Below are 72,089 nucleotides of genomic sequence, written 5' to 3'. Positions count from 1 at the left end.
TCCTGACCAATCTAGTCATATAGGTTATGACACTCCTTAATAGGTTTTGTGTGTGTGAGTACACGCGTGCATGAGCGCACTCTTTAGAGCAGTGGTGAGCAACCTGCGGCCTGCGGGCCGCACGCAGCCCATCAGGGTAATCCACTGGCAGGCCATGAGACAGTGTTTACATTGATCATCCGCAGGCATAGCTGCCCGCAGCTCCCAGTGGCCATGGTTTAGCGTTCCCAGCCAATGGCTGCAGGTTGCCCACCACTGCTTTAGAGAAATGGCATTGTATTTTCTATGAACTATCCCAGCTGCTAAATCTAAAACCTCATTTAGTTATCCTTTTGCATCCAAAATCTATTGTACCTCACCAACTGTCCATAGGGCCTGATTCTGCTCCCATTGTAGTCAATGACCAAATTCCTATTAATATATAGATACAGACAGATATAGATACAGATATGGCCTGGTAGTGGCCATAATGTGCTAGGCAGTTTCTAAACATAAAAGGAGGCAAGGCCTGGTCAAAAAAAGCATTAAATCTCTTTCAGTGGGAATAGGATCAGTCCCATGTCCTGTAATTTTAAAAGTAGAGACAGGCTCTAGACCTTGCTGAATGAAATTAATGGGAGCTGTATGTGCTCATCATCCCTCTAGGGCCAGATTCTCAGCCTCAATTCCATTCTCTTTGTACCAGCCCAGCAGCACAAAGGGGCCATCACCTGGCTGGTTCAGAATTCCCTCTTTCTTTTCTCATTAAAAAAGAATTCCATCACTAAGGGTATGTCTACACTACCCGCCGGATCGATCTATCAGGGATCGATTTATTGCATCAAATCGATCCCCGATCACTCTACCGTCGACTCCGGAACTCCACCACAGCAAGAGGCGGAAGTGGAGTTGACAGGGGAGCGACGGCCATTGATCCCGCGCCGCGAGGATGTGAAGTAAGTGATTCTAAGTCAATCTAAGATAAGTCGACTTCAGCTACGCTATTCTTGTAGCTGAAGTTGCGTATCTTAGATCGATCCCCCGCCCTAGTGTAGACCAGGCGTAAAGGGCATGTAGGGGGAAGGAATGTGACTGGATCAGAGATGGGAAGCTCCACTTTGCTCCCCTAAGGCAAATTTCAGCTGGCATACCAGTTCCAACCAGCACCATAGCCATCTGTCGTGAGTTAAAGCTGCCCCTAGACGGCTATAATTTTGTCAGCGCCAGGGCAGTTTGAGAATCAGGAAGCTGTAACAGGCACCCTGACAGCCCCCTCTTCCTTCCTCCACTTAGTATATCTTGACACAGGAGTGAATGTGGCCTTCCTTTGTCTCAAATTTATGCATGGAAAGGATACGCCACTCACAAATCTTCCAACTTCGATGCAGATATGGGCCTCAGCTTACTCCAAGGCGCCATGCACTATTCTGAACCCTACTGAGATTTTTCAAGTAAGGCCATTTTCTAGCTGTGCAGGTATTTCAAAAATACAATTTAATCACAATAGTATAGAGTTGGATTTTTTTCTGACACTATCCAAACTTACTGTGATCTATCTAGCAGTCTCAATGCTAACACTTATCTTACCCAGTTAGTAACACAGTGGTCACTATAAAAAAAAAATTCTGATACTCATAAACAGACATACTGGGAAATTTTATAATTCTTATTATGTTTTACCTTTGCTTAAAATTCTGAATTGCTGAAATACAAGATAATTTTAAGCATCTTTTCTCATTAATATTATGTCAGGAGAGATCAAGGTGCATTTATTTAGCCACTGAAATCATTAAATTTTTTAGAATTCTGTTTTTTCTCCTAATTTAGCAATGTTTGACATTAACATACTAGTATTACAAAGGAGGATTAAAGAGAAGCCACTGAATTCATAGAAATTAGAGATGGAAAAGACTTGTTTAGCCCATCCTTTGGGTGTATGATTGCTCCTTAAAATATATTTTCCAGTATTTTTTTTTCTGATTAACCAGCCTGAATACCAGACCTACTATTAGAAAGTGCATAGAAATTTCTCCAGAAGTAAGTAAGCAATGAGAATTGTAGATACACAATATGAGTTTTCCTAATTCAAAAAATGATATACCAATTCCCCAAATCTTCTTGCTTTACACTGTGAGAGTGTTATCGCAAATTATAGATCAGATTTTAAAAGCAAAAATTCTGGGTTTTCAAAGCAAATTAACAAGTGAAGATTCTTTTCCACAGACCTTGATAGAATTTCTGTCTTCCCTTTATTTTTTTAAAAGTTACTCCTGCTTTATCCTTGACAGCAAGAGATCCTAAAAGCTATAATGATTGTTTATCTTGAGCCTTAAGTGCATGCATTAGACTTACCATATTTCCAAAGCTAGCTGACTGATTTAAGAAATGCACATGTGCTTTTACACTTCACAAATACAATCAAATCTACATTTGGCGAACATTAAGTTGAAGGAGATAAAATAATGTCAGGTTCTATGGAAGTAATTTTATTTAAAGATAAACAGTATTTCAATTATATTTTTAATTGTCATTATGTGTGACAACCTAGCAAGTACATGTATTTGGGTGTATCTGTTATGAGCCATCATGTCTGAGGGCATTGCCATTATTAGCATCACTGTCACTTTTCCAAGATGGCAGAAGATGATGTGCAGATAACTGGAATCTAAAATGATATTGAGAATAGTATCCCACACTAAGAAATGTTTCCTTTTTAATCTTATATGTTAAATCATTCATATGTGAAATTTCAAAGGAAATGTTTTCCCACAACCTTTGATCAGCTAGGTTTTACAAAAGAGCAAATGTCACACCAACCATAAACAAGGAATAAGAAAACATCAAGCTCCTTAGCACTTTACTCGTTATTTATACAGAATCTCCAGGCCTATGGTAGACCTAGCACTGGTGATATTTGAAATCTGGTAAGAGTTTGCTGCTGCTTGCACATTCTAGCTGCTACAATATGTGTTCTATAACTCACAAACGTAAGTAAATTCTAAATCTCTCCCTGGATGCTTTAAGTCTTCTGTAATGAAATCAGAGTTCTAAACCAATAATATTTTGCAGATGTTTTCCATTCCATTCAATTGCTTCCATCAAAACTATGAAAAAGTTGTATATAGTAATTAGGACGCAACAGGAGTCAAAAAGACTCTCTAATTTCCTCCACTGTGTTAAAAATAGTGCCCTGTGCAGTACACTTCAATACTATTGCTGTAGCATTTGGAAGATTGTAACTAATGGCAGGAGAAGTTCCTTACACCAAGTTGAAAATTTATTCTCAGCAAATGTATGAGCTGTGGCACTGGCCTTGTCTTATGTATGGAAAAAGAATGGTGTGTTCTTAATTCAAGTTAGCTAACTTGAGTTAACTAACACAAGATAAAATCCTAGTGAAAACAAGGCAGTTTGTAGGTTTCACATTGAAGTTAAAGCCGATTAAGGAACCTAGTCTGTAACTCAACCTGCAAATTCAATATAAAATCACAAATTGCCATGTCTCCCTAGGATTTTACCTTTAGTTAGTTAACTTGAGTTAAGAACATATCTTTTTTTCATAGTGAAGGCAAGGCTTAAGGGGTTAAGGCCCCAAGGCCTGTGCCTGAATCAAGTAACCAAGGGTCACATGATGGTAGCCTAGAAGGCCACTTTACAGAACAAGAAGAGGCTCTTCTGTGGTAGAGTCGGGATGTGGAAGCTTGCCAGGATTCTGGTGCAGCTGCTAGAAGGAAGGCTGTGGCAACCCCCCCCCCCCCCCCACTAAGGGTGGAATTGCTGCAATCCCTTCAAGAAGGGCTGCATAGAACACTGCTAGCCGGAGGAGAAAAGGACTAGGCTAGGGTTGCCAGGCATCCATTAAAAGTCCAGTCGGGGGCGCAGCAGGGACCCGAGGGCTAAGGCAGTCTCTCTGCCTGCCCTAGCTCCATGCAGCTTCTGGAAGTGGCCACCAGGTCCCAGTAGCCTGTAGATGCATGGGTGGCCAGGGAGGCTCTGCACACTGCCACCATGCCAAGAGCCTCCCTGGCTGCCCATGCATCTAGAGGCCGCAGGGACTTGACGGCTGCTTCCCGGGAGCAGCAGTAAGCGACTTTGGGACCCCACATCCACTCTAGTGAGAGACTCCTGAGCTGGAATTGATATGCAAACTAGATACAATCAATTTAGGATTGAATAAGGACTGGGAATGGCTGAGCCATTACAAACATTGAATCTATCTCCCTTGTAAGTATTCTCACACTTGTTATCAAACTGTCTGTACTGGGCTATCTTGATTATCACTTCAAAAGTTTTTTTTCACTTACTTAATTGGCCTCTCAGAGTTGGTAAGACAACTCCCACCTATTCATGCTCTCTGTATGTGTGTATATATATATCTCCTCAATATATGTTCCATTCTATATGCATCCGAAGAAGTGGGCTGTAGCCCACGAAAGCTTATGCTCTAATAAATTTGTTAGTCTCTAAGGTGCCACAAGTACTCCTGTTCTTTTTGCGGATACAGACTAACATGGCTGCTACTCTGAAACCACTCAATATCTAGTTATGTATCAAATTATTTTACCTGAAGGCAAGGGCAAAGAACTGATTTTTTGTTTGTTTAATAAAGTGGGGAGATAAAAGTGAGACTACAGTTCAGGCTCACAGAGCATTCAGAGGAAACAAATTGTTGCCTAAACTTTTCAGTTTATCCCCACAACTAAGACAACAGATTTGCCATAAAATAGATGAGAGCTTGAGGAGCTTTGGGATAATGACTTGGGCCTGGTCTACACTACGACTTTAATTCGGATTTATCAGCTTTAATTCGAATTAACCCTGTAACCGTCCACACAACGACGCCATTTAATTCGATGTAAAGGGCCCTTTAAATCGATTTCTGTACTCCACCCCAACGAGCGGAGTAGCGCCAAAATCGATTTTAGCAATTCAAATTAGGGTTAGTGTGGCCGCAATTCGATGGTATTGGCCTCCGGGAGCTATCCCACAGTGCATCATTGTGACCGCTCTGGACAGCAATCCGAACTCGGATGCACTGGCCAGGTAGACAGGAAAAGCCCCGCGAACATTTGAACTTCATTTCCTGTTTGCCCAGCGTGGAGAGCACAGGTGACCACAGATACCTCATCAGCACAGGTAACCATGCAGGCTGATAATCGAAAAAGCGCACCAGCATGGACCGTGAGGGAGGTACTGGATCTGATCGCTGTATGGGGAGAGGATTCAGTGCTTGCAGAACTTCGTTCTAAAAGACGAAATGCAAAAACTTTTGAAAAAATTTCCAAGGGCATGATGGAGAGAGGCCACAATAGGGACTCTGAGCAGTGCCGCGTGAAGGTCAAGGAGCTCAGACAAGCCTATCAAAAAACAAAGGAGGCAAACGGTCGCTCCGGGTCAGAGCCGCGGACATGCCGCTACTACGCCGAGCTGCATGCAATTCTAGGGGGGGCTGCCACCACTACCCCACCTTTGTTCGTGGATTCTGGGTCGGGGATAGTCTCGACGCCTGAGGATTCTGCCGATGGGGTAGAGGAGGAGGAGGATGAGCTTGCAGAGAGCACACAGTACTTCATTCTCCCCAACAGCCAGGATCTTTTTATCACCCTGACTGAAGTACCCTCCCAAGCCTCCCAAGCCAGTACCCAAGACTCTGACCCCATGGAAGGGACCTCAGGTGAGTTTACCTTTTAAAATATAAAACTTGTTTTAAAAGCAAACGGTTTTTAATGATTACTTTGCCTGACTTTGCATTCGCGGTCAGTTCAGCTACTGGAAAAGTCCGTAGCTACTGGAAAAGTCTGTTAACGTGTATGGGGATGGAGCGGAAATCCTCCAGGGACATCTCCATGAAGCTCTCCTGGAGGTACTCCGAAAGCCTTGCCAGAAGGTTTCTGGGCAGTGCATCCTTATTCCCTCCTCCATGGTAGGACACTTGACCACGCCATGCTTGCAGCAAGTAATCTGGTATCATTGCCTGACAAAGCCTGGCAGCGTATGGTCCCGGTGTTTGCTGGCATTCAAGCAACATCCGTTCTTTATCTTGTTGTGTAATCCTCAGGAGAGTGATATCACTCCTGGTAACCTGGTTGAAATACGGGAACTTAATTAAGGGGACAGAGGTGGCCGTTCCTACTGGGCTGTTTGCCTGTGGCGGAAAATAAATCCTTCCCTGCAGTTAGCCAAGCGCAGATGGGAAATTGGCCCTGAGTTTTTCGCGTTTGGCTAGCAGGGATCTTCCCTGTTACCAGCCACGCGGTGGGGGGAGGGTACCGTGATCATCCCAGAGAATTCATGGCGGGGGGGGGGGGGTCGGCGGCGGGGGGGGGTAGTTTGGTGCCTGCAGGGATCTTCCCTGATACCAGCCACGCGGTGGGGGGAGGGGTACCGTGATCATCCCAGAGAATTCATGGCGAGGGGGGGGGGTTAGTTTGTTTTCTGGTGCTGCTGAATGTTAACAGAAAAACCGCAGCACTCTACTTGCCTGAAGGGGCCCAGACAAGCCCCACCACACTGCCCCCCCCCCCAACTGGCTGAGATTGGCCAGGCTTCTGCAGCACTCTACAAGCTATGCTTGGTATGTGGGAAAGCACGGCGCAGAAGCTTACCATGGCCGCATGCAAGCCGAATTCTGTTGCCCAGACCTGTGATCTCTAGCAGCAAAGCCACAGGCACTCAGCATTAAGAGGCAAAATGCGAGCTTGCACAGAAATCACATGTGCTATGTAATGTGAACAGTGTTGGTCACCGTGAAAGAGTATAAGCATTGTTCTGCAAAATGTAGCTTTTAAAACAATTCTCTCTTTTTTCCCCTCCCTACAGCAGCTGCAAATTCCTCAAGCCTCCCTCCTCCATCCCGAAGGTTATCACAGATAAGGCGTCGTAAGAAGAAGACGCGGGAGGACATGTTTTCTGAAATTATGCAATCCAGCAGGAGTGACAGAGCTCATCTGAATGAGTGGAAGGAAACAGTTTCAAAGTATAGGAAAGAAGTCAGTGAACGTGAGGAGAGGAGGGACCAACGTGAGGAGAGGAGGGACCAACGTGAGGAGAGGAGAGACGATCGAGATGAGAGATGGCGGCAGGAAGACCAGAGAATGAAGGATGCAACGCTGGGGCTGCTCCGGCGTCTGGTGGAGGTTCAGGAACGGCTGCTGGAAAACAGACTGCCGCTTCAGCCCCTGTTCCACCCTCCCCCCTCCCCATGTTCCGTATCCTCCTCACCCAGACGTGTAAGAACGCGGGGGGGGAGGCTCCGTACACCTTCCCATTCCACCCCAGTAGACAGCCCAAGCAAAAGGCTGTCATTTTTTTAACCTTTTCTTTGTGGCTTTTTCCTTCCCAGCAATCCTCCTCCCAAATACCACCCGGGTTCCCTCCCTCTTTTTCTAATCTATTAATAAAGAATAAATGATTTTTAAATGATAGTGACTTTATTTGGTTTGAAAGAAAGATGGGGGAAGGGGCAGGGTGGGTTCCTTACAGAAAATCAGTCAGTAAAGGGGGAGGGTTTTCATGAAGGAGAAACAAACAGATATTTCACACGGTAGCCTGGCCAGCCATGAAACTGGTTTTCAAAGCTTCTCTGATGCACAGCGCTTCATGGTGTGATCTTCTAATCGCCCTGGTGTCTGGCTGCGCGTAATCAGCAGCCAGGCGATTTGCCTCAGCCTCCCACCCCGCCATAAAGGTCTCCCCCTTACTTTCACAGAGATTGTGGAGCACACAGCAAGCAGAAATAACAATGGGGAGATTTCTTTGGCTGAGGTCAGAGCGAGTCAATAATGAACGCCAGCGACCTTTTAAACGGCCAAATGCACATTCTACCACCATTCTGCACTTGTTTAGCCTGTAGTTAAACAGCTCCTGACTCCTGTCCAGGCTGCCTGTGTATGGCTTCATAAGCCATGGCATTAAGGGGTAGGCTGGGTCCCCAAGAATAACTATGGGCATTTCAACATCCCCAACGGTTATTTTCTGGTCTGGAAAGTAAGTCCCTTGCTGCAGCCCTTTAAACAGAGTAGTGTTCCTGAAGACGTGAGCGTCATGAACCCTTCCCGCCCAGCCCGCGTTGATGTTGGTGAAACGTCCCTTGTGATCCACAAGTGCTTGCAGCACCATTGAAAAGTACCCCTTGCGGTTTATGTACTCGGTGGCTTGGTGCTCCGGTGCCAAGATAGGGATATGGGTTCCGTCTATTGCCCCACCACAGTTAGGGAATCCCATTGCAGCAAAACCATCCACTATAGCCTGCACATTTCCCAGAGTCACTAACTTTCGTAGCAGCACCTGAGTGATTGCTTTGGCTACTTGCATCACAGCAGCCCCCACAGTAGATTTGCCCACTCCAAATTGATTCCCGACTGACCGGTAGCTGTCTGGCATTGCAAGCTTCCACAGGGCTATCGCCACGCGCTTCTCAACTGTGAGGGCTGCTCTCATCTTGGTATTCTGGCATTTCAGAGCAGGGGACAGCAAGTCACAAAGTTCCATGAAAGTGCCCTTACGCATGCGAAAGTTCCGCAGCCACTGGGAATCGTCCCAGACCTGCAACACTATGCGGTCCCACCAGTCTGTGCTTGTTTCCCTTGCCCAGAATCGGCGTTCCATGGATAGAATCTGCCCCATTAACAACATGATCTCCAAAGCACCGGGGCCTGTGGTTTCACTGAATTCTGTGTCCGTGTCCGTGTCCATGTCCTCATCATGCTTGTCGCTGCGCTGCCGCCGCCGCTGCCTCCTCTCCTCGTTTTTCTGGTCCTGGCTGAGCATAAACTCCACGAGAACGCGCGAGGTGTTTGCAATATTCATGAGTGCTGTCTTGACCTCAGCGGGCTCCATGCTTGCCGTGGTATGGAGTCTGCAGTGTTCACCCACCCAGGAAAAAAGGCGCGAAAATGGTTGTCTGCCGTCCGTTGCTTTCATGCAGGGAGGGAGGGAGGGAGGAAGTGAGGCTGTACCCAGAACCACCTGCGACGATGTTTTTTGTCCCATCAGGCACTGGGATCTTAACCCACAATCCCAATGGGCGCGGGAGACTGCGGGAACTATGGGATAGCTATGGAATTGCTACCCACAGTGCAACGGTGCAGAAATCGACGCTAGCCCCGGTACTTGGACGCACACCACCGAATTACTGTGCTAGTGTGGCCGCACTCATTTCGACTTTATACAACCTGTTTCTCAAATCCGAATTATCTAAATTCGGATTAATCCCGTAGTGTAGACATACCCTTGCTTATGAGAATGTCAAGAATCCCCTTTCAATCAGAATTCCTATTCTTAGTATTGCCACATTCACAGCAGCTTTTGAACTTCAACTTACCTAGGCCAGATATAAAAATTAGAGCCACAGTGTTTCACTCTGTTAAGATTCATCAGCGTGGTAATTGGTTTGTTAAACAGAGCTTACACAAATCATGATATGACCTCATTTTTTGCCTGCATTAGTATTTCAGGCTAAGTAACTATGCCTATTTCTTCAACGTACTCACTTCAAACCACCAAAATCTCAAAAAGGACTACTAAAAATAAATCTCTTACAATGTAGAATATGTCTGAAAAAAATGAACATGTATTTGTGGAGGTCTCTGTAGCTTCTTAGGACAATCTCCAATCTACAGGTGAAAGGGATGGAACTTACATATACTATCTTTTGCAAAATAAAAATGGCAGGCTTTCAAATGAACAAAGTGTAAGTTCTTCATTTTATTATTAATTATTATTTATATAGTGCCATAGGCAGGCATGGCACTTAATATATGCAAACACAAGATCTCTGACCCAAGGAAAGCTTACAACTTGAGCCACATCCTATCATTGGGATTACTTGTCTATGTAAACCAGAAGGATGTGACCCTTAGTCAGACAGCTAACAAATTTCATGGAGAAGGACTGATGCCAAAAATAAGCTGAGGGCTAGGAAAAGCATTTTTCTTTCCTTTCTATTACACTTGCTCAATGTGTTGTATTTATTTCAAATTTAATGGGCCAGATCTTCAGTCAGTGTAAATTTGCCTAGTTCCATTTAAATGAACTAGCTAAAGATCTGGCCCTATATCTCTTCACCGCTGGGTGCAGGACTGGTAATGTGCAGTACCCATGTAGAAATTAGGAATGGAAAGTAAACAATAAGAAGTATCATTAGTGCCTGATTCAGACCTGTGATGTTTTTTCTTTTTTTTTTTTTTTATTTCTTTTTTTGACCTGACACTTGATTTATACAACATGCATGTATGATATTATAGAAGGAATACAGAAAAGCTGGTGGATGAGAATAAAGGTCCTTTCAATTTCTGTGTGTGTGTGTGTGTATACACAAGTGCGTGCATATCTGCCCATATAAAATTTGAGATGCTCTGAGCTGCTAAAATCAATCAAGGTAATTTTTACATAATTTTTCTGGGCAGTGTATTGACAAAACAGACTTGATGGATGAGACTTTTTCAGTGTCAGGAGCACATTTGAAAGAAACATGCTGAAATGCCCAAAAGCCAAACCCAATTCCCACTTACTGTATGTTGTTCAGAGTCTCCAGACTCTTCCACTGATTGCATGCTTCCTCTAATGGGAACATATTCAGCATCGATCTTCACATCCATCCTCTGAACATGAGGATTCTCTTTCCTGTGTAGCTTTACTACTTTGCAGACACATATGGATATGTGCTACTTTTCCCTCTGCTGCCAGGTAATGTGTGAATTTTCCGGTGTACTGGAGGTAGGTGAGATAGTCAATAAAGTAACAAACTCATCCAGAGCTTTTTAATTAATTTCTGCATTTGGATCAAGATGATCTGAGTCCAAATGGTATTTTTTCTGGTCTGCATCAGAAAAATACAAATCCCCAGACCTAATGTGTACCACATTATTTTTAGAATTGGTTTTTATTTTCACCACTGCAAGTGGAAAATTCTTTCTCACAGTCTTCCAGTCAGCTAGAACCTATACAATCTTTAGATTTTTTTTTTTTAAATTATGTTTACTAGGGCTGGTTAAACTGGTCAAAGAAAATTCCAGACATACTTGTTTATTTTTACAAAAAAACTTCTCTGTCAAATGAGTTAGCCCTCTGCAGCCATATAATTCCACTTGTCCTCTGGCACAGTTTTAAAAAACAAAAATGAAAGCTTTCCTTCACTGCCTTATCATTACTTCCCCATTACTGAGCTAGCACCCATCAGAATGCTACAGGGATGTTACTCCTTTTGTTGTAATGTCTAACTTAGGTCTATGGATGATCAACCTATCAAATATTATCATCAAAATTTACCAGAACTGGAAAATAAAACCTGAGAACCTAGTGGATCCTCCGAAGTGTTTATTTACAGCAAGGGAAGTTAAATGGTTTATGTGCAGGCAGAAAAATGGGTGTGTCAAATCAAAATCATCAATATCTAACCAAAGAAATAAAAGTAAATGAAAGGTGCCACTGTGTTACACTGAGACCAATGACCTTAAGGGGCTGAAATAGGGATCAGCAGGCTGTATGGAAGCCTCTGACCACATTTCTTCTGCCAGCCATATCATGTACACCAGCAGACAGGAGGGAGGATGGTGTTGTAAGAGCCCCTATGCCAGCACTGTGGTGATCCTCCAGATAAGCCATCTCCTCTGGCTCATTTCTGCCAACAAAATGCAATGCAGCCACACTGCATCCAAAAATCAAAAATGCATGAAGGTTTTAACCAGCACAAATGGAGCAGATCTGACCTTCATTACAAGAGATCTTGGACTCATTGTGGATAGTTCTCTGACAACATCCACTAAATGTGCAGCGGCAGTCAAAAAAGCAAACTGAATGTTGGGAATCATTAAGAAAGGGATAGATAATAAGACAGAAAATATCATATTGCCTCTATATAAATCCACGGTATGCCCACATCTTGACTATTGCATGCAGATGTGGTTGCCCCATCTCAAAAAAGATATATTGGAATTGGAAAAGGTTCAGAAAAGGGCAACAAAAATGAATAGGGGTATGAAACGGCTGCCATATGAGGAGAGATTAAAGACTGGGACTTTTCAGCTTAGAAAACAGATGACTAAGAAGGGCTATGATAGAGGTCTATAAAATCGTGACTGGTGTGGAGAAAGTAAATAAAGAAATGTTATTTACTCCTTCTCTTAGCACAGGAACTAGGGGTCACCCAATGAAATTAATAGGCAGCAGATTTAAAACAAACAAAAGGAAGTATTTCTTCACACAATGCACAGTCAACCTGTGGAACTCCTTGCCAGAGGATGTTGTGAAGGCCAAGACTATAACAGGGATCAAAAAGAACTAGATAAATTCATGGAGGATAGGGTCCATCAATGGCTATTAGCCAGGATGGGCAAGGATGGTATCCTTAGCCTCTGTTTGCCAGAAGCTGGGAATGGGCAACAGGGGATGGATCACTAGATGATTACCTGCTCTGTTCATTCCCTCTAGGGCACCTGGCATTGGCCAGTATTGGAAAACAGGATATGGGGCTAGATGGATCTTTGGTCTGACCCAGTATGGCCTTTCTTGTGGATCTTCGCTCCTTACTGCAAAATAAGTCCCATGGTCAGTGAGTTTTAAGACAGTATCAAGTCTGTGTTTTGATTTTCCTCCTGGAAATTAGAAGTTCTTTGTTGAAATGCAACAGATTGTAGGATTGTGAAAAGATAGATTAGATATTACAAAGCTCAATGACACCCAATGGATATGGCAATGAAAAAGTATGGAGGCAACGACAAAAAATCACCGTCCCCCTGCTATCATACAGGCTTCGACAGGGTTAAATGAGCAGTCCTCAGAGTGTACTATTGTACTGCTGGTTCAGACAAATGGGTTTCATTTTATTGCATTTGATAAGGTTTTTCGATTGATTCTGGTGAGTCACCATGCCTTACAGCACAGGTTGTTATTCTCAGAACAGCATCTAGTGCCCTTCACAACACAGTGGTTTTCCTTAAAACAGGCAAGTGTTATCAAAGCTAAAATGATCAGTGGAAGCAGTTTCTCAGATTTTGTGAATCAAATTAAATCAATTCTGCATCAGCACAATAACCATAACAACCAGAAATACCAAGAGACCAAGACAAAATAATGATATTTTTCTCTTCTGTCAATGTTTGGACAGCATGAAGATCCAGTAGAATCCACAATTTATAATCCCAATCCACAGCAGGAATGGTGTCAAAATATGTGTTTTCAAGTCACAAGTGCTGTTCTTAATGAGACTAAACGTACTTTTCACTGGAATAATTAGCAATATCAAGAACTGTGACTTCAGTTTTAGAATGCAGACAACCAGAGTAGAGACTTTGCTACCTCATGTATGACCAAATTCTTAAAAGTGAAGCTAGGATTGTTTTTCCTTCTTCACCCTCACATAGGATTGTCTTTCCCTCTTCACCCTTACATTGAGTTAATAATGATGGGAGGTGAACCTCAAAAAGTTTCAAAAATGTGGATAGGTTTGTAATAACAAAAACAGTGCATCTAATAATTAGAGCAGAAAACTAAAACTCAAAACTCCTATAGTCCAACTCTTCCACTGACTCAATAAGTAATATTGGAAAAATCACCTCTCTGTACTCCATTGTTACCCATACATTAAAAAAGGGATAATAATATCTATTTACCTAACAGGAGTGCTGAAAGAATTCACTATTTGTAAAGTGTTTTAGGAACTCCAGATAAGACACAATAAAAATGCAAAGTATTATTATACTGCCATTATTATCCATAGGTTCTGAAGCTTATTTTGAACCTCCGGATTGGAAAAATCAAAAGAACAGGCTCTCCAGCAAACTCTGCAGTACTACTTCTTTGCAGGAATGTCAGAACTCCTGCCAGAGTAGTGTCTTTCTTAGTATTCTTACTTGTGATCATATCAAGCAAGTGCAGAGGCCATAAAACAAATTAAGAGTTAACTAAAAAATTTTCAAATCTTCCATTTGAGTTTTGGATGTTTTTTCTTTTATCCATACAAGTTTGTCTGTCCTTAGTTTTTGGCATTACAGTCAGACAGGTGTGCTCTGTAGTTTAGATAAAGACTGATTAAAATCTGCTAGGATTGTTTTAAACCTCTTTTTTCTGGATTTTTCTTAAAACTCCTAAAAAAGTTCCAAACAAGAGATTTAATCTTATTCAACTCCTTCCTTACTGTCTGTTTGTTAGCAACTAGAAACATGTCCAAGCCACAAACCAGACCATGCTTCAAATTTTCCCAAGATTTGAGGGTATTCAGAATGCTGGTTTGGTTGGCTATGATAATAGAGTAAGGTCCAGATCCACAAAGGGATTTAGGCCCCTAACTCCTAGATTTGATGCTACTGTGATCCACAAAACCCCCATTCAACTGCTGCCAAACCCTATAGGTTCCTAAACTCACTCAGCACCTAAATTTTCACTGTAAAAGTTTCCTAGACGCTTAAGTTTCTGCCTCTGGTCATGTGCACTACTGCCTCAGGCAGGTGTCCAGATGCCTATCTCACTCCTAAACCCCAGTAAGATCATCAAAATAAGTCACCCCACCTATCTTGCCAGTAGCCCAATCTACCAAGAATACTCACAGTACGCCTAACTCCACACAAAATCAGTGTGTGTGGGGCGCTTTAGCCCAGTGGTTAGGGTACTCACCCAGGCTGTGGGAGACTCCACTTCAATTACCTCATCTGCCTGATGTAAAAAAGGTATTTGAACTTGAATTTCCCACTTTTCAGGTAAGGGCCCTAACCACCAGAGTATAGCATGCTGTGTTAGGGGGCACTCTCAATCGCGCTTGTTGAAGTTGTTCCACTTTGTGACACTAATGAAATATGCAGTGTGGTGAACCACAAAAAGGGGGAGTCTATAGCCCAATGGTAAGGGCACGCACCTGAGATGGAGGGAACTCCTTTTCAAGTCCCTTCTTCACAAAGGGCAGAAAAGGAAATTGAACAAGGGTTTTCCACATTCTGAGTGAGTCCCCTAACCACTGGGATAAAGGTTGTAAGACACCTTTATGTCCTCCCTTCCCATTTTGTGTGGAGTTATACATGCACTACCATCATTCTTGCAAGAAACAACATAGCCGTCCAACACCAGGAGGTGGTCCCCAGCTAAAGATCATAGACAGAGATAGGCACCTAACTTTGGTGCCTAACTCCATGTGAGGGGCAGGGTTTAGGACACCCCCTTCTTTCAGCATCTCCCACTGGCTAATTTAGGCAGCTCCCCGCCTAGTGTGCTGGCTTTTGTGGCTCCCATTCTCAGGCACCCATTTCTCCACATGCCTTGTATAAGGGTCTTAAGGTGCCTAATCCAGAGTTTGTGGATTCCACTAATTTTCCAGGCACCGGCAAGTTAGGTGTTGCAATGTCTACATTTCTTTGTGACTCCAGGCCAGGAAGTTCAGATGCAAATCTGGAATTTCCCAGTTTCAAGTTGGTTTGATCCTGAGTTTTAATTCAAGCACAATCTCTGTTAGAAAAATTACAAATCCTTGACCTATCATACAGAAAAAAGTTCAGCGCCATCCTCTAGGGGAGCAGGACCTGTCCTTTTATACTCATGGGAAGCTTTACATCTGTTCCTGAGCTTTCCTTTCAAATTAGCTGCTTGTCAATTCTATTACCAAACAAACATGAAGCAGCTGTAGCTCTCAAACTCTGATTAGTATTAAACCCTCCAAATCCAGCCCAGCTTAGACAGCCTCCCTACAGTTCTACTCAATTGATTAACTCCAACTGGTTCGCTACTAAAACTAATCTATTAATTTAACAATCTGAAAAAGCTTCAAATAAAATGCTTCACACCCGAGGGATCCAAACAATAAATTAAGTAAAACATCAATGGAGACACCACAGAAGTGTTTTAGGAGGGATAAGTAACTTTACGTTTTAAATCAGTGAGTTTTCTTTTGCCTTATGGCACTAAAACTGTGGATTATTTTATTGATTTAACACTCATTGTTTTCCTTTGCAGAACACTGGAGGACTAGAATAATGTTATTATTAGTCTTCTGAGAGAGGTAACATAGAAGACTCTAGGAACCACAAACCAATCAGCCTACTATCTGCTGCCTATGATGTCTGTGGCAAAGTACTGAACAATTGATTTACAGCAAAGCTGGATTCCAACCATGCTAAAGAATAGCATCTCGATCTGAACTTTCCACAACATATACCACCTCTGTGCAATCAACAAAATACAGGAAAAGATGACAAGCTATAACCCATTAATTTGCATTATCTTGTTAAGTCATGACATGCAGGGCCAGCTCTAGACACCAGCAAAACAAGCTGGTGCTTGGGGCAGCACATTTTTAGGGGCGGCATTCTGGCGCGTGCCGTGCCACCCCTAAAAATGTGCCCCGGCCGCCCTAACTCACCTCCGCTGCTGCCGCTCGCGCGCCGCTGCTCACCCTTCCTCCCAGGCTCTCAAACCCAGGAGGGAGGGGGAGATCCTGAGCGGCCGCGGCGTGCGAAACAGCTGTTTCACGCGCCGCGGCCGCTCGGGATCTCCCCCTCCCTCCCAGGTTTGAGAGCCTGGGAGGGAGGGGGAGACCCTGAGTGGCCACGGCGCACGTGCTGCTTCTCCCTCTCCCTCTCCCTCCCTCCCTCCTAGGCTTGAGAGCCTGGGGGGAGGAGGCAGGGCTGGGGATTGGGGAAGGGGTGGAGTTGAGGCGGGGCCAGGGTGGGGTAAGAAAAAAACGGGGGCAGGGGGCGGCCAAAATTGTTTTCGCTTGGGGTGGCAAAAATCCTAGAGCCGGCCCTGATGACATGATGTGTAAAATATTATATAGGAAGAAAGTTGGTTACGTACAATATACCTACTGGTCTACTAGTTTGGGGGTGCTAAACAGAACAATGAGGGGCTGTGTCACTGACTGTCCTGTAACCCTGAGCACCTCACAATGCCTTGCTGCTGTAGCTCCCAACCTCGGGCACTCACAACCAGCCTAAAGCTTGCAGATCACACCCTGAGTGTCTGTGTACTTAGATAACTCTGGTTCAGCAGCTCTGACCACAACAGCCTCTCTACAGCCCCAATGTGGCTTCCATCAGCCCTAGTTTCTACTTGCAGGGTGACTCCAACACACTCCCAATTCAGAACTTTCCCAAAACCATGTGCTCTGTAATGTCCAGCCCTCTCCTGGACAGTAATAAGGTTTGATTTTCCTCTAAAGACACAAAAGCACATCAGAGCTTATTAACTTAACTGGCATAAACTTCCATTTAAACACAGCACTGAGTTGGTTTATATTAACAATACAACAAGTTTATTAACTAAAGAAGATAGGTTAAGTGATGCCAATTAAAAGGAATAAAGTTAGAAAGGGTTACAAGCAAATAAAAGTGAAAACACATATCAAAAAGTCTAAAACTTAATCTAGTAAGATATAGGCTTTGTTCAAGATGTTTTTTCTCACCTATATTCAGTTCCCAGAACTTCAAAACACACACTTTGGTTGAAGGGCCCATCGCTTGTGTCTGGCTAGTGGATGGATGCCAAACATCGCTTCTCTCCTTGCTTATTTCTTCCAAAGTTCAATGATTTTGTTTCAAGAGGCAGGATGGCTTCATGCTGTTCTTCCCTTTCTGTGGGCTCCCCATGCCCATGTATATAAATGGGACTGCTATTGTTTTGATTCCACCATCTTCAACTGACATAGGAGATAAGTAAATAGTTACCTTCTCTCCTGTATAGAGGGTACCTGTTTTTAAGTACTTTTAAAAATCTGGCCCTTAGTCTCCCTGTGACTCAGTTTCCCATCTGTAAAATGTGAATAATAATGCTTCTCTATGTTGTGGGGCATAATACATTACATACATTCTGAAGAGAAATACATTAAAGATTATGAAGCATTCAGCTGTTATAATAATGGTAGAAGTAGAGAACTATCTTAGATTGAAAAACACTTGGAAAACAAGACGCTAGTTGGCAAAACAACTAACTAAAAACTAACTATTACAAAATGACTAACAATGATCACTGTATTTTTATGACTAAGGCCGTTGAGCAATCATGATCAATGTCCTGTGGTGGCTAGTATCCCATGGGTGGAGGGATAGCTCAGTGGTTTGAGCATTGGCCTACTAAACCCAGAGTTATGAGTTCAATCCTTGAGGGGGCCATTTAGGGATCTAAGGCAAAATCAGTACTTGGTCCTGCCTAGTGAAGGCAGGGGGCTAGACTCAATGACCTTTCAAGGTCCCTTCCAGTTCTAGGAGATAGGGTATCTCCATTAAATTAAAAAAAAATTATTTAAGCTCTTTCTCAGGCTAACCCAAATGAAGTTTGTTGCAGTAGTCCAGCCTAGAGGTCACAAATGTTTCAATAGCAAAAAGTAATGCAGCAAGCAGACAGAGTAGCAAAACACAGTGTTTTGTTAGGCTATGTCTACATTTAAACATTACAGCTGTAGTTAATCCACCTTCCCGAGAGGCAGTAGCTAAACTGACAGAAGAATTCTTCCATCGGGGGGGGGGGGGGGGGGGGGGGGGGGAGAGAGATTAAGTCATCTCTCAGAGGTGTGGATTTTTCATACCCCTGAGAGATGTAGCTACGGCAATTAACTTTTCAGTGTAAACCAGCCCCGAGAACCTAATGTTATATGCTGGGGGGCTCTGTTTGTTTCCAAAAAAAGCCCCAAGCTTGCATTCCTCAGGCCAGGTCTACACTACAAAGTTAGGCTGACCCAACTATGTCACTCAGGAGTGTGAAAAATCCATACCCCTGAGCAACATCGTTAAGCCAAACTAAACCCCACCCCAACTGTAGACCGCACTATGTTGACAGAAGCATTCTTTATTCCGACCTAGCTACTACCTCTCAGGAGGGTGATTAAATACAGCAATGGGAGAACCCCTCCCATCACTCTAGTGAGTGTCTACACTGAAGCACAACAGCTGTGCAACTGCAGTTGTATAAGTGTAGACATAGCCCGTCTCTGGTCTCATACTAATATATGTCCTTCTTGAAACCTGATCATCTTTTTCCAGTCCCACTCAGCATACTACATCAAAAGTGTGGATTACTATGGCAAGGCCAGGTTCTGGAAGAAAAAGTCACAGCTTCTGAATATTTCAGAAGCCCCAACTGGACTCCTGACCACGCCAGAAACACGGGCTTCCGTGTTCAATTTATGGACAATTTTTTTTTGTTTCTTTTCCTAACCCCATTTTTTTTTAAACAATAGCTTTAAAAAATAGCCTAACCAATATTTAAGACTATGTGGATATAAGTTCATAATATAAACTGAATTGATTTTGCTCACCTAATAGATTTTCATTAACATGAGTCTTGAGACAGCATGCATCCGAAGAAGTGGGCTGTAGTCCACGAAAGCTTATGCTCTAATAAATTTGTTAGTCTCTAAGGTGCCACAAGTACTCCTGTTCTTCTTTTTGCGGATACAGACTAACACGGCTGTTACTCTGAAACTTGCATGCTCTTGCTCCTCCTTGGTTTGTGCTGGTCTTAGAAACTCAGATTCAAAAAGTTAGACAGCCCAGGTATATTAGGTTTATGATGGAAAGAAAATATTGACAAAACAAAAGCAAAAAGTAGAATTACATGCAGATGATGTCTTGACTAAGGTACAGATTAGGAAATTATATGAATTGTATACTTTTTTCATTCCTGTCACTGAAACAAATGCAGCGGACCATTATTACCATTAGATGGATGTTTGGGTGGAAAATAAACGTAATGGTCTCATTAGTCAAGTTCTTAATGGAAAAAAACGCTAGCACCAACTGACACTGTTAAACCATATGGAGTGGCTCAGGAGTGTGAGTACCAACCTCAGAACAGACTGTTAAGAAGCAGGGCACAAACCCCAAACTGGTTGTGAATTCTATACTTAGATTTCACCAACCAAGTAACAAGTGTAAACTCCTCAGACACTATAACAGCCTACCCATGCGTCTGACAAAGTGGGTATTCATCCACGAAAGCTTATGCTCCAATACATCTGTTAGTCTTAAAGGTGCCACAGGACCCTCTGTTGCAGCCTACCCATGGAGTCACAGACAGTCCCCTTGGGTACTCCAGTCTATCTTGCCACCTAGGCAAGCTTGGCTTTTCTTACATCAAAAATCACAACAATATTCAGGTTAATCCCAGTCCCAAAGAACCAGTCATTTGCCCCAGGTCAACTGTACTTTAAATTTTACACCAAAGATGACACTTGTAGCCAATCCTATAATAAACTAACTAAAGATTTAATAACTAAGAAAAAGAAATAAGTTATTTACAAGGTTAAAGCAGCAGGTAAACATATACACACAAATGAGTTACAGTCTTAGCTTCCAAAAGGTGGTAGAAACTTCTATAATAAACAAACGCTATCTGTCCTGGAGGGCTAACCCAGGCCAAGCACTGAGGATCTTTAGCTTATGCTTAGTAATCCTTGTCCCTCAGGATATGTCTACACAACAAAGAAAAACCCTCGGCTGGCCCATGCCAGCTGACTCGGGCTCATGGGACTCAGGCTGCTGAGCTGTTTCATTGCTGTGTAGACTTCCAGGCTTGAGCTGGAGCTCAGGCTCTAGGACCCTCCCACGCCACATACCCTCAGAGTACAAGCAGCACAAAGATACCCTTTCTTCTTGTCAGGGATTTTTATTCCCTTCCCCTAGAGTTCAAACTTATGGGACAAATCCACATGCACATCTCCTCTTCATGGGGGTGTGGGGGAGCAATCAACAAAAGTCTTTTGTCCTCTGATATTTCACAATGGTTTGCCTGGTGTCTATAGGCCTTCTTTTGTTGGGCCGGAGATAACGCCTACTATGGCAAACTAGTATTTCACACTGGGTAATGTTTCTCTCATGACTGATGGTATGAGTTTCAGAGTAAACACTTTTACAGTTACAGAGCAAACACTTAAATATTATCTTATAACGTGGGATACAGATATTATAAGTGAGTTTCATGCATGCGGAAATTTACAAGCATTTCATAAACACCAAACACATTTTTATAAACCTAATGCCTATTTTACCTATAACACATCCATGAGCCAGACTGGTTTCCACCTATGCATCTGTCAGTGTTCACTTGAGGCCTAAGGGCCTTGGCATGAGCTGAAAACTGGTCTGCTAGTGTCACAGATACCTTTGCCACAGTCATAGAAGTGAGACTAGAGACTGAATGGACATGGAGAATGAACTCCAGAGGTTTTCTTTTCAAGTCAGGAAGCTTGCTCTGCCACTGCCTGTGCTGCGCCTGTTCTGCAGATAATGATCCTTTGGGCTTTTTCCCACCTTTCACAAGTACTAAGTTTCCCCAAAACATTTTTTTTTAAATAAGTTGTTAAAAACTCAAGGATTTCACTCCTATTGGGTGTAAAGAAAATTGTTGTTTTGTGGGGACAGTATCTGGATTCAGGACAAATGACACAGAATCAGAAGCTCTGTAAGATAAAATAGAGGAAAGTCACCTACAACTGCTCTTCCAATTAAAATGGGCAAAGAAAACAATCAAATACCTTGGCAGTGAACATTTTAGTCCAGTTAGACAAAACTGTATAAAGAAATTTTACAGCATTCCTGTGGGACAGCAATCATAATTTAGGAAGAAAAGACTTACAGTTTTATGGCTGGGGAGAATAGCAGCAGTGAAAATGGACAACCTGCCAAGGATTCATTTTCTTTTTAAGCTCCGCCAATTCAAGTGTCTAGGGAAACTATAAATGACATCCACCATTGTATCACAAGATTTGGGGTGAGAGAAGTAAACTGCCAAGACTTACCAGTCATGTGCTGTCAAGGAAAAAAAAGGTTATGGGATGGGCCCTCTACAACACTGAAAAATATCACTGGGCTAAACAACTAAGGACCCTGTTCCAGAAATATGGCCCTTCAAGTAGGAATCATACTAAGTTCTAGGGGATTTTCTGCAAACACAGATCAAGGGCACAGAGGAAATAATTGCTGAGAATGAAAAAACAACTGCTGAGGTAGCAGTTGGTAGTTTGAGGAAAACTTAGGTTATTACAGTAATTCTATCTAGGACTCAGGGACCAAAGCCTTGAAGTACAGGTTGGGCAAGACTCATTTTCTCAGGCAAGAATAAGGGATCCTGAGAAAAGGGGGAAAGTGGGTTTTATATATTCTTCCCTCAGAGAGGGGAGATTGTGGAGGCTGACAGTCTCTCCCAGACCTACAAAGAACTTGGCCTATTTTGCTTCCAGCTGTGAGAAAAAAACCTTTTGAGGAATCAGTCTGATACAATAAAGGTAAACACTGGGTAGCAATTGCTTTGGAAAATCACACAGAAATTAAATTAAAAATAAATAAAATACTAAAAAGAAAAAACTAACCTCAACAATAATGGAATCACATGAAACTCCAATCACTAAATTCTCTCTAGAATTTTAGAGACAGTTGTTTGAAAAGTTGGCTATTGCCTCATTTTCTTTCCCCATGTTTTCATTTCTCCCAGGATGTGAAGCTAGCATATTTGCACAATGAAATCAATACATTGGGCCACAACAACTACCTACCACAGGGAATTAATGTAATTACAACAAACCAAGGGACTGTCAATTTGATTACAATATAATAATGATTACTAAGAAACAGGAAAGGAAAGGCCAATATGTGAAAACCAGGAAGAGTTAGTGGAAAAAAGAACAATAGACTTTAATTTGGGAAAGAGCAGACAATATCATGCACTCACGAGGATAAAATGAAATCAGAAGGGTTAATCCCAGGCAAATCTATAGGGGCCAAAAGGACCATGGAACAGCTGTTCTATGGCTTTGCTGCACTTTGACTCCAACAGCAGTGCTGTGCAGAGGAGGAGCACTATATTTAATGGTTAAGCAAAATTCCACTGCCTTCTGCATTCTCTCCATTGCTCCCTAAAATATTATGCATTACAAAGATATAATACTTCCAGGCATCTCTGTTCTGGTGATATGCCTCTTCCTCCCACCTGCACAACTTCTAAATGTAAGAGGCATGAGCGGTGGGTATAATCGGCCCACCAAACAGACTGTGGTGCACCTCCCTTTAGAGATGCACCGGCAATCTGCTGCCTTTGGAGCACTGCCAAAAGGGCACCCAAGCCATGGCCCTGCCCACGCTCCTTCCTCAGGCTCCACTCCCGCATCCTTCTCTTACCAAGTGGAGCATGGGTGGGGCTTCGTGGAGCGGAGGTTGAGTGGGGGTAGGCCTCGGGGCAGAGCAGGGGGAGGACCATAGTCCAAGCACTGGTGGCATCTCTCATTTCTAGGGAACTTCTGGCGCTGAGGCCCAGCCTCCCCAAATGCAGGAGTCACACGCCACCCATGGTAAGAGGCATCCCTAGGGTTGCCAGGTGTCCAGTTTTTGACCAGAACACCCGATTGAAAAGGGACACTGCCAGCTCCCGTTAGCACTGCTGACTGGGCCGTTAAAAGTCTGGTCGGCGGTGCTGTAGAGCTAAGGCAGGCTAGTTCCTACCTGTCCTAGCATCGCGTTGCGTCCCGGAAGCAGCCAGCAGGCTGGCTCCTAGGTGGGGGGTGGCCACGGGGCTCTGTGCGCTGCCTCCACCCTGAGCACCAGCTTCGCACTCCCATTGGCCAGGACCGTGGCCAATGGGAGATGGGGGGGCGGGAGGGTGCCTGCGGGTGAGAGCAGAGCGCAGAACCGCCTACTCCCCCACCTCCCGCCTAAGAGCCGGACCTGCTGGCCACTTCCGGGGTGCAGCGCAGTGCTAGGACAGGTAGGGACTAGCCTGCCTTAGCCCCGCTGCACCGTTAACTGGGAGCCGCCCGGGGTAAGCCCAGTGGTGAGCTGGAGCCGGTTCGCACCGGTTCACAAGAACCGGTTGCTAAATGTAGAAGCTGGTGTAGAACTGGTTCCTAAAGGGGCGGGCAGGTGGGCAAACCCCGGTCCGCGGGCTACATCCGGCCCTCGGGACCCTCCTGTCTGGCCCGCCTGAGCTCCCAGCTGGAGAGGCCAAGGCTCCCCTGGCCCCTCCCCCACTTCCCCCCACTCCCCCCCCTGCAGAGCCGCCAGAGCCCTGGGGGAAGCGGCAGGCTCCAGCGGCTATTTAAAGGACCGGGGCGGCAGAGGTAGCTGGAGCCCCAGCCCTTTAAATAGCCCCTGGAATCCCCCCGTTACCCCAGGGCTCCGGGGGCTATTTAAAGGGCCCATGGCTCCCCTGCTTCTACCGCCCTGGTCCTTTAAATAGCCGCTGGAGCCCTGGAGTAGTGGTGGCGGGGCTCCAGCAGCTATTTAAAGGGCTGGGGAGGTAGAAGCAGTGGGAGCCCTGAACTTTTTAAATAGCCCCCAGACCCCCGCTGCCGCTACCTCAGGGCTCCAGCAGTGGGGCTCTGGTGGCAATTTAAAGGGCCTGGGGCTCCAGCCCCTGCTGGGAACCCCAGGCCCTTTAAATTGCCCCTTGGGGAAGCCGGGACATCCCGGTATGGCGCACCAGCTCTTGCGGGTACGCCATACGGGGGCGTACTGGCTTACTTTCACCTTTGGGTAAGGAGTGGGGCTGCAAGCTCCAGCGGCTGTGTGGCATCCTTACTCAGCAGCATGGTAAGTGTCCAGTTGGGGCTGGGAGGAGGGGTTAGATAAGATGTAGGGAGCGGTTGGAGGGGGTGGAGGTTATGGGGAGGCCGTCAGGGGACGGGGGAACGGAGGGTTGGGTAGGCGTGGGAGTCCCGGGGGTCTGTCGGGGTGGTGGTGAATGGGGTTGGGGCAGTTAGGGAACAGGGAGTGGGGCAAGTTGGGTAGGGGGTGGGGTCCTGGGGGGCAGTTAGGGTGAGGGGTCTTGGGAGGGGGTGATCAGGGGACAAGGGGGGGGTTGATGGGTTGCGGGTTCTGAGGGGGGCAGTCGGGGGCAGGATGTGGGTTGGGGTCGGATGGGTGAGTGGCGGGGCGGGAGACAGGCACATGGGGCTTCTACTAACCGCGCGGTTCCCTACCGGGTCTTCGTCAGCACTTCGGCGGCAGGTCCTTCACTCGCTCCGGGTGAAGGACCTATCATCGAAAACCTGGAGCGAGTGAAGATTCCCCTGCCGCCGAAGTGCCGCCGAGGACCCGGTAGGGAACTGGTTCTTAGGATTTTGGGAGCTCATCACTGGGTAAGCCCACGCCCCAACCCCAGCCCTGAGCTCCCCACCCCCAACCCAGAGCCCTCTCCTCCATCCCAAACCCCTCATCCATGGCCCCACCCCAGAGCCCGCACCCCCAGCCCAGAGCTTGTACCCTCTCCTGCACCCCAACCCCCTGCCTCAACCCACAGCCCCCTCCTGCACTCCAAATCCCTTGGCCCTACCCTCCAGCCTGGAGCCCCCTCCTGCACCCCAAACCCCTCAGCCCCACCCCAGAGCCTGCACCCCCAGCCCAGAGCTCTTATCCCTTCCCACACCTCAACCCCCTGCCTCAACCTGCAGTCCCCTCTCACACTCCAAATCCCTTGACCCCACCCCGCAGCCTGGAGCCCCCTCCTGTACCCCAAACCACTCCTACCCCAACTCTCTGCCCCAGTCCGGAGCTCCCTCCCGCACTCTGAACCCCTCATTTCTGGCCCCACCCCGGAGCCTGCACCCCCAGTTAGAGCCCTCACCCCTCCCACACCCTGCCCCAGCCCAGTGAAAGTGAGCGAGGGTGGGGGAGAGCGAGCCACCGAGGGAGGGGGAATGTAGTGAATGGAGGTAGAGCCTAGGGGGTGGGGTCTAGGGGAAGGGGTGGGGCTAGAGTGTTCAGTTTTGTGGGATTAGAAAGTTGACAACCCTAGGCATCACAGAGGTTTTATGATCAAAATCTGTCAAATAAGCAAAAATTTACTATTATCTCTTATGTTTTTTCTGATATCCTAAATACTGTATCATGTATTGACTAAAGTTGTAAAATACTTGTTTGAGAACGTTTACTTGTCCATGTAAAAATCTGAAATTAAACTTCTTATTTAACAAAACTGGCAATTTTCAAGGCATCTGTAATATCCAGAAGCTACAATAAAAACATTTTCAAAATATAGTGGACCAAAATGACTCTATTTTGACATCCAGAGGCTGTGCCCTGACTTCATGACTTGTATCATGATATTATGGCGACGCATCAGCATGATCACACAACACCTCTACCCTGATATAACGCTGTCCTCGGGAGCCAAAAAATCTTACCGCGTTATAGGTGAAACTGCGTTATATCGAACTTGCTTTTATCCGCCGGAGTACGCAGCCCCGCCCCCCCGGAGCACTGCTTTACGGCGTTATATCCGAATTCATGTTATATTGGGTCGCCTTATATTGGGGTATTTTGGAATGTTGTGACAAAGCATTGCAAGGTGTCAGCCTGAGCTCCACCTCAGATCAGACTTCCCTCCTCCAAATTACCAAGCAAAATATAAACCTCACACAACCTACCTTTTATGCAGCTTGTTATATCTGCCAAGAGCAAGATATTTTAGGAGGGCCACCCACAGTTGTAAAGAAAAAGAAATTGAGCCAACTCCACTATTAAGAGAGTTCATTCACCACTAGAGTTTATCTTAACTTGGAAGATTTCCACATTTCCTAACTATACACTAAAGAGATAGACCTAGACCCATGCAAAGTTCAGATCCCAAAGTTCAAGGATGTTCCGATCTGGGATTTTGGTTCAGGCCCATCTCTAGCAAATGCATCTAGAGCACTTGGCTATATCCATGCAAGCACAACTTCATCTCTTTATTTCCATCACTTCAAAATGTCCTAGAGACATGTTGTTCATAAGGATTTTTTTATAACTTAAGCTATGATGGTGCCCATTTTGCAAATGACACCTCAGCGAAAATGCCCCATCTGCATATCTGCATGACAGACAGCAAATGATCTCATTCTTCGGGGATCTTTATTATAAAAAAAAAAAAAACAGCCCATACAGCAAATTCCAAACCAGTAACAAAATCCATCTATGAAAAAAAAGATTGATTTGTTTTCTACATTTTCATATACCAAGGCTCCATTTATTTCCACTACCATAAAGAAAATGAACCATTACACTTTTTTAAACAATCATAGCTAGCACATTTTGGAAATGTTTTAATTTCAAAAATACTAACTGGCAAATTAGAATGTAAATAGCTTTCCTAAAATGGCACTATTTTAGACACTGTTTTCTGATTGATGGTATGACTTTGCCCTGAGGGAGAAGATTTCATAGTTTTGTATGTATAATGTAATGATGTCTTTTTGCTGTTAGTGTCACTGAAATGAAAAATACTTTAAAATATGTAATTATTGTAAATAAAATTATACACATTAAAAAGAAGAGAACTTAAGTCTCACATTATGGGAGCTTGAGAAACTCATGCCTACATTTTTTTTAAGCACTAGGAATGTATACTTTTAGCACCCTTCTCCAATGTAATGAGGAAAATGAAATAGTAAGTGTAATAAATATGGCCCCAATCCTGCAAAAACTTACACACGTGCTCAATTACAGTGCTTAGTTTCTTCATGGACCACTCAAAATGCACAAAGTTAAGCAAGTGTGTAAGACTTTCCAGGATCAGGCAGATATCATTAGCAAACTGTAACAAACGTATAGGCATTATATTTTTCAAAAGTTTGTTAATTTTCATGTATTTTTGTGGATACAGCAACATCTGGTGGACAAATAGCAGAATAGAAAGAGAAGACATTTCAGTTATCTGATAAAAACGAGGAGTCCGGTAGCACCTTAAAGACTAACAGATTTATTTGGGCATAAGCTTTCGTGGGTAAAAAGATGAAGTGGGTTTTTTACCCACAGAAGCTTATGCCCAAATAAATCTTTTAGTCTTTAAGGTGCCACCGGACTCCTTGTTATTTTAGGTGGCTACAGACTAACACAGCTACCCCTCTGATACTTGACAGTTATCTGATGTATATGTAACAAACTGCAATCTGTTATTGCTTGCATTTATTTATAAAATCTTACCAAAGAAAACCAGCTATTTTATTCTGCTTTTGCTAACTCTACAGTCAATTTTTATATATACCTTATAACGTATTATATTCTTAATCAGAAATGGTCAGGACATCTTTGTTCCCATATTAGATACTAACATACTAACAATGGCAAAACAAGTATATAAACACTATAATACAGGATGCAAAATGAGCCTTCTACTCCTCTATAATCAACACAGCAGAATTCCAGCCAGCAGAGTTATTTTGCATAATGAACCAGCTAATCAGCCCAGACTGCACAGCTCAGACTCCAAAGCCAAGCATTGACCATTGTGAAGAGCTGGGACGGCTCTATGTATTTTGCTGCCCCAAGCACGGCAGTCAGGCAGCTTTCAGCGGCATGCCGGTGGGAGGTCCGCTGGTAACGCAGATTCAGCAGCATGCCTGCAGGAGGTCAGCCAGTCCTGCGCCTTCGGCGTACCCACTGCCGAATTGCCGCCAAAACCGCAGGACCGGCGGACCTCCCGCAGGCATGCCACCAAAGGCTCTCTGACTGCCACCCTCATGGTGCGCTGGTGCCTGGAGCCGCCCCTGGTGAAGAGCTATCAGCGTATGTCATTGATAAGATAAATGTATTACATATGGAACTAAATTTGAAAGAAAATTCCACCCATGACCAGACTGTGTTATTCACTCCATCACCCTTGACTGAGTGCCAGAAGCTGGGAATGAGCAACAGGGAAAGGATTACTTAATGATTAAAAAATAAAAATAAATAAACTAATGGAAATATCCTATCTCCTAGAACTGGAAGGGACCTTGAAAGGTCATTGAGTCCAGCCCCCTGCCTTCACTAGCAGGACCAAGTACTGATTTTGCCCCAGATCCCTAAGTGGCCCCCTCAAGGATTGAACTCACAACCCTGGGTTTAGCAAGCCAATGCTCAAACCACTGAGCTATCCCTGTTCTGTTCATGACTGCTGAGGCACCTGGCATTGGCCACTGTCAGAAAACAGGATACTGGGTTAGATGGACCTTTGGTTTGACCCAGTATGGCCATTCTTATGTTCTTAGTGTGGCCCATCACATAATGCCGAAGCTCAAGAAGCCACAAAGACTATTAGAGCTATGAACCTGTAAAATGGATCCATGTTCCTTCTGGCTGGTGAAAGCCAGCGAAGAACTATGCCTACTACTAAAGAAATAATCAGTGCCTCTTTCAGAAAAAAACATACCAGTAACTACCGGACTTGTTGAAAAATGCAACGGTTAGTCCAAACTTCAAGAAACCAACATTCAGTCCTGAATCTCTCTCCATCTACTAACCTAACTCCAGCTGCTGTTCCTGGGAAAAATAACTGAGAAAGTAGTAACCACTAAGTTCCAACAATATGTGACATCAGTCAACATCCTGGATGCCTCAGAGTGTTCAGACTAGCGCACATAACTGGCTCTAGTGGCACAGAAGATAATCTCCTCATGACCATGGGCACAGGTAAAATCTCCACGCTCATGCTACTGGACCTCTCCGCAGCCTTTGACGCCATGGACCAGAAAGTACTACTAACTTTCCTACTTGACACAGCAGACAACCCAGCACTAGTGGCTCCAATAATTCCACTCAAGCATAACTCAGAGTAGTGATGGGTAACTACTCTTCTCCCTCTGAAGACCCTCACCTAAGGGTCCTGCAGCAATCCCTACTATCCCCCCAACTCTTCAATATCTACATGAGACCACTGGGAGAGAGAGTGAGATGCTACAGGCTTAGTTGTCAACAGTATGACAATGAAACTCAACTCTATATCTCATTCTCAACTGATGCAACCACCACCACTTTTTAAATGTTAGAACATTTACAGAAAATAAGCTCTTGAATGAAGAGCAGCTGATTCAAGCTGAAACCAGGTAAGACCAAAGTGGTCAGAAAGAAGAACAGCTTGTAAGAGCTGGCCAAGTCATTGTCTTCACCTTCCATCAAAGACATGCAGCCCTCATTCGTCAAAGTGATATGAAGACTCGGGGTCCTATTTGACCCCTCACTAAGCTTGGATGACCAGCAAGCATCATTTTCCAAAAATGCCTTCTCTCACCTCCAGCTTGATATGAAACTTTGTCCCTCTCACGCGGACAAGGACCAGGCCATACTGATGCATGCATTTGTCACCTCCAGACTGGATTACTGTAACTCATATGTGAAAATGAATATGCGGATGATGCACTGACTAGCTGGTACAGAATGTGGCTGCCCACCTTCTCCATGGCTCAGGCCACCATGAACACATCAAGCCTGTGCTCAAGTTTCTTCAAGTTCTTAGTGTGGCCCATCACACTAGTTTCTGATGCTAGTTTAAAGCTTTTGTCCTGATTTTCTGAGCAATTAATGGATCAAGGCCCACCTACAGCAAAGTCTAATTTTTGATCTCTGAACCACCGTGACAGCTGCGCTCCTCTGGGACAATGAGATCTGAAAGCCCAGAATAAAGCATGTGAGAGCTGGGGACAAAGCATTCTCTGTTGAAGCGATTTGGTTATGGAACAATCTTCCTGAAGAAATCAGGTGAATCTAGAGTGTGACCATCTTTAGGAAATGTTGCAAAGCCTTCCTCTTTGAGAAAGCTTTTTCAACATAAATGATGCTCATAGTTCAAACAACTTTTTTATTTCCAAATGCCTTCCATCACCACCCAAAAAGAAAAAAAAGAATCAACCAGAGTTTTGACCCTGAAAAGGAAGAAGGGCTGGAGACCTCATGAAGTCCATTGGGTCTTGGCTATTGATATTGACTGTATGTGGAAGATGCTCAGATATTATGGTGATAGGCTGTACTATAAAACCCTTAGGGTACATCTATACTGCACACTCCTTTTGGTGGCATGTAGAATACAGACATTATGCACACCCCTAGCATAGATATATATAGTAGTGTAGACAGTGAGATACTGCTTAGGGAAGTAAAAACATACCTGAACCCTTTGGTTATGTCCCCTACATGACACTCTACACACCCAAGCAGTACCTCCCACCATCTACATGGCTATTTTTAGCAGTGTAGTGTCCCACTGCCTCCCAGCTGCTGGAGTATTTCCCCTCCACAGGGAACGGTTCCAGCAGCGGGGAAAGATTCTGGCAGAGGAAAGGCAGCATGGAAAAGCTTTGGCAGCTCCCTGCTGCCTCCCAGCCAGACCCTTTCATCGACATCTGTGGCGACACACTGTAGTGTGGACACACGCTGCTTTTCACTGTGGTGTCTAGTTACACATACTCTACACACTGATGAAGGAAGTTGTAGTGAAGAAATAGACTATGGGTATGTCTAAGCTGCAATTAAAAACCCGTGGTTGGCCCATGCCAGCTGAGTGGGGCTCATGAGGCTTGGGCTCACAGGGTTGTTTAATTGTGGTGTGGACATTAGGTCTATGGCTGGAGCCTGGGCTCTAAGACCCTGCAAGGTGGGAGGGGGCCAAGCCCAAAGGTCTACATGGCAATTAAACAGTCCCTTAGTCAGAGCCCCAAGCACTGGAGGCAGCTGGCATGGGCCAGCCGTGGGTATCTAATTGTAGTGTAGACGTAATCTCTAGCCCTGAGGCTTGCAGAGAAAAGCTGGACAACAGGAACGAGCGCTCCCTAAAGAGTGAAAACTCACAAGACAAAGACAATGAAGCCAGGTCGGGGTTTTTTTCACTCTTATGACTGGGAGCCGAGGGGAGCCGCCCGCGCGCGCTGAGCCTTTGGCGTTGGCAATCCCGCCCCCGAGCCCAGCGCGGGCACAAGCACTGCATCAGCCCAGCACTGAGTGGCAGATCTGGGCCTTTTCCCTTCTTCTAACCTACCCCCCGCCTCCAAAACCCCATCCCGTGCAGGGCCTCGCCCCGCCGCTGTGACTCTGCCCGGCCCCCAGCCAGAGCTCGGCCCCTTTGGGCGCGGGGGCACCCCCGCCTCCAGCACTGCTGGCGCAGAGACATTCACAACACCCGCCCGTAGGGGGCGAGAGCAGCCAAGTGAGGGCAGGGGCTTCGATTCCCCACTGCGCATGTGCACACCGGTCGCACGCGTTGACTAAGGGCCGGCCGTTCTTATTTGTCCCTCTGCGGCCCCCGTCGGAGTTGCAGGAAGGGGTGGATTGTGTGTATGTGCCACCGCGCGGCGGCCTCTGTAGTTCAGAGATGGCGGAATATACCTGCGTGAAATCCACCAAGCTAGTTCTCAAGGGGGCGAAGGAGAAAAGGTGCGAAGCGGCCGGGACGTTCCTCCCCATTGGTCGCCAATGCGCCGCGATGAGCCCCGCCCCCGGGCATGGACAGGCCGGTCCGTCTCCGTCTGCTGCCCCAGGCCCTGCCCGGGGCTCGCTCCCTTCCTCCCCAGCCGTGAAGTCACCGCGCGTCGGTCAGAGCGCGCGCTATCCCCCGTCCCCGTGTGGACGCGCTCGTTCCGGAGTGAAGCGGCCTTGGCTTGCTTAAACTGACCAGGATCAGGTGTAAACTAAACCAAAGCAAGAGCGTCCACACGGGGACGTGCCCGGCTTTGAGTAAAGCGGTTTAAAAACCGACTTCTGAGATGGGTACAACGTGAGCCTGTGGATAGCGAGGTCTGCAGAGCCAAGGGTTGCCCTGTCAGAGTGGAGGTTTGCCCTGGTGACCTGCCCCCTTCTCCCTCTCTCCCCTGTGTTACTGCGTATTAGTGGTGGTGATCCAGACACACACGGTTAGTTAGGGAAGGTTTATTATTTAGCCATTTTGTCATCTCGCTTTGCAGTAAGAAGAAACACAGAGATAAGAAAAGAAAAAGAGAAGAAAATGCAGAAGATCAGCTTGATATTGTTGGTGAGTTGGCTTTAAAGGACGTGCACACCAGTATAGAAGTAAAGATAAAGACAGGAAAAGTTAGGGTGTTTGTTTTGTTTCCTTGTTTGGGTTTCTGGCATGAATACAAAACCCTTCTGTGTTTACTATATTTGTAGGCATGTTTGTAAACCTATAAATCATAGTCCTTGTAGTAAAGAAAAATAATTTAATGACTTTGTTTAAAAAATCTGAACAGAAATCTTTTTTTATATGGAGTAGAAGGGAGGTCTGATGTCCAATAGCCTCTGTTTCTCTACACATACTATGTTCTTTTGGCTGCTTCCAAGAAAAGAGGAAAAGGCCATTCTAAGTTTAAGGCTACAAATAATCTTTCCAATAGCTAAGTCTAACTTCTAATCACAGTGTGTTACACCATCAGTTAAATAGGGTATTTGGTGTTTGTCATTTATTCACTTTAAAGGGAATGATGCAGAACACTTTTGTTCAGCTTCTGGATTGTAATTGTTTTACTGCAAGAGCAAAATAATCCTAAATATAATTATCCATCAAGGCTTCATAGCAAACTACCTAAACAGTAGAAGCTTATCATGCTACTACGTATTACTAGATAAGATCTATTTCCTACCCAGACTAAAATTCAACATGTGTCTCGCTCCTTGTGGATGTCTAGCCATCAGCTGAAGCTCAACATGGCTACAACAGCTTTTAATCTTCCCTCAATGCTCTTCCTGCACCACTTTCTTTTTCAATCACCATGAACAACACCATCTTCCTGCTGTCACTCAGGCACATAATCTGGGCATCATCTTCAACTCAGACCTCTTTCTAGGTCCTCATATTTAAGCTAGCTTGCAGATTCTTTCTGCAAAACTTATCTAAGATATAGCCTTTCCTGTCCATCCATGCAGCTAACACTGTGGTGTAGGCTCTCATCATCCCAATCATTGGAACATCCTTTTCTCTTTTTAACATCCGTAACAAATGCAATCTTGTTCCACTCATATCCATTCAGAATGCTACTGCAAAGATCAATATTCCTAGCCTGTTTGACCATATCATCTTTCTCTTTGCAACCATCCACTGGCTCTCCCTTCTCTATCATGTCAAATATAAGCTGCTTCTCTTCACTTGCAAAGCCCTGCACAGTGTATCCCAACCCTACCTTCACAGTTGAGATGTTGATTCACATCTCTGATCTGCCATTGATGCCAGCCTCTATCACCCACTTATTACATTTTCAAATAAGCACCTTAATGCTTTCTCCCATGCTGTCCCTCATGTTTAAGAGCAGTTCCCCACAACATGGTAAACCTCTCCTTTGCCATGACGCCTACAAAAAGACCGATGACAGTTAGGCAGTGGTCTCAGCATACCAGCAACCTATCATGCTAACGAATACCGTCTTGGTTCCTTGTACTCGTCTGTCTGTCTGTATCCATCTGTGGTCTCCTATCTTATAAGTCAGTTGCAAGTTCTTTGGGGCAGGGACCATCATTTTGTTCTGTACACCTAGTATGATGGGGTTCTGATCCATGATAGGGCTCCTAGGTGCTATGCTAATTCAAATAATAGTATTTGGCTAAAATCCAGTTGTCAGTGTGCTATGTTATTTCATTTTCTTATATTTTAGGAAGCTGGTGGGCAGTAAAAAATTTTGGTGAAATCACAGGAACTGTGGCAATAGAACTGGACAAGGGAGCTTATATCCACGCTCTTGACAATGGCCTTTTTACCGTTGGAGCACCACATAAAGGTTTGTATCGAGAAAAGAGAAATTTTGCCGTGTTGAGATATGAAATGTATTTTACTAAATGGAGAGTTTTTATTCAAGTCAATAAACTAAAGATTTTTTTATAGTGATGCTAGTTAATATACATAATAAAAAATATTATCCTATATGTTTGCATAGCACAGCGAAGAGGATAATAATCCTAATGAATGACCACTAATCAATTTTTCTAAGCTAGTCTTGATGTTTTCTTTATATGTGCAATTCAGTTCCTTTCCTGATGCTCACCTGTAGGTTTAGGCCTTTAACAAGATGGAAAGTAGTATGACTCTTGTAAGTAACCATGCAAAACGAGGATGAGGTCAATTTGTCTTATAAAAAGAGAAACTCAAGTCAGACCAGGACCCTCATTTACCAACCAAAAACACCCACTCCACAACAAAGGGTATGTCTACACTACGGGATTAATCCGAATTTATATAATTCGAATTTTGGAAACAGATTGTATAAAGTCGAATGTATGCGGCCACACTAAGCACATTAGTTCGGTGGTGTGCGTCCATGTACCGTCCATGTAGCGTCGATTTCCGGAGCATTGCACTGTGGGTAGCTATCCCATAGCTCCCGCAGTCTCCTCCGCCCATTGGAATTCTGGGTTGAGATCCCAATGCCTGATGGGGCCAAAAACATTGTCACGGGTGGTTCTGGGTATATCCTCCCCCCTCTCCAGGGAAGCAACGGCAGACAACCATTTCGCGCCTTTTTTCCTGGGTGAACAGTGCAGACGCCATACCACGGCAAGCATGGAGCCTGCTCAGCTCAAGACAGCAGTCATGAACATTGTAAACACCTTGCGCGTTATCGTGCAGTTTATGCTGAACCAGAACCTGCAAAACCAGACAGCGAGGAGTAGGCTACGGCAGCGCGGCGGCGAGAGTGATGAGGATATGGACATGGAATTCTATCAAACCCGGGACCCGGTGCTTTGGAGATCATGCTGTTAATGGGGCAGGTTATAGCCGTGGAACGCTGATTCTGGGCCCGGGAAACAAGCACAGACTGGTGGGACCGCATAGTGTTGCAGGTGTGGGACGATTCCCAGTGGCTGCGAAACGTTCGCATGCGTAAGGGCACTTTCTTGGAACTTTGTGACTTACTTTCCTCTGCCCTGAAGCTCCAGAATACCAAGATAAGAGCAGCCCTCACAGTTGAGAAGCGAGTGGTGATAGCCCTGTGGAAGCTTGCAATGCCAGACAGCTACCGGTCAGTCGGGAATCAATTTGGAGTGGGCAAATCTACTGTTGGGGCTGCTGTGATGCAAGTAGCCAAAGCAATCACTGAGCTGCTGCTACGAAAGGTAGTGACTCTGGGAAATGTGCAGGTCATAGTGGATGGCTTTGCTGCAATGGGATTCCCTAACTGTGGTGGGGCGATAGATGGAACCCATATCCCTATCTTGACGCCGGAGCACCAGGGTACCCAGTACATAAACCGCAAGGGGTACTTTTCAATGGTGCTGCAAGCACTTGTGGATCACAAGGGACGTTTCACCAACATCAATGTGGGCTGGCTGGGAAGGGTTCATGACGCTCACGTCTTCAGGAACACTAATCTGTTTAAACGGCTGCAGCAAGGGACTTACTTCCCGGACCAGTAAATAACCATTGGGGATGTTGAAATGCCCATAGTTATTCTTGGGGACCCAGCCTACCCCTTAATGCCATGGCTCATGAAGCCATACACAGGCAGCCTGGACAGGAGTCAGGAGCTGTTCAACTACAGGCTGAGCAAATGCAGAATAATAATAATTAATGGAGATATCCCATCTCCTAGAACTGGAAGGGACCTTGAAAAGTCATCGAGTCCAGCCCCCTGCTTTCACTAGCAGGACCAAGTACTGATTTTGCCCCAGATCCCCAAGTGGCCCCCTCAAGGATTGAATTCACAACGCGGGGTTTAGCAGGCCAATGCTCAAACCACTGAGCTATCCCTCCCCCCAGGGATGGAAAGAATGGTGCTAGAATGTGCATTTGGCCGTTTAAAAGGTCACTGGCGATCGTAACTGACTTGCTCAGACCTCAGCCAGACCAATATCCCCATTGTTATTTCTGTTTGCTGTGTGCTCCACAATCTCTGTGAAAGTAAGGGGGAGACCTTTATGGCGGGGTGGGAGGCTGAGGCAAATCGCCTGGCTGCTGATTACGCGCAGCCAGACACCAGGGCGATTAGAAGAGCACACCAGGAAGCGCTGTGCATCAGAGAAGCTTTGAAAACCAGTTTCATGACTGGCCAGGCTATAGTGTGAAATTTCTGTTTGTTTCTCCTTCATGAAAATCCGCCCCCTTTATTGACTCATTCTCTGTAAGGAACCCACCCTCCCCCTTCCCCCAGCTTGCTTTCAAAGGAAATAAAGTCACTATCATTTATAAATCATGTGTTCTTTATTAATTGATTATAAACATAGGGAGAGAACCGACAAGGAAATCTGGGTGAGGATTGGGAGAAGGATAGGAGGGAAGTAAAAGGCCACTGAAAAAATTCAATATAATGACAGACTTTTGGTTGGGCTGTCCACTGGGGTGGAGTGGGAGGGTGCACGGAGCCTTCCCCCCCCCCGCGTTCTTACACGTCTGGGTGAGGAGGATATGGAACATGGTGAGGGGGGAGGGAGGTTACACAGCGGCTGCAGCGGCACTCTGTGATCCTGCTGCCATTCCTGAAGCTCCACCAGACACCGGAGCATGTTCGTTTGATCACGCACCAGACCCAGCATTGCAGCCTGCCACCTCTCATCTCGAGTGTCCCTCATGACCTCACGTTCACTGGCATCTTTCCTATATTTAGATACCGTGTCCTTCCACTCATTCTAATGAACTCTTTCATTGCGGGTGCATTCCATTATTTCTGAGAACATCTCGTCTCGTGTCCTCTTTCTCCGCCGCCTTATCTGAGATAGCCTTCGGGACGGAGGAAGGAGGCTTGAAAAATTTGCAACCGCGGGAGGGATGGAAAAAAGGAGAGAAGTTTTTAAAAAGATACATTTTACAGAACAATGCTTATACTCTTTCATGGTGAACAACACTATTCACATTACATAGCACATGTGATTTCAGTACAAGGTCGCATTTTCCATCTTAATATTGAGTGCCTGTGACTTTGGTGTTAGAGATCGCAGACGCAGGTCCGGGCAACACAATTCAGCTTGCATGCGGCCATGGTAAGCCTTGTCTTTCGGCTTCTGCGCCCTCCTTTCCCACATACCAAGCAAAGCCCGTTGACTGCTGCGGTTTTCCTGTTAACCTTCAGCAGCAGAAAACAAACTAACCCCCCCCCCCCCCCATCCAATTCTCTGGGATGATCCCTATACCCCCTCCCCCCACCGCGTGGCTGGTAACAGGGAAGATCCCTGCTATCCAAACGCGAAAAGCTCAGGGCCAATTCCGCCCCACCTCCCCCCTGTGTTTGGCTAACTGCAGGGAAGGATTTCTTTTCAGCCACAGGCGAACAGCCCAGTAGGAATGGCCACATCTGTCCCCTTAATTAAATTCCCATATTTCAACCAGGTTACCATGAGCGATATCACTCTCCTGAGGATTACACAGCGAGATAAAGAACGGATGTTGCTTGAATGCCAGCAAACTCCATGACCATACGCTGCCAGGCTTTGTCATGCAATGATACCAGATTACTTGCTGCAAGCATGGCGTGGTCAAGTGTCCTACCATGGAGGACGGAATAAGGCTGCACTGCCCAGAAACCTTGTGGCAAGGCTTTTGGAGTACCTCCAGGAGAGCTTCGTGGAGATGTCCCTGGAGGATTTCCGCTCCATCCCCAAACACGTTAACAGACTTTTCCAGTAGCTGTACTGGCCGCGAATGCATCCCAAGTCCTCAGGGCAAAGTAATCATTAAAAAACGCTTGCTTTTAAAACAAGTTTTATAATTTAAAAGGTAAACTCACCTGAGGTCCCTTCCATGGGGTCATGGTCTTGGATACTGGGTTGGGAGGGTACTTCAGTCAGGGTGATAAAAAGATCCTGGGTGTTGGGGAGAACGGAGTGCTGGGTGCTCTCCACAAGCTCGTCCTCCTTCTCCTCTTCCCTGTCCGCAGAATCCTCAGGTGTAGCTGATGAGATTATCCCCGCCTCGGAATCCACGGTCAGAGGTGGGGTAGTGCTGGTGGCCCTCTTTAGAACTGCATGCAGCTCGGCATAGAAGCAGCATGTCCGCGGCATTGACCTGGAGCGACCATTTGCCTCCTTTGTTTTTTGATAGGCTTGTCTGAGCTAATTGACTTTCACGCGGCACTGATCTGAGTCCCTATTGTGGCCTCTCTCCATCATGCCCTTGGAGATTTTTTCAAAAGTTTTGGCATTTCGTCTTTTTGAACGAAGTTCTGCTAGCACTGAATCCTCTCCCCATATAGCGATCAGATCCAGTACCTCCTGTACGGTCCATGCTGGGTACTCTTTTTCGATTATCGGCCTGCATGGTTACCTGTGCTGATGAGCTGAGCTATCTGTGGTCACCTGTGCTCTCCACGCTGGGCAAAACAGGAGATGAAATTCAAATGTTCACGGGGCCTTTCCTACCTACCTGGCCAGTGCATCCGAGTTCAGATTGCTGTCCAGAGCGGTCACAATGGTGCACTGTGGGACAGCTCCTGGAAGCCAATACCATCGAAATGCGGCCACACTAACCCTAATTCGAAATGACAATATCGATTTTGGCGCTACTCCGCTCGTCGGGGTGGAGTACAGAAATCGATTTTAAGAGCCCTTTATTTCTAAATAAATGGCTTCGTTGTGTGGACGAGTGCAGGGTTAATTCGATTTAACGCTGCTAAATCTGAATTAAAGTCATAGTGTAGACCAGGCCAAAGGGTACTGTAATTGTTATGCAGATGTTCTGTGGAAGTGACCTGGTAGCTGGTCTTTCCCTCACTCTGGGAGTGAGAGAGGCACAGCTCAAGTAGGGAATCCCTATTCTGGAAGCAGAGTGAATTTGGATGTCTTTCAACCCCCGAGTAAGGTAACGCCAGTCCAGGAATAGCGGCAGTATATCATTCCTGATGTTACAAAAGTGGTGGTGGCTTTCAAAATACCAAATTCTAGTCATGCGCTCAAGTAAAACAGTGCAAGTACATTTTGTTATGAGAAGCTTATATAATGCATAGGCTGAGATTCACAAAGCAATTCAGTGGATTTAGATGCACATTTTCCATGAATTGCTATAAATTCTCAATCCTAAATTTGTTGGGGGCAGGGATTGGCTTTATTTGTGTCTTGTAGAGTGCTAATCATATAGGTGCTTAGATAACTCCTATAAAACTCTTTTTTGCTTTTACAGTAGTTGGATACTCTTTTGAAAATGTATGTCAATATCTGGCCCCGCCATCATAGCCTTTTCCTGTATTGTACACCAATAATTCTTGTTTAATTTATCAGCTTTATTTAAACTTAGTCTCATAAATTCAAAAATTGTATATCTAATGCTTTATACCTGATAATTTTCAAAAAATTTTCTCTTTCAGAGGACGATGGCCCTAGTCCTCCTGAACAGTTTACAGCAGTAAAGTTGTCTGACACCAGGTAATTACTCCAGTAGATTTTTGAAAAATTTGATGTTGTGCAGGTCTTACTTCAAGAATGTCTTATCAGTTCTCATTTAGACTGCTATATGCGATCTCTTACCCTGAATCAAAGCTAAATATCCCTCCTTAAAATCTCCTTTATTATAAAAGCTAGCTCTTAGAAGTATATCTAGAACCAAAATACTGAACCTCTTTGATATACTGAATATTTTAAAGTGTTTTAACTTTAAAACATTCTGCATCTTTTTCCCTCATTTCTCTAAGAATTGCACTGAAGTCTGGCTATGGCAAATACCTTGGCATAAATTCAGATGGTCTTGTTATTGGACGATCAGATGCAATAGGATCAAGAGAGCAATGGGAACCTGTCTTCCAAGATGTAAGCTATCTCTAATATTAACTGCAGGTGATGTTCTTGGTAAAAATTGTTGTTTTAAACTTAACATTAATAGTGCTAATGGGATACACTTCCATACAGGTGGTAAAGCAATGACATGACAGGTATTGCAAGATTATAAAGAATAGTTAACTTGTAAGTTGCAGGTGGGTAAATTACTGTATTTTTAAAGACTTTAAATCAAAATGTTTGTCTGTTTTGGCAGCAATATACAATGTAAGAGTAAAAGAGACAGCAGATCCGCAAGGCTGGCTACTAAGAGTTCCTTAGGCAGAAGATGAGAAGACATCTGTGGTGTCTTCTGGAGTATTCTAGAATTAAATCTTATAATTTTAAGGCGTGTGTCTAAAATTTGTTCACAGTACTAACTTAAGTGGTGGTATTTTAACAGGGGAAAATGGCTTTATTAGCAGCAAATAGCTGCTTTATCACCTGTAATGAAGAGGGAGATATAGAAGCCAAAAGTAAAACTGCAGGGGAAGAAGAAATGATAAAGGTAATCTGTGTGTGTGTGTGATATATATACTTTATAATTATATTATCCGTTTGAATGCTATAATAGAAAATGCAAAACTATGCACAATCCATAATGTTTATGGAACAAACATTCTAACATCTTAAGTTTACATAATACCTTTCATCATGAATTTTTCTAATTCACTTTACAAACTGCACATAAAGGAGCATCTTCATTCATCACTGAATTACAGACCTCTCCAAGGTGGTATGGGGCAGCTTTTCAACAAATCTGCTGCCTAACTATTTAAGACAGGAAGATTAATTATACTCAATTGAAATTGCAGGTAGGCAGAATACTCAACAAAACTGGCTTATACCAGGTAACCAGGATTGGAAACTCCTTACTCTTGTGCGAATGCCACAAGATCTCTGACCACAAGTGGTCACTGTCTTTTTCAGTCTGAACAAACCAGATTGTACTTCTGACAGCAAACTGCTCCCTAATAGTATGCTACATTATTTGTTCAACACTTGCTCAGAAGTGTACCACCTCCTCCTTGCCAGAAACTGACAGCAACTTGGGTTTTCCTTGGCGGTGTCGGGTGCAAGTACTAGATGTCCCTGGTTAGTAAAAACAAGACTGTCACAGTTTGTAATGGAAAAGCACTTAAGCTCCATCTATAATTCCACATCAGTTAAATTAGAAATGCAATGTATTGTAACTCCTGGACATTAAATCAGTAAAAACAAAAAAAAAATTATTGTCTTGATTTCTAGTTTCTAAAATTCCATAAACTTAATCTAAAACTTGATGTATAAAATTTGCTAAGAACTTAGTCTTGTAAGATTATACAATTTAAATAGGAGTCTCCAAGTCCTCTTTCATCTTGCCAAGGACAGATAATGTTATGTTTTAATTGCATATATATAGCAGAGCATTAACTATTTCAGAACTTGTGTGACATTACGTCCCATATAATTTGTAGAAATACTGTTGGCATAACTAAGATGTATTTTATGCAAGATGGGTCATGTGAGATATCATTGGAATGGTTATGATTATGATTATCATATTTGTATGCATGTACATTTTGGTATCTGAAGTTAGGAATATTGTCTATACGTTTATTTTATTTACCTATTACAAATGTGTTTACACCTGGGGAACACCCATTAAACAATGCAGTTGGTCTAGATTGCTGGCTGGAAGGGCCATTAAGAAAAACAATAGGTCTTTGAAGATGCTAATATCCCACTTTCCTGGAAAGCCTTCCTGTGGACTCTGCAAATAGACTTTGAGTTATGGCTGAAGGGTCATGTGATCAAGTCACCTTGTACTAGATTCCACGATAAAATCAGTACTCTTCCACTGGCCAAGAGTGGGAATCACACTGGAAGACAAAGGATTCCAGACATATGTAAAACCTATTTAGGGCAGGGGAGTGACATAATTGTGGTTCATTCTTCACTGAATCCCTGCCCAGGATGACTGCTAGAAACATCTAAGGGTATGTCTTCACTAGCCACGTTAAAGCGCTGCTATGGCTTTAATGTGGCTGTGTAGCTGCGGCACCAGCGCTGGGAGAGAGCTCTCCCGGCACTGTAAAAAAACCACCCCTGCGAGCACTGTCTACACTGCCACTTTACAGCTCTGAAATGTGCAGCACTCAGGGAGGTGTTTTTTCACACCCTTGAGCGAGAAAGTTGCAGCGTTGTAAAGTGGCAGTGTAGACAAGGCCTTAGAAACAAAGACTGGGGGAGGAGGAGCTGAGCTGGAAGGTTGTCTAGTCTGTGAAAGAGATACCTGGAGTTTTAAGCTTCAAGCAAGAGCAGCTGGCTTTCAAGAACCTCTGCAATCTGCTTAAAACAACATTTAGGGTTAAAATTGGGTATTTCTACCAGTTACTTTAGGAGCTTGAGCTTAGTTTGTGTGTTTGTTTTATTTGCTGAGTAATCTGCTTTGATCTGTTCACTATCCCTTATAATCACTTCAAATCTATCTTTTGTAGTTAATAAACTTGTTTTTGTTTTTTCTAAAACCAGTTTGAGGAATTCTTAAGTGGGGGGCAAAAAGCTGTGCAAATCTTCCTCCACATTGAGGGAGGGAGCGAATTTCATGAGCTTACACTGTACAGTTCTCTGTGCAGCACAAGACAAGACAATTTTGGGTTTACACTCCAGAGGGGGTGTGCACTTGAGTGCTGGGCAATTCCTTAATTGAGCTTTCCCATGCAGAGCTGATCTCAGCATCTGTGTGAAACTGCACCTGGGTGTGGCCCGACCTGTGTGTGTGCAGGAAGGGAGCTTGAGAGCCTGTCACAGCAGCACAGTGTAAAGGGAACCCAGGCTGGTGGGTCAGGCGAGCTCAGTGGTACGCCAGTTCCAAGTGGCACCCGGGGGGAACTGGTCACAGCATGAATCTTGGCTAATCACTTAAATGTAGTATTAAATATATTACTATAGATTCAGAATATATTTTGTTTGTATATTCAAGAAATACGTGAAATGTTATTTAGTGTTTGTATATTTTATATATAAAATTACAAGGTAGAAGCAAAGACTTTATTAAAAAAAAATTAACCAGAATAGAATAGAACCAACTTTTTTGTTAAGAGATCTTTGGTTATATCCTAACAAGCTGTGAAACTGAAAAGACCCACTCAGAAATCCAACATCTGTAATATCTTGAGTACCAGGAGAAGTTAGAATTTGTTTAATTTTTTCTTACTATCAATTGTAGTTCGTATAATGTACATTTTCCTTTTCCCCAATAACTAGATCCGTGCTTGTGCTGAAAGAGAAGCTAAGCAGAAAGATGACATTCCAGAAGAAGACAAAGGAAATGTTAAACAATGTGAAATCAATTATGTGTATGTAATTGAAAGCTATATAGCTGCCAGCCTTCTACATTCACAAAATAAACTATCCATTTCCATATCTGAGCACAAAGGATTCCCCATCTCCCCTTGTTTAAAACAATCCTGACCCACCATCCTTCTAGTCAAATGAAATTCTCTTCAGCGTCTGTCAGCACTGCACATTAACCACCCAGAGAGGTTCCTGCTGAATGACAGTCTTCCCTCTCAGAGGAGCCTCCCCTCCTCTGTTTTCCCCCACACACCCCCGCCCGGAGGAGCCCAGTGCTGGCAGAAGCCGCACCATACCTCCCCTTCTCTCCCTGGACCCAACCTGCCCAAGGGAAAAGCATCTGTTAGAAGACGGTTTTGATATGCCCCGTGCAGGTTCCAAGGGGGCTGAGGAGGTACATACTACCTCCTCAGCCGCCCCGGAACCTGCTTGGGGCATAATAAAGCAAAAACTTCACCACCAAACCCCGCAACCAGGAGTCTGGCAGCCGCAGCAGCAACACCTCTGGCCTATTGTACCCGCCACCCATGAACTCAGAACACAGGGTCCCTGGGGAGAGCTAGCTCAGAGGTTTGAGCATTGGCCTGCTAAACCCAGGGTTGTGAGTTCAATCCTCAAGGGGACCATTTGGGGATTTAGTTGGGGATTGGTCCTGCTTTGAGCAGGGGGTTGGACTAGATGACCTCCTGAGGTCCCTTCCAACCCTGATATTCTATGATTCTAATACGTTGCACCCACAACACTCAGTGCAACATGTGAGACTATTATAGATTCTCTTGCATCTTGTTCTACTTTTAGGCCACCAGTCTAGTTCAGGAATTGAACTTTGAAATCCCAGCACAACTATTGCATTTTATTATATAAAGTTTCAATAGAACTGGAGCTATTTTCACACTGTTTATTGTTTCCAGAAAGAAGTTCCAAAGTTTCCAAGATCGTAAACTCAAAATAAGCCAAGAAGACAGTAAAGCTCTCAAAAAAGCTAGAAAAGAAGGCACTTTCCATGAGACGCTGCTGGACAGGTATTTTAAAATCCAAATAATTCCATCTGTTAATTAAATGAAAGCTATTGACAGATGAATCTGTGATATACCTGGAATGCTAAAGACAACTAGAGTGAAGATTGCCTGAATGTTCTCACTATAGTCCATTTTCTGCTGTCTATATATTTTTGAAACTCCCCTTTTGAGCTGAAATTTTTCAGGCCTGCCTGGTTTCTACCTGAAAGAAAACTTTTTATGGAAAGCTTGAGCAAAACTGGTTCAATCAATTGAGTACAAGGAGAGTGGAGAACAATAATACTGTATTATAAAAGCAAAATTCTTACTTTTATTTTTTTCAACAACCCTGACACCAAAACGGGGATAGAAAGTTGCATTTTTGTAGGGAAATAGCCATTATTGAGGATTCTTTTCACACTGTCTAGTGAAAACCAATCTTGGTTTGACCAAGTTATGAGGGTGTTAGAATAGCACTTTGTACAGGTGCAGTATTTGGGGAATGCAGAATATCCCAAGCACTATTTACCAGTGTTTTAAGCAAAAGAAAGCTGTATTGTATACCTAAAAGTAATTAACTCAGCTGCAAAAAAACATTAAAAGCTGTTTCTACCACTGTACAATTGTTGACATGTCGATTTAAGGCATTAGGGTTCCATAGGAGCCCTGCCCCATTGCATTGACTTGTGCAACTGAAAATTTTATGAACCTGGCATAATGTTTTCTGTGATGTTGGCTGTGTACTCCAATGAAGCCTTTCGTTGTTAAGTGTGATGTGGCATGCCAGAGATGTCCAGCCTAATAGTTTTTGATTTTGGAATCATTTTTCTTTACATTCCCTGTCTTTGAAATAGTCCATTAAAAAAACAGTAAAAGACTAAGGCTTCATGATTCAGAAGTCAGAAAACTCCAAAATTTTAAGGTTGCATGTGCAACCAGCAGGCATATTCCTTACGGCTCTAATGCAAGAGCAAATGCTAGCTGTGCAAAGTAACAAAGCCACCAAACAAATCAAAAGTACTAACAGGCCTCTAATGTCATTTGCAAATGTTCCAAAGTTAAGTAGAAGCAAATGTTATAACAGCCTACTCATATGTCTTGTGACTATGTATCAGGGGGTAGCCGTGTTAGTCTGTATCTATAAAAACAACAAGGAGTCTGGTGGCACCTTAAAGACTAACAGATTTATTTGGGCATAAGCTTTCGTGAGTAAAAACCTCACTTCTTCGGATGCATCTTCTTGTGACTATCACACTGTTAACATTTTATGGCTTTTGTGTAACCTAAATTTTGTCTGTCTTCTCTTTCATATAGGCGAGCAAAATTGAAAGCCGATAGATACTGCAAGTGACAAAAACAATTGGCTTGTTTGCTTGCTTTTATATCCTTTGGTTGTCCACCTGAACATACTATCTGAATAAGACATTTTGCAAAAGTGACTTTATTTATGGAAAGACTTTTTTGTTCCTACTTCTCATTAGAATTACTTTACATGGTATTGAAATTTGGTATGCAGAATTTGATCCAAAACTAAATAGCTTTAGCAAATTGAATTGTCGAAGATTCAGAGAAGCAACTCAGTAATCTGAAGGTCATGATTAACAATAAAGAAGAGAAGAGCTGAATACAAAACGAACTACAAAGTTGCCCTGACAAATTGTATTTTCATTGAATAAATAAATATTTTATCAAACTAATGTCTCTCTGAACATATGGGACTGAAGTCTCAGCTTGACTTCAGTTGAGCTATGCTGCCTGATACCAACTGAAGATCTAGAATGGTTTTCAACATTTATAGAGAACAATGGGTCATTAAGTGAATACTTACATAAACTATGTACTTGAAAAACGGTATGGAGAAATGAAGAAATGTAGAAATTGAGGTTCTTCATGAGAAAAAGAGACCCCTTAATTACTCATATGTTGCTGATATTTTTATGTTCTTTCAGATTTTGCTAACTTAAAGCTGTTAGATGGACTTGTTTCTATCTTTTAAAGTAAAAATGTTAAAGAATGTTGAAAATGCAGATACTGTGCATTCCTAATAACTATTACGTAGAATACTGGTTGCTATTTATGCTTGTTACCAAAATTTTATTTTAATAAAATCCCTTTATGGGAACTATTCCAACTGTACTGATTGCAACACCACCTTCACAATTCAGTTCTAACCTGTCTTCAAAAAGTACTTGGTTACCATGCTCAGCCTTTTCGTCTCAATTCTTACTTCTCGTGATGCCCATAATTTAAGTTACCTTCATGCAACGTGTAGTCTGTATTGTTTTTTGTGGTTTTAAATTTGGAGCATGCAGTTGCCTATAACCTAAGGCAGGGGTAGTTAATAAGGAGACCACAAGCCAAATCCGGACCGTCAAACACTTGAATGGCCCCCAAAATCTTTTATTTACTTACTGTTATCTGGCGTCGGGACCTTGACTATATCTTGACCAAGAAATTTGGACCTTGACAAAAAAATAATTGACTACGCCTGACCTAAGGCATAAAAATGGGATCATTAAAAGAACAGGTAGAGTCTGAGCATAAATACACATCCGCATAAGGCTGAAAGACAGTACTGCTAGTTTAAAGTGATGTCATTTCATAGCCAGCCTATGTAAAAATGAAACAGGATGAACTTAATTGCCTATATTAAGAACAAGTTACAACTGGTGCTGAAGCCCAGTTAAGAAAGAATTGCACTAGTAGAGCCGTATACACATGAAAGCATGTGTCAGTGGTGTCAGGAAGTCATAAGACAAACAGGTGCATAGCTTGTGCAGATTTATATTGCTGAAAAACTCTCAGCTGACATACAATTTTACTGTCCCTCATCACATGAAAAGCTAACTGATTATTTACTATATCAGGATTAGGGACTGGTGCTTGGGAAAGTTTACTAGTTCTGTGCTAACTAAGCACCTTGATTGTTAGCTCTCCCACACGATTTTAATGCCAGGAATCTAATGGTCTGTTTTATTTTATACTATTAAAAAGATAAAGGATCCAAGCTTTAGATAATATAGAGCAGTGGAGTCCAACTCTTAGTTTTTTAGAAAATGTATATATTTAAAAAAATAAAAACCGTAACACTTGTCCATTATATTATCACCTACTTTTTATCCCTTGTTGCTGTTTGTCTAGATGTACCAGATCATGCCCCATTTAACCTTCATGCAGAGGGGACTCTGCACCTAGGTCTCCCTCATGGAAGGATGGGAACCATCAGCTGTACTGTTCCCCTGTGTTCCCAGTCCTGAAGAGAGCCCTCTGCAGGTCTGAGAAATCATAGGAGAGATAGGGAAGTGCTTGGGAATGCACATCCTCCTGCCCATCTCACACAAAAGTTAATATAACATGGGGCTGTATCCTTCCTGTTGGGAAGTAGCTTTTCAAGGGGAATCTTTGTCACATGGCTCATTTGCTGCTGCGCTGCCAAGGAGTTGGAGGGAGGTCAAGAGACCTCCAGAGCTATTGTGGAGTCAGAGGGCCTCCATGCATATGGCTTTTGCGTCCAGGTAGATCTCGGCAGATCTACTTATTCCACAGGATGATCAAACTTATTACTCAACAGAAAAATTGGCAGAAACTCTGCCATTTTTCCTTCCCAATCCTTTTTGTGTGAGATTTTGCCTGAGAAGAGGACTTGTCTACATGAGGAAATTTACAGCCATACTACCAATACCTAACTATACTGGTATAATTTTCCATGTAGACACGCCCTTAAATAGTAAGCTCCCTGGAAGGCACATAAGACCTATGGGGTTGATAGAAATAAGTTAGAATACAGAGACATTAACTTAAAGCAAGGGCCGTAGCCATGCCAAGCTGTAAGAATGACTAATAACATGATAAACTAATCAGAACAAGAGAAATTGCCATCACTTTTGTCCATTTCATTCTATGTCCATTTTATTCAGTGTATCTGACAATATCAAGTAACAGATGCATCAAAGATGAGTGCAAGAAACCCCACAGTAAACAATTGTGGTCTAACCTGACCTTCAGAAAAGTTTCTCCTTAATCTCTGTTACATATGCCCTGAAGTATGAAGGTTTATAGCCTTTCCTAAACATAATTCTAATGCTGGACATTTACTTGAACTATATAAACATCTAATCCTTTTTTGGATGCAGTGACCTGAAGAAGAGCTCCATGTAAACTCGAAAGCTTGTCTCTCTCAACAGAAATTGGTCCAATAAAAGATTCTCTCACCCACCTTGCGTGTCTAATCCTTTTCTAAATACTATTCAGCTCAGCAATCTCAATATCATTTAGGAATGAGTCTCTTAAGTTATGTTGTCAGGTGTTTTGTTTTTTTAGTATTTGCAGGTATCCATTTTGAATTTGTTGCTTTCCAATTTCACTGAACATCCCACTTGTTCTTGGATTGTGAAAAATGATAAAAGGAGCATTCAATTTATCTTTTCTGTGCTATTTGATTATGTTGTATACTTCCATTATCTCACCTACCATTTGTCTCCTCTCTAAACGAACTAGTTCTGGTCTTTTCAATTCCTCCTCATACAAAATCTTGCCATGATCTAGTCATATTCATCACCCATGTCTGAATTTCTATTTCTGCCACATTGTTTTGAGGTAGGGTAACTAAAACTGAACACAGTATTCCAAGTAAGGGGAACTATAGTTTGATTAATGGTGTTATGTTCTCAGTATTATGTTCTTCTTTTATGCGTCCTAATGTATTTTCTTTTGACAGTTGTTGTAGAGCAGTGGCTCTCAATCTTTCCAGACTACTGTACCCCTTTCAGGAGCCTGATTTTCCTTGCATACCCCAAGTTTCACCTCACTTAAAAATTACTTGCTTACAAATCAGACATAAAAATACAAAAAAGTGTCACAGCCACACTATTACAGAAAAATTGCTTACTTTAATTTTTACCCTATAATTATAAAATAAATCAATTAGAATATAAACATTGTACTTACATTTCAGTGTATAGTATATAAAGCAATATAAACAAGTCATTGTGTATGAAATTTTAATTTGTACTGACTTCGCTAGAGCTTTTTATGTAGCCTGTTGTATAGTTAGGCAAATAGCTAGATGAGTTTATGTACTCCCTGGAAGAGCTCTTTGTACACCTAGGGGTAGGCACAGCCCTGGTTGAGAACCACTGCTGTAGAGCACATTGAACTGTCCATGCTTACACTTGGGTCATTCTCTCTCTCTTTTTTATTTTCCCCTTCATTTTTATGCACTATCTTGCATTTTGTCAACAACAAATTTCATCTGATCTAGTGCTGCCCATCTACCTAGCTTTGTTAGGTCCCTCTGAAGTTCCTCAGAGTATTCTGCAGGCTTGACTAAACTCTAGAATTGTGCCACCCGCAAATTCTGCAGTATCACTTTTCACCCATTTTACAAAGATAATTAAAAAATAATTGAACTCCAATCCTTGTACAGAGCCTCATGTCACCCTGCTTTAACCTTTTACCATGTTGAAAATTGGTCTTTCATTTCTATTCTGTATTTCAACTTTATGGCAGTATTTTACCTATCAGAGTAAGCTACTCCAGGGAGTTTGCAGATCATTTAGAATGAAATAAAGTAGTCATATAGTTACCAAATTTGATCCTTGTTTTTCTAATTATTTCATGGACTTCCCATGGAATTATATCCCTCCCTTTACATTGGGTTCTTAATGCTCCATCCCTCCCATACCCACAGACACACATCATGTACAACATATTTCTGTTTGGGCTAATTGTAGGATTGCATATGAGAATTGGGCTTGAGGCCTTTGGGACACCACCCTAAGAAAAACTGAAGAGGCGTGTAAAGCCTTAGTCAAGCAGTAATGCAAATCATATACTGCTGCTGAAGCCTTAGAGGCAGGGTATGCATGGGTATGTTACAGAGATAACACCCCATAAAATTAAACAAAAAAAAAAAGATGCTTATGTAATTGGTGGATAAACAGTTTTTGTGAATGAGTTCAGACATTTTATATAAAGCTTACCCCATGATGAGATCACTCTCTGATTTTTTAAAATATAATCTTAGCTATGCCAATCTCTACATGAGTAGCAAAAGCCCAGTGTACATGGTTGTTTAAAAATGTGGAAATAAAGACCAAATAGCCATTTACAGTGTGTCTGGCATTACTACCAATATTTCTCAATTGTCTAAAATATAAATCAGGCACAGGCAGCTAAATAAAACAGTTAGGTGAAGAATTCTCAAAAAGTTGGCAATTGTTAGGCTTAGAAAACTTTTAAAAGAAATGCTCAGTTCCTACTTTAAAGTGTGTTTGTGGTCTTAAAATTGACTGTAAAAAGAATAGCCTGCTACTGCACAAGACTGCTTCATTTAATGACAAAGTTAAGATCGTCAATGAATATGTGTCAGTGTGAGATTGGAATCTTTTTAATAGCATCCATCGGGGCCACTCATGCCCTATTCCTCCTCATGCTCCTGTATGAGGACATAAAGGGCAGGGCAGCTGTGACCCTCCCTCAGTTCCCTCTTACCACCTAGTGTAGGGAGACAATCTGGTAAGTTTCCAACACACTAGTTCTTAGTTTCAGAAAAACCTTCAGAACTCTTCTGATTTACTGACAGGACTGCTGTGAATGATACCGACCTGTCTGAACTGAATATTGGACCTGAAAAAGAGCTCTGTGATGCTTGAAAGCTTGTGTCTTTAACCAACAGGAGTCGGTTCAATAAGAAGTTACTTCACCCACCTTGTCTCTGAACTGAATACAAACCCTCTTGTACAGGGCTCCTCGATATGATGGATTTAAACCTGCAGGCTTAAATCCCTGCCTTCTCCTGTGATGGAATAATTCCATCGAAAGATAGATAAACCAGGGCCTCTTCTGTTTAGGAAAGTCCCATATAGAGTATGCTAGCAAAACTTTCTCAGTAACATTGACCTGCCCAGGTATAGCCACATGTGCTGGGAGGGTATAAAGAGAAAGAAAACAATTGCTGAGTAACAAAGCAATTCTTTTGTGAGTGATCCATACGTTGTTTCCAAAACAGAAAAAAAGATTATTAATAAAGAGCCTGTAATACTGAACTGATAAGCCTCCCTATTACTTAGGGTTAGAACTTTGGTGTCCTCTTCAATTCCTCTTTCCTTCACACAAAATCAAAACCTTTCTTAAATCCTATCATTTTTTCTTCTATGATATCTCTAAATGTAGCCTTTCCTCCATCATTACTACTCAGACTCCTGTCTATACTTTAGTACTGTATGCAACAAAAGTTGTCCATTCTTAGATAATACTATAACTATAGTATCTTCTTATGATCTGCGTTCCCTTGATACCATCTAACTTTCATGCTGTCCTGATTACTGCTGTCCTGACCTCATCTTATATGTCCCTTTACTCCTTCTTTAAAAAAAAAATGAGTTCTATTGGAAAGTAATAAATATGCACCATTGTAACTAGCTATAATAAGCATAGAACTCTGACGATATTCATGTTCTGAGGGTGTTAAAGTTTTCAGCACATGCTTCTCTTTTATCTTAATATTTTGTTATTACACAGCCCAATTAGTAGATATTAGTCTAATGCGGAAGCAACATAAGTGACAAAAAAACACAACATTTGTACAGTGCACAATATTTTTTTTTCAAAGGAGTTTTGCCATGGAAGAATTTGGCCCACTGCATCTGAGGTTGAGGCTAAGTTGTAGTCCTGGTTTGATTTAGGAATCTAATATAAGAAAAACAGTAATCCATCCTTATCTTATATGTACCTAGGTTATCTGCATTAACTGCATACTTGAAAACTGGAAACCAGATGTTCAGCTATTCTCTGTTGGCATTTGATGCAAGTCAGTTTTCCCATGGAAATGGTGTAATATACTCTTGTACGCTAGCAAGATTAAGCTGGCTGGACTCTTTTCTTCCAGTAGACCAAAACAATGCATCCAGCTACCACCAGTAAATATGAAACCAGTGTTCTGTCACATGCAAGATGTGTTCCCCTCCACCCACCCCCAATGAGGACACCCTAGTAGAAAGACAGCTAGACACCAAAGAAATTAGTGTAGGTGATTTTCTGTGCATTAGGTATTAAAACAAGCTTCCAGAGCCCTTTGATGATGAGACACTCCCGTCAAAGTGCTGAGCTCCCCATAGTTACAGCAGCAATTTTCCCTATTTCTCAAATCTGTACACTGACTTCACATCGTCCACATCAGGCTTCTCATCGTTACCTTAAAGGCTTTATGCAACTCCACACCTGTCTGCATCTATTAACTGACTTCCTACACACTGCTGCACACCCTATATTTGCTTCAGGCACTCTAACACTTTGTTCCCTTCATCTTTTTCTGACACTATACCTTCTTCAGTGCCTCCCACTCAGTACAGTAACCCATTGGCATTTGCCAGCACATTCTCTCATCTTCATACCATCCGGGTTTTATTTATTTGTGGGGCAGTTCAATACCTGAATAACTTGGATAACTGCATAAACTAGCTTATTAAAGAATTTATATCTTGTTTATGTGTGCTTTAATTTATGTGAGGTGCCTAGAAACTGAGTAGGCCATTGGAAAAATCAAAAGAAACAAAATTAAAATGCTCCCATTCCAGAAGGCCTACATACTTAACATTCACACACAATGCCACACTATTGTTACTGTACTTGCAGTACAGTAGAGCGCCTATGTTTTAGTAGGTTTCAGAGTAGCAGCCGTGTTAGTCTGTATCCGCAAAAAGAAGAACAGGAGTAGTACAAAGCACATAGTATTCAAACAATACTAGTTTTTATTTTATTGTAAACTCTTTAGCATCTGGACCTTGTCTTCTGTTTGCTGAGTTATTTATAGTACTGCAGAACATCAGGTACAGTGATACATAAATAATAGACATACTGTCTAAGGTGGTAGGTCTAATGCTATATCTGTTAGCTCTGTGGCTGCATGCCTGTGGGTTATCTGCCTGTTGCATTCTTGAGCAGGCAAAACAGCAAAAACTCCTTCCCTGCCCCCACATGCACCCCCCCACAAGAGTTTCAGGAGACTAAGCTTCTTTATTACCATAACCTGCTAAAAAGAACTAAGCAAACAGGCAGAGCAACTAGATAGAGCAATGCATACAAAATTAAACCTAGTGCCACAGGTTTGTTCATACAGGGTTGCTTAACAGCGAAGGTAGAATCCTGGTGTTGCAGCCTCACTTTTGCATAACAGATAGTTGTTGGGTTTTTTTTGCAGTCAGGACACTCTTTGTAATATGTATTTTTATGTAGATTCCATTTTGGGTTAGTGTTTTAAGTTGCTGTATCAGCTGAAAACCAGTCAAGTATCACTCTTTTAAAACAAGCCAAATGCAATCAACTAGAACCTGTTCATCAAGTTTCTGTTCAGTAAAACAAGTATTGTATCAGAGAAAGAAATGTCAAAAAAATAAAATACACTAATGCAGCATTACAGCTGAAATGTTACACACACAAGTTGGAAATTCAGCTGCTCAGACCTGTTGTTCTCAATGTAATAATTTATATTATTCTACATAGTATTAACTGTACTGCCATAAAGAGACACTTTCAGGTTAAGAATGAGTTATTAAATAGAGTTACTTAATACATCTACTTTCAGAATTTATGTGGTCTGTTTTGTTTTTCATTCTACTTAATAATGCAAACAGATTAAAAAGCATTCACTGGAAATTTAGGAGGGGGATTCTCATGGAAAATTTAGACTTTTTGTGCTTATATGCTAACCAGTATTGTTTCATTGTTCTCTTATGCTCTCCATGAAAGCCTAAAATTTGGGGGTTTAGATTAAAAGTCAAGATTTCCCATGGAAAGCAAACACTTTCCTCAAAAAAATTATTTTGTTGAAAACCTAATTTTCTGTTGAAAAACAGTTGATGGAAGCTTTCAGCCAACCCAAATGAATAATACTGTTTTGCCCTTCTACAGCACCTCTAGCCAAGGAGCTCACTCAGATTTACAAACATTAAAGAATAAAATCTTCCTAACACCTTGTGAGGAAGAAAAAAATTATTATTGCTTTGAGGCAGAGACCATTTTTTCCTTTCAGTCTGTATAGCGCCTAACACTGTAGGATTTTGGGGCATGACTAGGGCTCCTAGAGGTTACAGTAAAACAAATAAATAAAATAAATAAGCCAAGTTCACCTTTGTCCTTAGAAGTGCCTTGTTCTGTAAATATGACTTTAAGGAGGTGCTGAACCCTCCCAATTTCAGTTGAGATCAACGAGAGCTACAAGTGCTCAGCACTACTGAAAAGCAGGCATCAAGTGACTTCCCAAACAGAGAGAAAATGGAATAGATCTCTCTAATGCAGGGGTAGGCAACCTGCGGCACGCGAGCTGATTTTCAGTGGCACTCACACTGCCTGGGTCCTAGCCACCAGTCCGGGTGGGGGCTCTGCATTTTAATTTAATTTTAAATGAAGCTTTTTAAACATTTTAAAAACCTTATTTACTTTACATACAACAATAGTTTAGTTATATATTATAGACTTATAGAAAGAGACCTTCTAAAAACTTTAAAATGTATTACTGGCACGCGAAACCTTAAATTAGAGTGAATGAAGATTCGGCACACCGCTTCTGAAAGGTTGCCGACCCTTGCTCTAATGAAACCCAAATTGCCTGATTCTCAGTCCTGTGCTTTAACCACAGCCTCCCTCTGACTCATCCTATTTTGAACTATTCATGTGAGTAAGGGTTTGCGAAATTGCACCCTTAGACTGACTTTTTTCATAATCCATGTTATGTTACTTCTTATGCAGTAGCACAATGCCTCAGTGTTTGGAATGCAACATCTACAAAGTATATTTTGTTTGATTTTCATGTTTTTTAAATCACTGCTGTTGAATTCAGCCATGCAACTGCACAACTGGTGGGATAAGTGAGCCACTCACTTCTCATCCTGGTTCTGCCACTAGCTTGCTGTGTAGCTTTGGGCAAGTTACATAAACTGTCCTGTATACAGATGCTTATAAGGAAAGTACCTCCCCAACTATAAGTATGTGTTTTAAGAGGTTTTCACATCTTATATTTGATAAGGTTTTCATTAGACCTGAGCACCTTGGGGTTGGGTGTTTCTGGGTGTATTACTGATAAAGTTATTAGGCCAAATTAATCCTCACTGTAACTCTTTTGACTTCACTATACTACAGATAACTATAGCCCATTTTTATTAAACTATTCAATGCCAACACTCCTATAGATACAAAAGAAAAAACACATTAACTACAAAAAGACTGGACTGGTTTGATCAGGTTCATGCAACCTTCCTATCTGCCCACAGTCCTGCTATTGTGTTAATAATTCTATCCTTATCTCTAAAGGTTAAAAACTATTTCAGCCCAAGGTTGGATTGCTATAATCTCAGGAACTCTCCATTTGCAATATCTAAGTGTTCCATCCTCTGCAGATGAAATGATACCTGTGTTAGATTTCTTAATACATTTCTTCATGTTCATGACTCCCAGGCTTGCAGGAGGCACCACTAAAAGGAGATAAACCACAACACAGAACCAGATCCTACGGAGAAAGATTACGAACCAGTTCTTTGGCTCCTGTTCCAGCTGTTTTGTGCTGAAGCAGCAGAGCAAAACCGCTGGAAAGCTGCCTTAAAGAGTCCGGCAAGGATTCCCATGAGATAAATCATCAGCTGGTGGAGTAGTCCCTATGCAAGTGCTCCAACTGATTTAATTTACAGCATCCCTTGGGCTACTCTATGTTGGAGGGAAACAGTCCACAGAGTAGATTTGAGAGAATGGAAAGGTGATTTAGAGTCATCTTCACTTCCAGCCCAACCTCAGCTGCAAGAGCATGACATAGGCACAGCTGAGGGCTTGACCCCATATGTTTCATTTGACAGCTCAGAGTGCATCCACTGAGGTAGATATGGTCTTCCGCACTGCCGACAGTAGTATGAATGTTTAACCCAGGCAACAAGACAATAGCAAAAATCTTTGGAGATTGCTTCACTCCTACTTATTCCTATTAATCATTCACTCAAATAAGTCAAAACAGGTCCCCAAAGATCAGCCAGCAAACTAGCAGCTGTATCTTGATAATAAGCCATCACTCGAAGAGTTTGCAGCGTCAAGGCTGTCAACCAAATAATTTGGCAATTCCTGTTTCAACTACTTGAAATATATAATTTTGATACTGTTTCATAGTTCCGAAGCTATTCTACAATACTCCAAAAGCTGATCTCTTCTTGAAAAAGAACTCTGCGTCAGCTGATGCCGTCACAGATCAAAGGACAATGGAGGTCCTAAAACTCTTAGGGGTAAAGACTGTTGTTTACTGTATGTTTGCACAACTAGAACAGTGCAGCCCTGAATTAACTGACTTCTAGGCACTCCAAAATATAAATCTGTGATAAACATAGCCCCCTTGGTATTTTGGGGGCTTGAGAAAAGGAGCTTCCAGCAGCTCATGCAGTCAGCAGCACAGAGGATTGGGGAAATTCTACTGAAACCGCTTGCCTGGCTTTTGCTTGAGGGACACAAACTGCTGGTGAGGCCTGGGGACCTGTAGTCTGACTGACAACATGGGGCAAACACATACAGACCCTGCATAGCCTGTGCATGGTTGCTGGGACCATCCTGACATTGGAGCTGCACCAGACAGGAACTCCTTGTTTGGGAGGAGGAGGAAAAGGAGTTACCATGTCAGAACCAGCTTCCATGGCCTAGAAGACCATCTGCAGACCCTGGAGAGCTTGCATATGGCTGGGACCAGCCTGATGTGCACTGAGAGCCTAGACAGGGACACTGTTTGTGGGAGACAGCTGGCTGCAAGGAGTTGGGTTACAGCAGCAGGAGGAGAAGCAGACCTAGCGTTGCTCCCTGTAGCAGAAGGGGAAACAGCCCTTTTGTCTCTCTCAGCCATAGGGCTTGAGACTGAGCTAGAACTCCTAGCTCCACAAAGAAGAGACTGAGCTCCAACCCAGTGCTGTGACTGTCAGAGGCACCCCAGAAGCCTCCCCTTATGGTTGCCAACAGTCCCTTATTACGAGGGACGTCCTTTTTTTTTATCTCTCTACAACAACATTGAGGCTACATCTACACTACAGGGGGGAGTCGATTTAAGATACGCAAATTCAGCTACGTGAATAGCGTAGCTGAATTCGACGTATCGCAGCCGACTTACCCCGCTGTGAGGATCGCGGCAAAATCGACCTCCACGTCTTCCTGTTGACGGCGCTTACTCCCACCTCCGCTGGTGGAGTAAGAGCGTCGATTAGGGGATCGATTGTCGCGTCCCAACGGGACGCGATAAATCGATCCCCGAGAGGTCGATTTCTACCCACTGATTCAGGCGGGTAGTGTAGACCTAGCCTGAGAGTTGCTGAGTGCTGGTGGAGTTGGAGCTCAGTAGGAAGGCTGTTGTCTCGCCCTGTAGCTCTTCCTTTTGGCTGCAGTAGCCCTGCTGGCATCAGGCACTGTAGGGTTGCCAACTTTCTAATTACACAAATTCAAACACCCCTGCCCTGCCCCCTCTCTGAGGCCCGCCCATACCCCACCCCTTCTCCGAGGCCCCGCCTCCCGCTTGCTCCATCCCCCCATCCCTCCATCACTCACTCTTCTCCACCCTCACTCACTTTAACCAAGCTGGGGTAGGGGGGTTGGGGTGTGAGAAGGTGTATGGGCTCTGAGCTGGGGGTGCAGGCTCTGGGGTAGGGCTGGGGATGAGGGGTTTGGGATGCAGGAGGGGGCTCTGGGCTGGGGCAGGGGGTTCCGGTGTGAGGGGGGAGGGGAAGGGCTCCAGGCTGGGCCAGGAGGTTGGGGTGTGGGGAGGTAGGGCTGGGGATGAGGGGCTTGGGGTGTGAGAGGGGACTCCGGGCTGGGCCCGAGGGTTGGGGTGCAGGAGGGGTGTGGTCTCTGGCTGGGGGTGGGGCTGGGAATGAGGAGTTTGGGGTACAGGAGGGGGCTCCAGGCTGGGCCAGAGAGTTGGGGTGCAGGGCTCTGGCAGCACTTACCACGGCTCTCCGAAGCGGCCGCCAAGTACCTGCGGTTTCTAGGCACATGAATGGCCAGACAGCTCTGCGTGGTACGTGCTGCTTTCGTATCCGCAGGCACTGCCCCCTGCAGCTCCCATTGGTCGTGGTTCCTGGTCAATGGAAGCTGCGGAGCTGGTACTCGGGGAAGGGGCAGCATGTGGAGCCTCCCAGCGCCTAGGGGCCGCAGGGAGCCGGCGGCTGCTTCCAGGAGCCGCACGGACCTAGGGCAGGCAGGGAGCCTGCCATAGCCCCAAGCCTCCGCTGCACTGCTGACTGAACTGGTGTAGGGGAGCGTACTGTACTCCTAAAGCCAACTAATCTTGTTGTCTACCACTTCAGAGCTCGCCTCCCTTCCAACACTACAAAATAATTTAATTTAGTCTTACGGCAAGGAACAAAATCACTAGTTGCTTCCAAACTAAACTACAATTCATGCCTAGCTGGGTAGAGTTGGGAAAAGTTTCTCATCTGGGAGGATATTTTGCCAATAATTATAATAAGGTATTGAACTGTTCAGAACCAACTATAATCTCTCAGATACTTTTAGTTATCTGCATACAGTCTTCAAGACCCAGGTAGAGAACAAGTAAGAGTCTCACAGAAATACTAACTGAGAAATCTCTTTCAGTTTGGATGGACTCCAAGAAATTCACCTCTGAAATAGTCTCTTCATGCTCCATGCAGTGAACTCTGAGAATAGAAACTCAATATTATGTTGACTAGGGTTACCATATTTACTGCCTCCGAAAGGAGGACACTCCACGGGCCCCCGGCCCCGCCCCCAGCCCCGCCCTCGCCCCAACTCCGCCCCCTCCCCAAAGTCTCCGCCCCCTCCCCTGCTTCCTGCGAACATTTGAGTCGCGGGAAGCCTGAAGCAGGTAAGGGGGGGTGTGGGGGGAGGAGGCGCGGCCCAGGCTGGCCCCCCCGGCGTTTCCAGCCTGGGTCGACTCGGGCCCTGGGGTGCCGGCCCCGGGCCCGGCCGAGCACCCCCGGCCCCCGACACCGCACCGCCGGTCCCCAGCCCGTCCCCCGGCACCGCCGGCCCGTCCCCCGAGCCCCCAGCCCGACACCGCATGTCCCGATTTTCCCGGACATGTCCGGCTTTTTGGGATTTCCCCCCCGACGGGGATTTGGAGCCCAAAAAGCCGGACATGTCTGGGAAAATCCGGACGTATGGTAACCCTAATGTTGACTAATGATCATTGCTTTGAGATGTTGCAATATTCAACCTCATTCCCAATGTGCTATAGATTGTATGCCTCAAGTCTTTCTTTAAACAGCTAAAATTCTTTATATAACATAGATTGCAAAATAGGACTTGCCATACTAGGTCAGAATGGTGAACTATCCAGTCTAGTACAGTATTCTGCATCTGGCAGCAGCTAATAGATGCCTCTGAGGAAGGGGTACTCCTGGGAGAATTTAGCATCACTGCACATGCGCAAAATTCATGACCTCTGCAGATTTCTTTGCTTCCCTGCAGAAAAATGATTTCTAATGGGGATGCAAAGGGAAGCTGCAAGAGTGGTCACGTGCCCTCCCTGGCAGTGCAGACAGGTCAGTTTGGGCCCAGAGCAGCCGGTAGAAACATAAATCACCGCCGGGTCAGGAGGGCTGGGCAGTCTTATGTCCGTCTTGCTCGCTATTGTGGCATGCTTGGCGTGGAGGGGCAGGGCTTTGGGGTGTTTCTGAGGAGGTAGGTGTGGAGCAGACTCTGCCTGCTTAGTAAATTGTTCCCATTGTTCTTAGTGAATTCCCCCAGGAGTATAAAACAGGTGTAAAAATTTTAAAGCGCCTTTACATTGCCAGAGTGGTGTAAAGGAGCCTTATTGTAAAAGATAGTGTGGCCTTAGAAATGCTTATGGCACTTTATGCATCTGAAGAAGTGAGGTTTTTACCCATGAAAGTTTATGTCCAAATAAATCTGTTAGTCTTTAAGGTGCCACCAGACGCCTTGTTGTTTTTGTAGATACAGACTAACACGGCTACCCCCGATATATGGCGCTTTAGTGATTAGAACCTGTCTACATTTTTGGACTGAAAAAATTTCGTATCAAATTGTGCTCCATGAACGGTTTGCTACTGACTTTTCTGGAGATGGTCAGTAGCCAATATAAATTGTGAATTTGAGTCCCTAGCCCTTACTTGCTCTTCAGTTGTCTATGATGTAACACTGAGCATATAGCTGCATATATTTGTTGACTAACAACTAGATGAAAGGATCAATACTAGCTAAATTACTATTAGCGGAGATTTGAGGATTTCCTCCAATGCTCCCTACTACCATTCTTCATCCATTGTATTGCAGTTTAAATAAATTACCAAAATAATTGAAACCAGCGTGATTATATTGTGTTATTTTGACAAATAAAATATGCAGAATTTTAAAATACTGTGCATAGAATTTTTAATTTTCTGATGCAGAATTCCCCCAGGAGTAAAAGGGCAACAAATCCTGTAATGGACAATTATGGAATAATCTGCCCATGAGGGAAACGTATTCCTTACCCCAGGAAGTTAGTGACTGGTTTATTCCAGGTGGCTGCATGAAGGCTTATAGCCCTGAAACAGTTTTAATCTTAACTAATGCAAGCCTTCACTGTCCGTATAACTAGCCCGGCCGTTCCATTTTTTGCTATGACGGCTCTGCATCGCCGAGGCAATACATTCCACAGGACAATCGTGGGGGGTGCAAAAATAGCAAATTTCCTTATTCCGGTGTGCTGAGGCCTGCTGCTCCCTGCAGAGCCGCCTAGCCCAGCGGCCCGCACCCGGACTCCTGCACTACCCCTTGTTTGCTTCTCGCTGGGTGCCAGTGGAACATTCCTCACCCTCTGCCCCCCTCCACCGTGAGCGGTACCTTCCTGGAGATGAGTCACGTGGCGCGCCCCACGCTGGGTGTGGGTGGTGCGGGCTCAGGGCTGTGTCACATGACACCGCTTTTCCCTGGTTCCTGCGCGTGCCGGCTCTGTCAGTCTGTGTGCGGCGGGGCCTAGCAGCAGAATGAGTATCTCGCGCTGGCCGCTGCTGGCGGTCGCTGCCGCCGCGGCGTTCGCGGTGCTGGCCGAGGACCCGGTGAGCGGCGCGTCGGGGGCTGCTACGTGGGGCATTTCCCCGCGGGTTGCAGCTGTCGGTGCGGGGCTTCCCCCTTCCCCGGCGGGCAGGTCCCTCCGAGGCTCGCCCGCAGCGCCTTGCTGGAAAGCGCTGGCGGGCGGATTGCAGCTGTCCCGGCCGGGCGAGGGCTGCCCCTGCTTGCGGGAGGAAGCGCGGCCCTCACCGGCTCGGGCGCTCGCTGGGGTTGTGCCACCTGCAGCGTTCTCCTCTCAGGCAGGGGCGGCCCTCGCCTGATGCTGCCTCTGGGTCCCCGGGGGCGGACACGGAGCCTTGTCCGGAGTAGTTGTGTGCACGGGCCACATCTCGCTATTCAAGGCACCACCCCAGGCTGATAGAGGAGACAATGGGCTTCCACGCCTGGGTTAGTAGCAGGCAGGTGGGAGGTTTAGGAGCCTGGGAGTCAAGCTGGTTTTATTTGCTCTTGTAATTGGTATTGGTCTAAACTTTCAGAGTGGGGTTCCCGAAGCTAGGCACCTCGGTTAAGCACTTAGCATTGCACAGCTGTAGTGTCCCTGACGGCTTGTATCCTATCCTCTTTGGCTTCAGTGGAGGCTGGGGGTGCTCAACCCTTCTGAAAGTTAAACCACTTAACTAGGTGCCAAGCTCAAACTGTAGCCCTTGTTAATGATGTAGATGCTTGGTGTTTTGCTGTGCAGAAAGTGGTACTGTCCAATCTACAGTAAGATCAACTGCTTTTCATCCTGTTGTGTGTGGCTGAAGTTACAGGTTCCTCTCCTCTTAACTATTTGCCCCAAACCACTCTTTGTGTGGGTTAGTTGTAAAGTACAGCTATATTCTGTAAAGCAAGAGGTGGTTAGGGCTGTTCATTCTGTTTGGTGATGCCCTGAAACAGTTAACTAGTAGTTGTGTTGGTTAAGCAGCAGGATTTAAATGTGCAGAACTTTACTGGGAAAACTTGATAATTCTCTGTAAAAGGTATAGGCAGAAAACCAGTATTCAAATGAGATCTTCTAGGAGTAACTAGAAGTATTTATTAGTCTGCTTCCTACGACAAAACATACAGTTAAAACCTTCCCTGGGTTAGGAAAAGTACAGACACAATAATACACAGAAAAACTATTGTGACCTGTGGGAGAACATTTGTAAGACCCAACTTTCCCTAAAAACTCCAGTCAGGTTAGTGTCCCAGGGAACTTTTCTGAACTGAAGCTTGGATTTTCTTCAGTGGGAAAAGAAAACACTTGAAGGTTTGGGCAATAGTCAGAATAGCAGAAATCTAGCCAAGCTAGTTAAACTCCTAGCTGATAAATTTACACAAATTGACTTTTGTGGTAGCCCTGTGCAGCTGCCCTGTAACTTTTGCAACCTTCATATACCTCTGAACTAATCCTCTCCATACCTATCACTTCATTTCAGGAGTAGATGAAGTGAGCTGTGTGTATACACTTGTGAAGCACTCTGGGATACTTTGAGATAAAAAGTGTTCTATGTTTGGATTATAGTAGTTTCTAGAGACCTCATTCAGCATTGGGATCTCATTGAACTAGGAGCTGTGCAAACAGTAATAACTTAAACCCCTGTCCTGAAGAACTTGATCCTGAAGCCCCCCTCTTCAAAGTGTTTGTATGTGAGTAACTTAACTTTGCATATGTGAGTAGCCTGAAGGCAAGACTACCAATGTAAGGCAATGTACCTGTGTAATAAGTATTTGCAGGACTTTGGCCTAATTAAAGACAAGATGCAACAAGTGGATGCCTTATGAATCACAGCAGCTGCTGTTCAACTGTGCAGTGCAGGATGTTTAAGTCCTGGATATGTTAATTTTAGATCATATGTAACCACTTTAAAAATATTCTGTTTTTAAATTTAACAAATTTCAGTAATGGGCTATATGAGAGCAAGGCCCTTTATTTATCTATTTTAAATTACTTGATTAATAAGCTATTGTCCTGGAAGTTGTTTTCCTTGTGCTTGCAATGATTATTTTGCATCTTATATTTACTTAATATACACTTCTGACTTAGTTTTCTTTCTTGTATGAAAGATTAAGTTGGCAAAGGCTTCTTGATGAAATACTGCAGTACTGCACTCAAACGTACCAATACAGTTTTTAAAATGTGAAGGGGGGGAAAGAATCTCAAGAGGACTGCATGCCATGTTTATTTGTAGTGTTATATAAATAGAGAATTTAAGATCATTTACTTTTAAACCATTAAGTATGGTTACAAATTTTTATTTTTAGAGGGAGTAAATACCAAATTGATTTTATTTGAACTAGATAATTTATATAAAATGGTTTCCAATTTTTAAACAATTGTTTGTAGAATAAATAATTTGTACTGTATTTTAGAAGGAAAAATATATCAAACAATAAACAATCCTAAGGATTCCTGAAAATCTGTACTACTGAGAATAAGGAATTCAGGAGGAGAAGTCCCATTGACTTTAATAGGATATCTTGAAAATCTCTGCCAATATAGTTAGGGCAAATTCTTTGTTTTAGAAGAGTCCACTTTGAATTTATCTTCTCCCTACTCCACAGCAATGTACAATTGAACAATTGCTTCCTTTTATGACTTTCTGTGGTCTAGGTAACAGTTGTCTTGTTTCATAAGTGAACCTTAATTCTATTACAGTATCCTTTTTCAAAACACTGAAGTGACACTCTTACTTTTGTGTCAGGACATAAAATGTATTGAAGACATGCTGTGTAAGCAGAGTTCATCATTTTGATTGTTTTCCGCTAAGTAGTCTGTATCAAGCATGCTGTTAGAACATAGCATATGAATGAGCTGACATACTCCAAATTCTAATTTATACATGACTTTTTGATGCAACTGATCATATCTTTTTAAAATATGAAATGTGGCCTTCACCAGTACAACAAATATTTGTAATAAGTTTATAATGAAAGTATTGCAGAGGTAATTGAAGGGAGGCAAAGGGGATCTTAAAATCCAGCCAGATTCTTAGATCTGGATCTTGCAGTTGACTGCACACAGGTGTATCCATGGGGCTCCATGTTGACATGGAGCATGCTGCTGTAGTGGTTTAGAGGCACTTGTGTGAAAATGTGTTTGGGTAGGCTATTTAGAGGTGTGGCAGGTGAGTTGGTGGTGAAGTGGATAACTATATGACTGTCATCTTTGAATTTGTGTGATTCAGTTTCTTATAAAGAACTTCAGGTTTCTCTTTGATTTGATGCAGATGCATTAGGTTAAAGTAGACTTCATACCACCGGTAATCAAGCTGGTTTCTCGTCACTAGTAATAAATATCCTATAGGGGACATGCTTTCAGTTACAGCTGTGTAACCCCATTGTATTGAGAATTGCACAGGTTGTAACTGAATGCCTTCAGTGGGTTGTACACGTAACTGAGGGCAAAACTTGGTCTTGCAATTTCAGCTTAGATAGAACTGAAAGCAAAAGAAAATTGGGCTCACTTGTCATATCTACATTGGTTCTGCAATGCTGTTAATTTTTTTGTATTACTTGTTACTATTATTCTGAAGGATGAAAAACATCAGTAGGATTATTACAGCATGGCAGAATACTGCCCTGTAATGGGAGAGGTAAAGAAACTGTTTTTATGGAATGTAGAATTCTAAGCTGTCTTTAGTTACAAAAAGGATGCTGAATATCAATTAGTCCGATAGCTTTTAATTTGATTATCTTTAATGTATAAAATACTATTCAATGTTATAGTAGTGCAAAGGGAGATTACTAGAAATAATAGGGTTAGGTAAGGGAAATCTTACACTGAGTAGCGAGGAAAATTTCCAGAAATTCTGGAGTACAGAATATTCTTCCAAGGCAATGATGAAAACGCTGTTGCTTGGAATGGACAATTTAAATGTCCAGAATGAACTTTATAAATGTAAATAGGCTAGGCTTGAAAAGTTTACCCAACCGTTACTAATCTGGGCACTAATGCTACCCTCTACAGTGACAAATTTGTGGCACCATGGCTCCTGCAGTTTACAAGAACTAAAACGGCTATGTTCTACATTTAAAATGTAACTGTCAGCTTTCTATTTAATAAACTCAGTAAATGGATGGCTGACTTTTTTGGACTCACTTTCTTCATAACTTGGCTTCACTCACTTTGATCACGGCATATCTTTTCTATGTTGTCTTCAGTGTCTTTCATCTTACCTTTTTCCCTGCATTGCATTATCTTTCTCCGTTATATTTTTTTCCTTCCACTTCACCCCCACAATCTATCGTGTTTCTCACCCTCTCACATACATTCATGTACACATGAGATTTGGAAAAACTTTACCCAACATCTAACAGTCAAAACAAAACCTGGTAGCAAAAGGTTGGTAAGAAAGAAGCAGCCTGTTTGGGCCAATGTCCAAGCAAGAAGCTATCCTATCTCCAACCAAAACTTCCTAGCTATTGAGAAAGAGGAAAGTATAGGAATTTTTACCAAGATGCTGCTTCAGGTCCCTGCTTCCAGGCTCCACTTTTTGTAGCAGCCTCTGATTAAGTGTCTGACATACCTGAAGCCCACTTTCATGGCTTCTGAAAGGGAAGAAGATCTTTCTATCTACTAAGAGCAGCCTGACTGTTAAGAGGAGAAGGTGTATCTCCTCTATCCTTCCTCCAGTTTCATAATAGTTGTGAAGGAAGGGGTCTCCCTTACCACACTAATAGCTCCAGACCTGTGCTCCTAATTTCATTCTGTTGCTGGGACATGTGTGTCAATTTCACTGCTGCTCCAGAGGAGCTTCTGAACAGCATCAATGAAACTAATCAGTCTTGTCAATTTCATGCTTTTGCTCAGGAAAGCTGTGAATAGTTGATGCTCTGGAACTGTCTGAAGATCTGGGAACAGCAGTGTATGTTGGTTCAGGAATGGAAGGCTCTCTGTAACTCTCCATCTAGAAACTTGTCTGTTTTCTTGAACTTAACTTTCCAATCAAAACACCACACTTAATGTTTAAAAAAAAAAAAAAAAACACTTAAAACGTTACAGAACACACACACAATGACTATAACTGAAAGACTATAGAAAAATCACTTCTGGTTTTTAAGTTTATTTCCTTTTGAGTACCCACAAAGGACAGTTTCACATCCCCACCCACCCCACACCCCCTTTGATTATGTAGGTTATTTTACACAACTAGAGAAAGGGGAAGCCTTTTAAGAATGATTATGGAACAGCCAAAATTAGCTTGGGGCATATGTAATAGCAGCATATGTAGGACCTGAAACACCAAACTTTTTTTTTTAAAGTTGGATTTCAAGCTAATGTCCTATTATGTTCACATTGCTAGAGGCAATAATGTTTCCTCAATTAGTATAGACATGGCCTAGGTTACCATATTGAGCTGCTTATCAACAAAAGGATTCTGGAGTATCCAGCTATCACTTTACCAAAAAAAAAAAAAAATTCCCCAAGAAGCCAAATTTCCAAACTGAAATTTGTCATTTTGCCTTAACAGTAGATCACTAAGAAGCAGTTGGGTGCATTGCCTGGAAGTCTGCAAACTTACAATGTTTACCTAGTTTTCTTTTATAATTTCGTTATGAAGGGATAATGAGTTTTTAAACCATGCTGGCAACAAAACCATGGATCATTTTGAGATACTTGAATATTTGTCTGTTTAGCAGTGTTTTTCAGCCAGATATCTATTTTGGATGTGGCACTGTACTAATTGCCTGACCTAGTTCTGATTTTGCTTTATCTGTTAAACAGAGATGCATGTGATGGAATGTTTCCTTTTTTAGTATTGCAAAATGTTAAAGTTTCACAAGATATAGTTTGGCTGTTCAGAATTCAGACTCTTTATAGCCTTCTCTGTCACCTGATGTCTCCAGCTAGCTTCCTTATTTTAGATTCCTTAATTTGGTAGTTAGCCTCTGTAAGTTTGAAATTTGTTTTACCTTTGTCTTAATTAGGAAGAGGCTATAACAACTGCACCACAATGTGTTCATGCCCATGAACCTGCATACTTCCTATAGTCACATCTAGCATGAGCTGTGATTCCCCTCATAAAGTTTCTTCCCAATCATCCCAAACAGAGAGAATACAAATGTATTACGTTATTCAGTGCTCTGCTGATTGCTGTTCTTAGCTGTGACTATATAGTGACTAGGACAACAGGGTAAATAAGAAGCAGCTGCCTGCCAAAGAGTAACCTCTATGGTAGGTATAAAATCTCTTTGCTAGATTAACTTGTTACAGATCAAAAATCCACACCAATTATATTGCACAAGTATTAATTAACTTTAACATTTTTAAATGCCCTGTCTTCCTCTGTGATTGATACCATGGAATAACTTGTAAGATAGAAGGTACCTTGCACAGTGTCACAGGCAGTTTGAATTTATGAATCTAGGAAACTTAAGATGAGTTGCCCAAGGACAACTTGTGTCTCCATCCAGATTGTTGAACATGAATATATTGGCTGGCAGTTGTTTAGTCTGAATGAGTTGTATGCCCTTTTGTCAAGGACAAACTTAATCTTTCTTACTGGTGCAACCAAACAAACTGCAAATAATTGATAGTCTGCCTGTTAACTTGTAAATGGCATTTGTGCCCATAAAACACTTCGGGGTGCACTTGTTCTGTAGGGCAATGTGGGGGTGTGCTTGGATGAACAAAACTCAGAAGCAGGCTGGTAATTTTTTCCATTACTTCTGTTAGCTGGCTACACTTACAAGTCAAATGAGGTGAGTTGCCAGAGTGGAATAGCTGGTGCAGCACAGGATTGGGAGCAGGGAGACTTGGGTTCTGACCCTGATGCTGACTCCTAGACTTCGCTATAGTACAAAAAGTATTCATTGCTCACATTGGGTGCAGCTGTTATGCTTGGGATTATGCTGGCAGTTAATCAGTTTCTGTATTGGTGCTGAATGTAAAATTAAATGGTGCCAAATGTAATTTCCCCTTGGCTACATTTTATTCCATATTCAACACCAGTTTAGCTGCACATGTCAGCAATAGGTAATGTCTGTACCATATAGCAAGCTCTCGTGACTTAAGTGGTTTGCTAAATTTGTATGTGCCTTTGCCACCCATCTGTAAGACAAGGATAATATCAAACATGCCTATCTTGCACGTGTGTGGTGATTTACTTAATGCTTCTGAATTATTCTGACCACCTAACAGAATGCTTTGTAAATGCTAAGTGCTATCACTGGCACCTCTGATCACAATAGGAGCAATCAGTTAATATATAGGATTAAGTGCAAGCCATTAGCTTGTCCACTAAACAATAAATAATCTTAAATTCACTTGTTCAGCTTGGACTACCAAAATATGGGATTTTTTCCTAGCCTGTTGTGATTGCTCAGCTAACCAACTGGTTAGATTATTCTTTATGATAAAAGTATGAATGATTCCTTATCATCCCCAAGCACCTGCTTGTGCCTGAGTGTCTTAAGGCCAGGGTTACTGTCCCACTTCCTCTGTCAGGCCCTTTAAGGACTGTCCTGTTTCAACACCTTGGAAGTCAGTAGGTAACTCCCTCTCCAGCTTGGGGAGGTCAGCCAGTGAACATTTCTGCAGCTTTTCCCCAGAGACTGCCTTCCCCATGTGTTTCTCCCTGATCCTTCATAGCTGCATGTGCTGCCTGGTTCCCCTAATTGGTCAAACTGGAAGCCCCTGTACTGGCACAGGGGAGCTGGACATGCTTCATTTAAAAGGACCAAAAACCTAAGACTACATAGCATATTAAAAACAAACAAACAAAAAAAGGTAACCAAGAAGTTGGTTTAAAAAAAAAAAAAAAAAACCCTTTACATTCTTAAACAGTACTGTTTCTCTCTTTACAGTTTGGAGAAGACTGCAGAAGTAAAACATATCCTCCTGCAGGACCAACGTGAGTAACTCAAATTACTGGTACACTTTCTACCACATTACAGGAAAACAGTGAATTCGGGGTGGGTGGGGGGGAAGGCAGTTTAAGCTTCTGGCTTGCTCGCATAACAGAATCAAACAAAAACATCTTTCATATTTTTGGCCTTTTACTTGGTATAGCACAGTTTTATAAACTTGTATAAATATGAACTTTGGTATCTGTTTTTCAGATTCAAAGGGACGGTTCCAACATACATCATAAATCTTGATTTACCTCCCAGCAGAAGATGGGATAAGTTGCTGAGTGACAAAAAAATAGAGGTATGAAATAAATAAAGCTTTTGCTCTTAAGTTTAGCTTTAATAACTTTTTTTCATGCAGACTCACAGGAAAGAGTGAGTGGGAAGAATTTACCTTTGAAATATTTAATGACTAATGTTTCTAATTCCAGTTTTCTGTACTTAAACTAGTCTGATTAAGGTCTTTACTTGAGGGGGGTGGAGGGGATGGTGGCTTAAGTAAACACTTTTCTTCCTACAAAATGTTTATTCTCAAACTGGATCTGACATAATAGAAGGTAAGTTAACTAGTAATTAGAACACTTTGAAGAGTGGTGTTTCCTGAGGTAGACTTCATTTTCTTATCAACGTTTTCTCCTTAAATCTAAACACATTTACTATGAGGGAATTGTGCCAGACAGCTTTCTGGGGGCTGAAGTATTCTATCCACAAACACAGGATACAGCAGCAGTAGTCTTAACTTTCCCACACGATCCAGTCAGTATGCCTCCTTCCTAATTTGGAGAAACTGACTCTGGTGCTGAATGGATAGTCCATTCCTCATCACCATACTGTTTTTGGCCCTCCTAACACTGTAAATTAGGGCACCAACTGTGGTGGAGCTTTTTGTGGTATGGAAAGAGGTCACTAAATTTGGTTCATTCAAGCTATCTAATAAGCCATTGGGTAGAAATAGCTCTTGAACACTATTCAAGTGTGTTTGGTTTGAAGCTAAAGAGAAAAGGAACTGTTTCAGATTTTCAAATCTGCCTGTCTCTAAAGTTAGGCTTAAAATTCATATTTAGGCCTCTAATTAGAAGTAGCTTTTTCCCCCAGATGTGTTGAAATCAATGCGAGAAGCAGATGCCCAATGTCAGCTGGGGCTGTTCATCACCTCTTAAAACTAAGCTAGTTCTGCTTTTGCCCAAATACAGGTTTTAGGAACCTGTTTTTAGCTAGACTTGAAAACATTGGTCTATATTTTTACCAATATTTTAGACCATGTACTCCCTCTTGAACCATGTAAACCAAATCAGTGGAGTTTCACCATTTACAACAGGACTGCATTTGTTATGTGCACACAAGTGGAGCAAATTTGAAGCTTTTCTAGTATATGTACTTGAGATAAGTTCCTTAGAATAGGGCCCTTATTGTTTCGTGTGAATAAGATAGTGAGCAAGGGTTCCAGAATTAGGCTCTTAAATGGCTGCAGAAATTGGCAATGTTTGTCTCTCATCACTAGCATCAGATGATCATTTTTGCTTTTATAATTTCCTATATTAAAATGCAAAAGTTACCACAATCTTGAACTCTAACTTAATTTTTGCCTTTCTAGTTGAAGACTGTAATTCAGAGTATTAAAAATATAGCAAATGCATTCGTCCCTAGTGGCAAAGCTGTTGAAATAGTGGATACTAAGTTGGTAAGTATCTTCAGTGTCTGGGGTGTGTGTGGTTTTTTTTGTTTGTTTGTTTTTGTAAACACATCAAATTGTATGCACTAGCCCCCAGAATGCAGTCCTAGAATCCATCGAAATGTAGGGCAGGAAGGGACCTTGAGAGGTCATCAGGTCCAGCCCCCTGCATAGAAACAGGATCAAATACACGTAGACCATCCCTGACAGGTTTGTCCAACCTGTTAAAAACCTCCAGTGATGGGGATTCCATAACCTCCCTTGGAAGCCTATTCCAGAGATTAACTACCCTTTATGGTTAGAAAGTTTTTCCCTGGCTGTAGATTAAGTCCATTACTTCTCCAGAGACTGAGACTTCAGATATGATACTTATTTACTTACTCTTAGTTTAGAAAACTTATTTTCGTGAGTTAAATTCTATCTGAAGCCAAATGCTAAGCTGAGGAAAAAATTGTCACAAGTGTTCTGTTTGGGGGAATTCTTATGAATTCAAGAAAGTTTGAACTTAGTCTTCCTATCCAGTAGGAAAATTCATACGCGATTGACAATGACTTGGTCTCTTTAACAAAACAAACATATTGCAATGCTGTTTTTCCTGCTGTGCTGTACTTCTTAGTCAGTTCCTTTAGTTCATTGGATGTGGCATAAGTGTCTGACCACAACAGCACTAGTGAATTTACCAAACGGTCTTGATCAGAGTCCATTGTTTTGGACGAACAGCAAAACTGTGGCCCCTCCCCCTTTAACGACTAGCAGATATATGAAGTATTTGAGTAATTCACAAGTGTGGCAAAACTGAATTGAAACAGTAAAGTTTTGAGCAGCAGCAGTAATATCTGGAGTTAAAAATACTATTTTACTATGTGCACT

At 43.2% G+C, this 72,089-nt stretch overlaps 2 protein-coding genes across 2 annotated transcripts in view; both read left to right on the top strand.

Annotated features, from left to right (window-relative positions):
• Window positions 1-31,903: 31,903 nt before the first annotated feature.
• FRG1 (FSHD region gene 1) lies at window positions 31,904-48,880 on the top strand. The gene is made up of 9 exons (XM_054030729.1): window positions 31,904-32,045; window positions 32,573-32,640; window positions 34,253-34,375; window positions 39,884-39,941; window positions 40,208-40,322; window positions 40,732-40,836; window positions 43,578-43,669; window positions 44,579-44,689; window positions 45,980-48,880. The coding sequence occupies exons 1-9, from the start codon at window positions 31,984-31,986 to the stop codon at window positions 46,014-46,016; spliced, it is 771 nt and encodes a 256-aa protein (XP_053886704.1). The 5' UTR covers window positions 31,904-31,983; the 3' UTR covers window positions 46,017-48,880.
• Window positions 48,881-61,576: 12,696 nt separating this feature from the next.
• ASAH1 (N-acylsphingosine amidohydrolase 1) overlaps window positions 61,577-72,089 on the top strand; it is a 25,489-nt gene continuing 14,976 nt past the window's right edge. The window contains exons 1-4 of the mRNA XM_054030253.1: window positions 61,577-61,716; window positions 69,503-69,549; window positions 69,758-69,848; window positions 71,142-71,228. Of these exons, the coding sequence (XP_053886228.1) occupies window positions 61,645-61,716; window positions 69,503-69,549; window positions 69,758-69,848; window positions 71,142-71,228 (297 nt within the window). The 5' untranslated portion in view covers window positions 61,577-61,644. The remainder of the gene's footprint in view (window positions 61,717-69,502; window positions 69,550-69,757; window positions 69,849-71,141; window positions 71,229-72,089) is intronic.

The sequence above is a fragment of the Malaclemys terrapin genome, chromosome 5, assembly GCF_027887155.1.
Source record: "Malaclemys terrapin pileata isolate rMalTer1 chromosome 5, rMalTer1.hap1, whole genome shotgun sequence".
NCBI classification, from domain to species: domain Eukaryota; kingdom Metazoa; phylum Chordata; order Testudines; family Emydidae; genus Malaclemys; species Malaclemys terrapin.
The sequence above is the reverse complement of the archived record's forward strand: the minus strand, read 5'-3'. Positions and strand labels throughout refer to the sequence as shown.

What these genes read in the sequence shown, in the direction of transcription:
- FRG1 (XM_054030729.1), top strand. Translation starts at nt 31,984, where the DNA reads ATGGCGGAATATACCTGCGTGAAATCCACCAAGCTAGTTCTCAAGGGG. An exon ending in AAGGGGGCGAAGGAGAAAAG is followed by an intron (nt 32,046 to 32,572) that starts GTGCGAAGCGGC and finishes CTCGCTTTGCAG; the next exon opens with TAAGAAGAAACACAGAGATA. An exon ending in GGGAAGAAGAAATGATAAAG is followed by an intron (nt 40,837 to 43,577) that starts GTAATCTGTGTG and finishes CCCAATAACTAG; the next exon opens with ATCCGTGCTTGTGCTGAAAG.